Source organism: Zingiber officinale, chromosome 3B (assembly GCF_018446385.1).
Source record: "Zingiber officinale cultivar Zhangliang chromosome 3B, Zo_v1.1, whole genome shotgun sequence".
Taxonomy (NCBI): domain Eukaryota; kingdom Viridiplantae; phylum Streptophyta; class Magnoliopsida; order Zingiberales; family Zingiberaceae; genus Zingiber; species Zingiber officinale.
The window spans coordinates 19030016-19102104 of NC_055991.1; the positions used below are offsets into that span (position 1 = coordinate 19030016).

At 37.0% G+C, this 72089-nt stretch overlaps 4 protein-coding genes across 9 annotated transcripts; 3 read left to right on the top strand and 1 right to left on the bottom strand.

Annotated features, from left to right (window-relative positions):
• Positions 1–7648: 7648 nt before the first annotated feature.
• Positions 7649–12955, top strand: LOC122056065 (probable GTP diphosphokinase RSH3, chloroplastic). Its single transcript, XM_042617839.1, has 6 exons — positions 7649–8536; positions 8621–8806; positions 11323–11783; positions 11871–12029; positions 12106–12457; positions 12532–12955. Exons 1-6 carry the CDS (start codon positions 7901–7903, stop codon positions 12808–12810), a joined length of 2073 nt encoding a protein of 690 aa, XP_042473773.1. The 5' UTR covers positions 7649–7900; the 3' UTR covers positions 12811–12955.
• Positions 12956–13112: 157 nt separating this feature from the next.
• LOC122056067 lies at positions 13113–13681 on the bottom strand. The gene has a single exon (XM_042617841.1). It carries the CDS (start codon positions 13611–13613, stop codon positions 13263–13265), a length of 351 nt encoding a protein of 116 aa, XP_042473775.1. The 5' UTR covers positions 13614–13681; the 3' UTR covers positions 13113–13262.
• Positions 13682–14040: 359 nt separating this feature from the next.
• Positions 14041–17501, top strand: LOC122056066. The gene is made up of 4 exons (XM_042617840.1): positions 14041–14398; positions 15379–15531; positions 16606–16781; positions 16875–17501. Exons 1-4 carry the CDS (start codon positions 14237–14239, stop codon positions 16969–16971), a joined length of 588 nt encoding a protein of 195 aa, XP_042473774.1. The 5' UTR covers positions 14041–14236; the 3' UTR covers positions 16972–17501.
• Positions 17502–18150: 649 nt separating this feature from the next.
• LOC122056064 lies at positions 18151–34040 on the top strand. Of its 6 annotated transcripts, XM_042617833.1 has the most exons (19): positions 18151–18283; positions 19096–19401; positions 19741–19926; positions 20311–20394; positions 21078–21137; positions 21268–21312; positions 21566–21765; positions 22114–22734; positions 23817–23943; positions 24043–24240; positions 24369–24458; positions 25193–25255; positions 25711–25785; positions 25887–25937; positions 30351–30428; positions 31915–32049; positions 32458–32565; positions 32849–32914; positions 33751–34040. In XM_042617833.1, exons 2-19 carry the CDS (start codon positions 19102–19104, stop codon positions 33817–33819), a joined length of 2556 nt encoding a protein of 851 aa, XP_042473767.1. In that variant the 5' UTR covers positions 18151–18283; positions 19096–19101; the 3' UTR covers positions 33820–34040. The 6 variants fall into 6 exon arrangements, with proteins under 6 accessions (XP_042473767.1, XP_042473768.1, XP_042473766.1 ...); XM_042617834.1 differs by lacking the exons at positions 32849–32914; positions 33751–34040 and adding an exon at positions 32675–32797; XM_042617832.1 differs by lacking the exons at positions 32849–32914; positions 33751–34040 and having other exon boundaries at positions 32458–32840.
• The last annotated feature ends 38049 nt before the right edge of the window (positions 34041–72089 follow it).

Sequence of the window (72089 nt, forward strand, 5' to 3'; positions counted from 1 at the left end):
AAAATCACATTAGTTAAATATCTACATTTTATTTATTAAGTGTAGTTGTTTAATTAATTTATATTGCAGATAATATGATGTGTGGTGTCATACACAGAAGATCATGTTATCAGTTCTTTATAAATTATAAGCAGTTGCTGACGACTAAGATGGAAAGGAACAAACTATTGGAATAGTCGTAGTATAATTAGGTATTAGTTTATCTTGACTAATAAATTACACTAGTACATTCTAAGTGTATTGAGTAAGACTATTTTTAGGTAAGTTCTTTTTTACTGACTTAATAAAAGAACTAGACCTTAGTTATTATGGAAGTGTCTGCTCTTAATCCTAATATAATAACAAGCACATATATTTAGTATTTATTTCTTTAACTTACCAAAGGGTGAAATTTAGTTCGATAAATCAATAGGCTCGATAAGTTGGGAAATGATATTACTTATAGTGTGTGTTGTTGATTATAGAAGGAATTTGTGTCCTAATAATCTAGGTTAAGAATGTCCCCAAGAGAAGCTCATAAGGATTGTTATGTTAAACCCTGCAGGTGGACTTAGTCTGACATGATAATAAGGTTGAGTGACATTACTCTTGGACTAAGACATTAATTATAGTGAGTTGTTAGTAACTCAATTAAATTAATGAACATTCGTTATCTTAAACACAGGGAGACTAACACAATCATGATATGAAGGAGCCCATAATGTAATTTGTGATTTGTGCGGTAGTGCAATAATAACTCTCTAGTGGAATGAGTTATTGTTGATGAACTTGAGTTGTATGTTCGGAGCGAACACGGGATACTCAAGCTCATCGGAAGGCCAAAACTAATTTCTCCTCTAGGTCCCTGTCATAGCCTCAAGTCCATCCAAATAAAACCCTTCTTGGTGTCCAAGAGAGGACCGACCCAAGGCTTGGTGACCAAGCCAAGGGCCGACCACCATCTTCTCTTAAGGGGCCGACCCCTTGCTTGGTGCCCAAGCAAGAAGGGGCCGACCATATTAATTCAAAAGTGAAGAGATGTTTTGAATTTTTTAAAAATCTTCTCTGTGTAGAAAATTATAAGTTTTAAAAGAGAAATTTTAAAATGAAAAACTTTCCTTATTTGAATTAGGCCACATGGTTTAATAGAGAGTTTTAAAAGTTTTAAAACTTTCTTTTTTTAACCATCCTCGTGGTTTTAGAAAAAAGGAAGAGAAGTTTTAAAATTAAAAGTTTCTATTTTTGTAACCATGTTAAAAAAAAAGGAATTTTTTAGAAGAGAAGTTTTAAATTTTAAAACTTGCACTCCGTCGACGCTGATGCTAAATTTGACGTCGACGTCGACACTAACATTGACTTCGACGCCGACGCTGACTTCAACACCTACGCTGACTTCAACGCTAATGCTAACTTCGACACTGACATCAACTTTGACTTCGACACTGACTTTGACACCGATGTTGATTTCGACATCGATGCTCGTTTCGACACCTACGTCAATAATAATTTTAATAAATCAGTTACAATTACTTAGAATGTATAAATCTTAATTAATAAATTTATGTAAAATACATTAAATTTTTGAGCACATAAATCTTTAATAAAAGTAAAAATAATTTTAAAAATATATAACTTCATAACACAGAAGTAAATATGACTTACAAATGGCTGAAGTCAGATCCCTCTCTCCGGTCGGGACATGCTTCGCCCAACCAGCCGATGTCCTGTATGCGTTGACCGCCTTGACTTTGACCTCCGTCGTGACAGCGGGGTGGGACCCTTCATTATCACCGTATTAGTCATTATGAGGGATTAGAGATGTTCATATTGATGTAAATGAAGATTATTTAATCTGGGTAAATAGCAAGACATGAATATCTCCAAGATAATAGCTTTGTGACACTAAGAGATTGGATGCTTCCTGAATAATGGATATGTACCCTCAGGAGAGAGGCTATGTGTCATCATAAGAGTGTCTCTGATTCATTTGGAAGAGTGACTAAGTAAAGTGTAACAATTTTGTTAGCATTGATCGCTCTAAAAGTGGCTATGTAAAGTATAACAATTTTTTTAGCAACTATCATTCAATGTGCTTGCTATCGCAGGAACCATTTTCTCTAAGTATGGATTGGATGTTCTGATATGACCTTTGTAACTAAACTCTTATATAGTTTATGTGACTTATTTAGAGGGTGTTTGGTTTAGGGGAATAGGAGTGGGGAATGGGAATGTGAATCATTGATTGTCATTGTTAATGTTTGGATTATAGGAATAGGAATGCAAATAAGGGAATGAATCCTTGAAATTGGGTAATAACTCATTCCCATGTACCTCCCCTTCAATGAGTCATTACCCTATTTTCATCAATCAAAATATTCCCTTATTCCAAAAATACCCTTGACCTAAAAATAAAATTTTCTCCCTTAATATCAAATATCAAAATATATTTATTTATTTTTTTCTTTCATATCACTTCTCTCTCTTTGTTCTCTCTCATCATATTTTCTCTTTCATCATTTTATCACACACTTTCTCTCTCCTTAATCTCTCCTATCACACTCTCTTTCCTTTTTTTTTCTCATCACACTTTCTTTCTCATCATACTTTCTCTCTCCTCAATCTCTCTTGTCACATTTCCTCCTTTTTTCCTTATCATACTTTCTCTCTCTTCAATCTCTCCCATCACACTCACTGTTCTCTTTTTTCTCATCATACTTTCTCTCTCATCATACTTTCGCTCTCACCATACTTTCTCTCTCCTCAATGTCTCTCATCACACACTCTCTCCTCATTTTTCTCATTACATTTTCTCTCTCTTCATCCTCTTCCATCATACTTTTTCTCACATCATATTTTCTCTCTCATCTTCTCTCATCATGCTCTCTTCTATCACACTCTCTTTTCTCATTTTCTCTCAGCACACTTTCTCTCTCTTCATTCTTTCTCATCACACTTTTTCTCTCATGAGACTTTCTCTCTCATTATTCTCTTTCATCATATTTTTCTCTCACATTCATCTTTCTCTCACATCTAATTTTTTCTCTTATTTTCTTTTAAGGGTAAAAAAGGAAATTTTGATTTATTCCGATAGAAAATATGCAACTAACCAAACATTGCTTTTAAGAGTGATATCCATGCTCATACCCATTCTCATTCCATAATACAATGATTCCCATTCCGATTCCTATTCCTATGAAAGAACCAAACGGCCCCCTTAGTCTTTGTGACTAAATAATCTTAGTAACTTACCTTGGACGAGTGGAATATGTAGGAAATGGTAATGTGGGCATGCCCACGTTGCCTACTTTCTTTTGGAGAAAATGTCTCTTTTACCCTTAGGATAATTCCCATTATAAAGGATGCGTCCAAGGGTGATTCATGGGGTCGAGAAGTTGTGAACTTGAGAATTCGTTTTCACGTAGAAGAGGAACATCCGACGTTACGGGATTTAGTTTGTGAAATTGTGAAGAGCTTTCCGATTCTGTGATCGTTCTTCCTACAGCAAAAGGCGTCTTTCTCTATCCAACATTCTCTCCTCTCTGAATATCGCCACAACGAGATATGATTTGTTACGTATAATAAATTTTTATTATAATTCTGATAGTTTTGAAACGGAAAACAGGGACTAGACTCTAGTTATCTTTTCTTTTATGTTTTTAAAGAGTTTCCACGACATAGTTTAGACGGTGAAGAATAGGAAAATTTATCGATTGAGATCGAGGGTTAAACCTTAGAATTGGTAGAGTATAAATTTTTGTACTCGTATAATTCATTCCCCGTCCATTTACTTCCTCATCGTAATTTACTTTATCTGTACTAATTTTAAGATGGACTAATAGAAACGTTGGACGAACACTTCAACTTTTGCCATTTTTAGGTTGCAAAGCTATTGAAGTTTTGGAGGAGGTGAGGAAAAGGAAGAGAAGGGTAAAAAAAAAACGAAGGGAAATTTGAAATTCTGTTTGGAAGGAAGTGAGTTATAGAAAGAAAAGATAAGGATAATCTTTAATCTTCTTTACCTATGAAATTAAAAAATTTCTTATACCTCGATTTGGGATTTAAAGAAGGGTAAGGGGAATACAAAATATATATATAATTTTATCCATATTTTATTATATTAATTCTAAAAATTATTATTTGATGTATTCTTTGCATCGTGATGAAAAACACTCGCAACGTCTCACTCGCACTGCTCGACGCTTACACTTCGTCGACGTTGATGCCGAATTTGACGTCGATGCCGACACTAATATTGACCTCAACGTCGACACCAACGTCGACTTTAACTCTAATGTCGATTTCGACACTGGCATTGACTCTGACTTCGACATTGATTTTGATATCGACGCTGACTTTAACACCGATGCCAATAATGATTTTTTATAAATCAGTTACAATTATTTGTATGTATAAATCTTAACTACTAAATATATGTAAAATGTATTAGATTTTGAATACATAAATCTTTAATAAAAGTAAAAATAATGTTAAAAATATATAACTTTATATATTTAATTTTTATTATCTTCACTTTAAACACATAATTATAGGACTTACAAATGGCTGAAATCTGTTAAAACGATATGGATTTCCGCTCCAAACTGTTGCAACCGGTGCCGTTTTAGGTGAAGTGAGTAACAGTTGCTATCGAAAGTTGGCGTAGCGGATTGAGCACGTACGCGTTAATCACGTGGTGGCCCGTGGCTGTTGGGAAGGCGGAGACGACAGTGTGATCACGCAACGCCGTCCACGTGCTCGGAGTCGTACCGTTTTAAATACCGTATGTCACTTCTCCTTCTGTTACTGTTACGCTTTACTTTCGTTGAAAAATACATCTCTCCCTAATTATTTTATTATTATTATTTTCTTCAAATAAACGAGCAGCCGGCGTAGTTGGGAAGAAGACTTTTCTCAAGACATTTTGATTTTAAATTTATCGAAGAAATGGTCAATTTTGAGAATCGTGTTCAAATTAGAATTTTATTCGATAAAGACTAAAATGGCGATACAAAATATTTTTAATTTCTGTTCAATTTTAATAAATGATTTTAATTTAATTGGTTAGTTTATAAAATCTTAAATGATTTTCCATTAATTGGTGTGTACAATGAATTAAGTCGTGCTTGATTTTATGTTTGTTTATTTTTTTTTAATCGTGTTTGCGCAAGTTTAAAAACTCAAAAAATTATGCTTACAATTTGGTTAAAATATTTATTTAATAAATGAAATTTATATTTTGTTTTCATATATCATAAATAATTTTAAACTATTTTTTTTTATAAATTACTATAATTTTATGTATTTGAATAAAAATTTAACAAATAAATTTATAATTAAGTTTTAAAAAAAGTTAATAAATAAATTTATTAATAAAATATTTATGAAGTTTGTTCATCAATATTAACAAATCAAATTTATTAGTGTTCAAGTTTGTATAATTATAGAAGTAGATGATTTGACATCAAATTACGGAGGACTACATGTAAGATTTTAGATCCGAGGAGGCCGTATATTAAATGATGAGGCCGAATATTAAATAACGAAAATAATTATTAAACATATTATATTATAATGATCTCTTCAAATTTTCACGAATATTATATATTTAGTTAAATATATTATATTATAATGATTTTTCTAAATTTACTATATATTTAGTTAGAATGTGAAATATATATTTAGTTAGAATATGAAATATAAAAGAAAAAATATATATTTAGTTAGAATGTGGAGTATAAAGGAGAAAAATAAAATTCAATCCAAGAAGGATTTGAACTTGAGAAACATGCTTGAAGAAAATATAATTTTATCATTAGACCAACCATACACAACTACATCTAATGGGGCCAAACAATATATATATTAATAAAAAAAAAATCTATATAAAAATAATATTATTTATATAGAAGCAGATGACTTTTCTATTCATCTATATCAAATAAATTTAAAGTTAAATTTATAATTTCAACCTTTCATATATATTATTGTTCACTATTATAAGTTTTAAATTTATATCAAATGAATGTATGAATCTATGTTTTTTCTATGAACTCTTATCGTTCGACTCATCTTAAATATAATATAAAAATTATTCATCAACCATTAAAAAAAATTAAAATTTATATATGGATCTTAATAGACGGCTCAATGTCATGAGTTTTCAAATTCCTCAAGGATAATATACCCTGGATAAGATTTGAACTTTCATTATCTTAATGGATGAGTTTCAAATCCTCTTTACTCAAGAAACTCATCTGACTTCTCGCATTATCATCCAAGGGGAACTATCAATTTATTATTTTACGTAATGTCATAAGTTGATCCCAGTCATCCCACATGATCAACCCCATAACCATTTATAGAAAGATGAATCAGGAAAATAAGTGTGAGGTTATAAGATTATAAACAAAATCTCATATTGAAAATATATTAAGAGAAATCATGGACTTAAAAAGAAAAAAAATCATCATTGATACCAGACTTTTTAGATAAACTATAAAATAAAACAATAAAAGTTTAGATTATAAGGGATAATATCATATATCTTTATATAGATATTTTAAGTTTTTTTTAGATCTTAACACTAAGCAAGCAAAGAATATTTCTCTAGATTTCATCAAAAAAATCAACTCTTATTTTATTTTTAACTTTACCAGGTAATAGCCAGACTCAGTCAAACCTCGACAACTATCAATTTATTAGAATTATATGATTGAGCTGTAATGAACAAAATTAGTTAGGTAGATGGATATTTTGAGAAATCTAAATACTCTTTGAGTTTTGATATTATAATGATTAATAGTTATTTATGATTTATTTTTTCTATATTAATATAGGTATAGATTAACAAAGACATCGAGACCAAGACTAACGAATCACCTTTTATCAGTGTTCTTGGATGAATGTTAAATTTTATTAATAAAGCATTGAAAATAAAAAATCTGATTTGTTATTATCAAAAAAAAAATTAATTGTTTTTTAAAATGTAAATTCAAATGCATGATCCTGGCCTGTCGCATTCTTCTCGATGATTAATTTATGCAATTAAAAAAAATAAATATTATCTCTTTCATTAAGTAGCATTAAAGTATGATTTGGTAAACATCAAAATTGCTGTCACGACTAAGTTTGACTAGTTCAAGTATTATATCTACATCACTTGTATTATATTCAATTGAATTTGTCAATTTAATCAAGAAAAAAAATATTTTCGCCTTCAAAATCACCAAAAAAAAAAAAAATCTTAAATTTATTCAAGATTATATAGTAAAAATTTATTCATTTAATAAGATATTTCAACTCGTTCAATTAATTGACTTTAAACACATTTTTTTATTAAAATATAAATATATAGTAATTTATAGAATATATTTTTAAGACTAAATATAGAATGTGAGCATATTCACCGCATTATATTTATGTTTGAATGGTTACAATTTGGTTATTAAATTCATATAAAATATTATATAAAAAATAAAATTTATGATTAAATAAAAAAAGTGATTAATATTTTTGACATTTTTAATTGTAATTTTGTAATTTCAAGAGGCATTTTAAAAAGTAATTATATCCTAAAGGGTAAAATGAACATTTCCTTTCAATTAAACAGCCTGTAAGTAACCACCAAACTAATCATATTCGTAATCCTAAATTAGTAATCTAGGTCAATTTTGTTATTTCAACGACGTTCTTTTTTGTTCTTCGCCGGGGCAAGAAACCAATCGATCTGTCGCTTTCCAACGAACCAGAATTCGCACCTTCCTCCTTCAATCTACAGACTATATCTAGGGTTCCAATTCCGATTCCTACCAGATTCCCCCATCCCTTCCATTCTCCAGATCACGATCTCTCGGATAAGGATTTCCGAGTGCCGAGGTAGGTCGCGGAGAGTAAAAGTTCGATTTTTTCACCCGGAAGCCCCATGTCCGTGCCGGCGATCGCTCTCTACCCGATCCCGCCGGCTGGATCAGCTATCTATGGATTCCAGGACCTCGACATAAACTCCCGCGCCGCTGCCGCTGCCCATGCTTCTTCCTCCGCTCCGAAGCCCATAGTCGGCGGCCTGTCCCGCATCTTCTCCTCCACGGCCGCCGCGCGCCACGCTGGCGCCGATGATTTTAGATACGACAGATCGGACGAGCTCGGAAGCTCGTACTCTTCATCTCTCTTCAAGTGCCGGGAGCACAGCCCCATGTCGGTGTTCCATGGCCCGTGCAGCGGGAGCGGTAGTGGATCTTCCAGAAGCCCGCCTCGGGCAGGGAATCCGCGAGAGTGGACCGGGGGAGATTGGAGAACGGGAAAAGATGGGTTCTTTAAGCGTTTCGTTCGGGACGCCGCCAATCCTAGCCTGGATTTTGGTTCCCCCAGCTTCTATAGCAGCGATTTCTGCGAGGAAGAGTTGCCCTTTGGTTTCGATGACAGTCCGATGGATACGATGCCTGCTGCAGCGCCGTCTGCCAATGATTTTCTTGCAGAAGCTCAGTCAAGGCACGAGATTTTCCGCGAGGAGATCGTTGTCAAGGCTTTCCACGAAGCAGAGAAAGCTCACAGGGGGCAGGTCAAACATCTTTCTCTTATCAGAATAAATAATCCTAACATGTATAATGTGCTAAGAAGGTGAATTTCTCGTCGTTAATCATAGATGAGGGCAAGCGGAGATCCTTACCTACAACACTGTGTTGAAACAGCTTTGTTGTTGGCGAAGATTGGGGCTAATGCTACAGTAGTTACTGCAGGTCTTTTACATGATACGCTAGATGATTCTATGATGGTCTATGACCATATTTTAAAGTTGTTTGGAGCTGAGGTAGCTGATTTAGTGGAAGGGGTATGCTTATTCTCTCAAAATGTTCTTTTAAGTTATTACATCTGTTATATTTGTTGCTTATGAATTGATTACTTTTTGTGGAGATAAATTTGTTTTAGTTTCCTTTCTATCATATAGTATTGTCAATGTTTATTATAAAGCTTTGTGTTGTTGATTGTTGGTTTGCTTATCGTAAAATCCTCTATATCAAAGGCTAAATAAAGATTTGTATCTTGTACTATTTTATTATAATTTAAAATAACAGTTTTGAATTCTTTGGTAATTGTATCTTTAGTGAACTCTATAATTGTAAATGTAGAATAACAATGAAACAAGAAGCTAAATTTGTATCTCTTCTTGAGTGCTTCTAGTTTTTTTTTTGTGAGAATAAAATTGATGTAGATGATATCCATGAATATCTTTTTATTAAAGGTATCAATGCCGTTTATATCCATGACAGTAATGATCAAGAAGAAAGAGAATATGTGATATCATCTTTTAAATCTGACAAGAAAGATGTTTTGGTGACCACTAATGTTGCTTCCAAAAGGTTGAACTTTCTAGATATTTGACACGTGATCAACTTTGACATGCCAACTGAAATTTAGAACTATGCATATCGAATTGGACGAACTAGGAAGTATGAGAAAACAAGCATATTGACAACATTCATAAATAAGAGCTACACACACTCTTTGACTTGAAGCACCTACTGCAAGAGACAAAGCAAAGAATTCCATCGGTATTGACAGAGTTAAATGACCTAATGGCAGACGATGATGCTCTGATTGCTAGTGGATTCAAGGGTTGTGCATACTGGGGTGGCATTGGTCATCGAATCTGTGATTGTCCCAAGCTACAACACTAGAAATCTATGACTATCACTGGTAAAAGAAGAGACTACTTCGGTTCTAGAGACTAAGGGAAAAATGTGACTTGAAACATCTACTGCAAGAGACAAAACACGATCAGTTTAATGTGCAAGTGATAAGAGCTAAACGTAATACCAAAGTCAAATATACTTTGTTAAGGATAACAAAATATCACATCTCGCCCTTATAGCTTCTAGAACCAAAGTAGTTTCTTCTTGCACCAGCGATGGCCATAGATTTCTAGTGCTCTAGCTTGGGACAATCACAAATTCGATGACTAAGGCCGCTATAGAATGCACAACCCTTGACTCCACTAGCAATGAGAGCATCACCGTCTTTCATTGGCTCATTTAGCTCTGCCAATACCAGTGGAATCCTTTGCTTTGCCTCTTCCAGTAGGTGCTTCAAGTTAAGGAGCGTCATCTTTGTTTGGTTCTTGTTTATGAATGTTGTCACTATGTTTGTTTTCCCACATATTTCCCAGTTCGTCCAATTTGATGCACATAGTTCTCAATTTCAACTAACATGTCAAAGTTGATCACATGGTGAATGTCAGTTCAGCCTCTTGGAAGCAAGATCACGTGGTGAAATCAGTGATTGAACATCCTAGATTCTATCCAGATTAAAACAACCTAAATAGGTGATACGAATGGGAAAGGAACAAATACCATGGAGGGGTATACAATCTGAGACGATGACAATGGTGTGGGCAATAGCAACATAGGCAACCATTTAGAGTCCTCGATTGATCCTCTCCTGACCAACTCCAACAAAAGGTGATGATAGGCCACAACACACGGGGTAGTGGCAGCAGTACGGCGATGGCAGCAATGGCAACTTGCTTCTTTTTTTTGTTAATTTTTGTTGTTGTTGGAGAGATTTCAATGTAATCCAACGAGGGCAGCGAAGAAGGGTGATGGTGTCGGGCAGCCAACGATGTGTAGCAGCGGCATCATGCAATGCGATCAGCGGCATGGGAGATTTGGAGGGAGGAATTTAGGGTTTAGGGTGGAGAGAAGAGGAGAGGGAGACGATGACAGGTTCACGGGATTGGGAGAAGAAGATTAGGGTTGTGGGAAAACGAGGCTGACCTTTTTTAATAGCACTTCTGCAAAAGTCCTCCACTTTTATTTTTAATATAACAGGTAGCTTGTTTGATGAGGGTATATAGTCCTCCACTTTTATTTTCTCCTATAATCATAATTTGAGTTTAGTGGGAAAGATTAACACAACAATTTTGCTGCTAGTTGTCATGATGAACATGTGTTTGTTGTCATGATGAACATGTGATTGTTGTCATGATGATCATATGATTTTGGGCTGATGGGTTGTCTGCTTCTATACCTTGTGCGAACTAAAAAAATGATAAACCTATGATTGTTGTCATGATGTGATTATCCCTTTGTTCAGTTTGTTCACATTGAATCAAAGTAATTCATAGTTTACTAGACGTTCCTCTATACAGATCATGTGCTTCTACAACAAAGGGAATGAATTTTCACAAGAATTCCACTATGCAGTTTGCATCCTTTATACACTTGGACAACCGCAATGAAAACTTTCTTGTGTTTCTCCAACTGTTTAATTTGGTGCATAGCAGTTGTATGACTAGAAACATTTTCCATAGTAGTGCAGAAGTATGCTAATAAATGGTTTCTATTGCAGGTTTCTAAGCTAAGCCACTTGAGTCAGCTTGCTCGGGATAATAACACTGCTAGTAGAAATGTCGAGGCAGACCGCTTGCACACAATGTTTCTTGCAATGGCAGATGCACGAGCAGTGTTAATAAAGCTAGCAGACAGGATTCATAACATGATGACGCTTGAAGCTTTGCCAATGTGCAAACAACAGAGATTTGCCAAGGAGACTCTTCTAATCTTTGCTCCCCTGGCAAGCAGATTGGGAATCTCAACTTGGAAAGAGCTATTGGAGAATTTATGCTTTAGACATTTGCATCCAGTGCAGCACAAAGACTTGTCCGAGAAGCTTCTGAATTCCTTTGATGAAGAACTCGTTGCCTCTGCAGTACTGAAACTAGGAAAAGCTCTGAGAAATGAAGGCATTGCTTACCATGCTCTCTTGGGGAGGCACAAAAGCTTGTATAGTATTTATTCGAAGATGATCAAGTACGTTCCCCAGATATCCACCTGCCATCCTTTATAAGTGGATGTAGCTATCAGTTTATTATGAATCTAACAATGGCTTCATAACAGGAAAAAACTGAGCATGAATCAAATCCATGACATACATGGTTTGCGGTTAATAGTTGAGAATGAGGATGATTGTTACAAAGCGCTTGAGATTGTTCATCAATTGTGGCCCAAAGTCATGGGAAGATTCAAGGATTATATAGTTCATCCAAAATTTAATGGGTAAGTTACCGGTGATCATCAAACTATATTAGCAATATTTTTTAAAATCTTCATTCACCTTGAGCATTACTTGAAGATATCGATCTCTGCACACGGTTGTCCTAAGCGAAGAGATGCTTCCTTTTGAAGTTCAGATTCGAACAAAAGAGATGCATTTGCAGGCTGAATATGGGTTTGCGGCACATTGGAGGTACAAAGAAGGAAACAACAGGCACTCATCTTATGTGCTTCAAATGGTGGAATGGGCAAGATGGGTCTTGAGTTGGCAATGCGCAACGATGAAAGTAGAAGGACCATACGAAGAAACAAACCTGATCAAACCGCCGTGCCCATTCCCCTCTCACTCCGAACACTGCCCCTATTCGTCCTACACTCGTCAGTGTGCCCATGATGGCCCTATCTATGTCATAATGCTGGAGAATGAGAAAGTGAGCTTTCCTAAACTGTTCGATCAATTCGAATTAGCCAACCAACCATAACATAACGATGGATGTGATTGCAGATGTCTGTGCTAGAGTTTCCAGCAGAGTCCACTCTGCTCGACCTGATGGTGAGAATTGGAGATGGTGGCTCAAGAGGATCCCCTTGCAGCTTCCCTATGAAGTTCGATCTGAGGCCACGAGTGAACCATGAGCCGATGAGTTACCTGACTCAGAAGCTCAAAATGGGGGACGTGGTGGAGCTCAGACCAACTCTTCCCAACAAGTCTTTGTCAAAGTACAGGGAAGAGATCCAACGCATGTATGAACAAGAACCCACTCACTCTAGTAGACGTGGATAGGTTTTATCTAACATTGATTTAATCTCCGATTTTCATTGTCAATCTTTTCAATTTGTTGATATAAGAATTAAGGATTTTTTTTTTCTTGTAAAAAAATGTGTTACGTGCAGTAATTGAATGCAAGATTTATATTGGCTTAGATGAATTTTAAGTTCTTGCTTGGATCTTATTGTACTGTTATGGAGCTTGTCAAAATAGAGATTCTAATCGAACTGTTCCGATTATCTATCACATCTTTGCTGAGTCGAACAAAAAGAATTAACGATCCTCATTAGTCATTTCTATATCTTTGATTATATATCTGCTTTAAAATTTATGAAACTTTTATTATAATAATTCATACAAGAAAGAACATATTAAGCGAGGAGAAGGAACAGAGTACAGCATACATATCACAAAGATTGATCATTCGTAAGGAGGCGTTGAGTCCTTCATCATCTCAATCTAATTAATTAAGTGCGTTTCACCGGATCAAAGTTGGACACGGCGATGACGGCGCCTCCTATTGCCGCGAGGACGACGCCGCCGGAGACGATGCTGAGCAGGAAGTTCTTCAGCGAGGGGGAGAACCCAGGCTGCGCCGCCTCCGCCACCTCCGGAAGAGCCACCACCAGAGCGGCAGCTGCCACCGCCAGGGCCTTCTCCTTCCACGAGGCGCGCACCACGGCGACGGCCGCGCCGGCTCTGCGCGGGCGCACTGCGGCCACAGCCTTGGTGGGGCCGAAGAAGGCGGCGGAGGAGGAAAGCTTGACCGGGGCGAGGGAAGGTGAAGAGGGGATGAGCATGGTGAGCGCCGTCGCCATGGGAAAGTGGGCTGGTGGTGTTGCGAGGCGGTGGAGTGGAAGGGATAAGAAATCGGATGAGGCAGAGGAGTCGAGCCGAGAGGTGGGAAATAGATACGCTACGGTCAGCAAATTTGTGTCCGACGTGGCAGCTTTTGGTTGGTTCGAATGTGAGGTAGCCTTATCCGTCAGATATGCATACGTCAGCAGCATTTTTGAAACACGTGTCGACGTACATGTATCTACGCGACAGTCGTAGCCAATAATACGATGACACGCAAGGTGGAACCAACTCCACATCCTCTTCTTCCTCCTCTTTCTTAACACCTGCAATTTGCATTGCATTCTTCTCAAAAATAGCATTTTTTAAATAATTTAATTTTAAAATTAAAATAATTAAAGAAATCCGGAATAAAAACCTTTATTTAGTCCGATATAAATCAGAGCGAACGAATTTAATATAAATAAATAAATTCGATCAGATTCCGACGAATATCGTCGGTGGCGTTGATCGAAACCCCTCGTTGAATCATCGGATTCATTCGATCGCACTCCCAATGCATTGATTTCCAGTTCCGTTACTAGTTCTCCCCCTCTCGTTTTCCTTTTAGGGCTGTTTGATCTCTGCAATCCTCGCATTTCCGATGGCTGCAGCGGCTTCGGATTCCGGCGAGGATGGCGACCTTCAAGAAATCCACGAGCCGGATTTCTTAGGCGAGCTCTTCAACATTAACTTAGTTCCCTCCGATCTGTTCCTCAAGTTCCGCAAGCAAACCGAGGGCTTCCGCGTTGGGCTTAATTTCAAGGTTCCCTGCTTGCTTCATCTAGTTTTTTATTCAATTATCATGATTTGATTATGATATAACCTTTTAAGCCTATGTTTCGTTATTGCAAATCCTGGACATAGAAATTAATAGCAGATCTTTTCTTACAAGGAATGTTATTCTTTGCCGCTCTGTTATTGCCAAAAATTTGATATTGTTGATAAGTCAATATTCGTCAAATTAGGATGTCTCAATTGGATTCGTTCGATCTGCAAGATGCATAGAATAGTTCCAGACTAACATATGCACATTTTGAGGATACAGCAGCGATTGGAATGGTTTAATGTTTACATTGTGAATAATATCTAAAGGTTCTTGCAGCAAGATTTTCAAAGAGATATTCGGGGCATCAAAGGTTTTTTGCTATATGATATGGTAGAAATTTTGCACAAATGAACCAATGGAAGTAAAGTGATGTTATTATAATCTCTTTTATGGTTATACAATGTTAACCATTAGACAACTTCTGAAACCATTGCTAGCTTTTTTAGCTTTTTCGAATGAAATAGATCATTTGTCTCTCAACTATCTAAGAATAACAAAATAAAGCACCAGTGGAGCAATATTAAACCTTTATATTGTTTGGTAAACCCCATACTCATCATCTTGAATTTTGTTCACAAAATTATATTTATTAGCTTAGTTTTCTCCCCCCAAATAAGACGTTTTTGCGATTCAATTTGTAAAATGTTTTTTCTTTTCCTTTCTTCCTCTCTAGTTTTAGTTAAATTATATGATTTTTTTTCTTAAACAACTCAAATTCTATAATGTTCTATTTTCCTTTTAAGTATTACCTTAATTGAGTTGTTATTAGCCTTCTCCAGTGTTCAATTCGCATCGATGAAACCTTTCCAGAAGAATTTAATCTGTTTACTTGTGATTGCTGCACTTTTGTGTTTCGCCTTGTTGTTTCAAAGTATTTTCCCCCAAGTAGCTGATCACTGCCTCTTTTCTTGATTCAGTTTTGCAATGTTCCTACTAACGAGTATCAAGCAGTGGTTGTTCTAAAACCCATGGCTTCTAATAAGAGGTGGAAGTTTGTATATGAGCCCTTGCATGGGGATATTCAGTTGCTCTCAAAGAAGATACCTCTTACTAAATATCTGAACATCCAGGTACCTGTTGTCTTTGACTGAAATGTTTTCTACCTTTGAAACTGCATATGAATGCATATTACTGCAGTTTTACATGCCCATAACTAAAAACTTTGAAGTTCATCTTGGATGTGCATACATTTGATTAGAATACATTTGATTGGATGGGCTAATTCTTTTAGGATCCCATTATCTATATTGTATCTTTTAGGGTGCCATCTTGAATCATGTGGCTCAATGAATGGGTTGATTCATTTAATAAACTGGTTAGATGAGCCATAAACAGCTTATGTGACGTGACTCATATAATTGAACGTGTTGTAAATACTCAAATGACATGACCCATTTAACAAACTCAAATAAATTTTAATGCAAACTTTTATTTATTCAGAAACTTAAAATATAATGCATTGCAGGTCGAGTTGTGTTGTATAAACAGGTTGTGTCAACTTTTGAGCTGCAATATTGGTAATTGAAGTGTCAATACCAGAACTGAAATGGAAATGCAACATTTATGGGGATTCAATGATTCTTTTGCAAGATAACACATTCTTTAGAATGAAAATGCCTAATGCTAATTCTATTGATGTCTACTTGAAAGTCAATTGGCCACATTCCTTTTCAGTACAGTATTGGCTATGGAAGTGTCACTACTAGAACTAAAGTGAAAACCTGGTGTTTATGAAGGTCTAACACATTCTTTAGAATGAAAATGGTTAATGCTAATTTTATTAATATCTCTAGTTAAAAATAGATAGGTCACATTTTTTAAGTTGTCATATGGACAAGTAGTTCAAGAGTGAATTTGCTTGAAAGGGTTTCTAAGAAGTGTTTTCATGTGAGTTTGAAAACAAACAAACAAACAAACAAACCAAAAAACATATCTCCGACAGTGCTCAGTGAACCAATTTTTATTTATAAGGTTTATTGAACTGTAACTTGACATTGGCTCCTTTGATGCTGAACCAATTTTTATGTGTTATGTAGACAATGACACTACTCAGTTCTGCTGGTCTAAGATATGACATAGACGAGGACTTTTGAGTAATCCTTTCGCTCCACATACAATTGAATAATTTATGCTTACTCGAACAGATCGGAATTTGTCATAGTTTCCATTCGAATGCAACTGGATGGAAGTGGAATCTATCTACATGTTTGGGTGGAGATGGTGTTTCCCATATCAGAAACAAATCATCTCTTGGTCTATGCCGGGGGGTTGATCTGAGGATTGGTTGGAGGGCAGATTATATACCCCCTGAGATCGAAGGGTAAGATTCTTGCTGCCTCAATGCTTCTACGCTTTCACAACAATAATTTGTGAGCTGTGTTGTTTACACTCGATGTCGGTTAATTCTTGACAGGGAGCTTAGCACCGCGGAATCTGTATTAAACATGAAGCATGGCCACTTGCACGCATCAATAGATAGATTCGAAGCAATTTTCACCAGCACAAATTAATTTTTGCATTTAATTTTTTTTACGTAATTGAAGTATCAAAGCTAAAAAAATAAATATCATTCATACACATAACACATGCTATGCCAGAGTGCATCTAGAGTAGCTGCTATGGATGGATAAAATGTAGATATATATATATCATCTTTCCGATATTATAGTAACACACACAGTGGATAATTAGCACGATTCTTGCACTCAACGCTTGGAAAGTAAGTGTTGAACTGATTCTCTTTGTTCGATATCCTTATTCTTCGTTTGTCAAGGCTTGTTCATGTCGAATTGTGTGAATTCTTGTTAGCTGAGGTAAATTGCACTACCATAGCCAAATTCCAACAAGTGAATTCGATCTCATGTGACAAACAGTCTACACGAAGGAGGGGGGAGATCACACTGTGTATCGGGATGGAATTCGATCCATTCTGTCTCAACAAAGGGTGAGATTGCTCAAGTTTTTGCCCTGTGTACATTTCTCTACAAACCCAATGTGAGGCAGAAGAGCCAATCTCGATCAATAGTATATTCATACAAAACCTACAGATCATGTTTAGAGACATCATTTCGAAAAGAACAGAAATATATATAAAAATTTCTTCCATTGTAGTTTGGATAATGTGATTTGGACACCTTCATATTGCTATTGATCTCTTAACTTATGTAAGCTAAGTTGGGCTATCTAATTGATTTTAGTGATTTGTTAATTAATCAAGTAATTAGTGTTTCTTGGCACACCAACACAACATAATTATCCCCTAAATAAAGCCAGCAGTGTTCTTCTTGCATTAATTTATGTAAAAATAAAAACAAAAATAAATCATGGCCCATAAAGCCATCCGCTTTGATTATGTGACACCACTCCATGCCACTAATTGGCCCGCAAAACGGTGCGCAGTTCGTGACTCGCGAAAACGACGCAGCTTCCGTTAAACCCGATAGGCCGACCGGTAACCTCACCGGACAGTGACCCGACTCGGCCTACATACCACACTAACGTTCATCATGCCCACGCCGCAAAAGATCCCATCCGCAGCGCACTCGAAAAAACAAAACCTGCAGACGAATGCGCAGCCCGCCACGTGCGCACCCGCCATAGCGTTCGCTCCTGGTCCACGCGTGTTCCACTACGTGGCGTGGTCTCATGGCCCGGTAAAGGCGTCCGGTGGTCGCTGTATCTTGTTGAAACCCTTTTGATACTTTGGTTAATCCCTTTATAGTCTGCAATTAGATTGCTCGCGATTTATTGAGGATAGAGGGAGAGAGAGAGAGGGAGAGACCACGGCGGCCGGCGAAGTCTGTCTGCTCTTGATCCATCGAGGTAATCAATTCTGATCTTCTTCGGTGATTCCACCGTGTCAGTTTCGTTGTGTGTTTTCTGTTAAGTTCCGGTCATGTTTGACGAATTGCATCCGCGAAGCTAAACTCTAAGCTACTGCTGAATCACGAGGAGGGTTTCCTGTGGGAGCCGTATTGGAACGTTTGGTTGGTTTTTTTGCTGATCTTAGTAGTCCTCACCTTTTTCTTCTACGTTTGATGCTTTTTTACAGTAAAAAAGGTTATATTTCCTTAGTTTTCGTTCTTAGTTGTGTACGCCGTGTAGATGCAAAACCAGTTCACTAGTTTGTCATGGAAATTTAGCTTTTTTTATTGGGTTCTGAAAGGATTGTATCCTTGCACGGACAGATTGTTTAAGATTTGCAATATGTTTCTTGAGGATTAAACTTGTATGTATCGATGCCCATATTGATCCTTACCGATGTTTTAACCCATGCTCCAAATCTCTTGAGACTATTTCATGGTATTTAAGTTGGGTCAGTAGTGAAGACTCAATTTTCCTTAGCTTAGTCGCTTGAGCATCTCTTACTTAAAGGTATGCCCAAATAGTGAAAATAATTGCTACTCTTCTAGGGCATCTCTTATTTGATGTATACCCAACTAGTGAGCATAATTGCTAGGCCTGACCATCTAGGTAACTATATGATTTTTTATGAAGATAATTTTTTTGGTAGTTTACCTTGGGTAGAAATATTATTTTTTTCTTTGCTCTATGTTTTATTTAAATTTATTTTTGAAGCTCTCTCACTCAAAAAAAGTGCTAGTAAATTATCAAGATACATTTTCTATACATAGGCTTAAATGAATAAGAGTGAAGATTCTGGTAGCCCAGGATGGGGCGCTTCACTATTCATGCAAACTGAAGATGTCGCTAGAACGTTCTTTTCTGTTGCTTCAGCTGCAACTGCTGGGTCACCACGCCCCTCTGCAGTTTTCTCATCTGGAGACATGAATGTTGACAGTCACTTTCAGAAATTGCAACGCCGTGCCTCAAGATTGTTGAAGGGTTTTTCATCTTCTCCAGAACAGAAGGGATCTTACAATCCTGAAGTCCTTACAAGTCAGAAACGTCAATGGGCTGGATTTCAGTTACGATCTTCGGTAATAGCTTGTTGTTACTCTTTTACTTTTTTATGTCAAGTTTTGGTAAAGATGATAATTTGATGGATTAAAGCACATGTTTGCTATGCTTCTAAAATTCTTTGAATAATTTGGATTTGATGAGAACACCAAGCAGTTCTTTTCAATTTTATATTGGGTAAGCATGCTTGAAAGAGGAGGTGGTGGAAGCAAGGAGGTAGACATGGTGTTCAAAGTGTAATTGGCAATTTGACATGATAATTTAAGACTTCTCTCACAGTGATAATATCTCAGTAAATGCCTTTGTTTATTCCAATCATTTGTTTATTTTGATAATATGTCTTATGTTTTATTAAGCAGGATCAACGAGCTGTGAAGGAGCCATCAAAATTATTTGAGAGCATGGTTGTTGTTGGACTTCATCCTAATGCTGATGTTCAAGCCCTTCGAAAGATTGTTTTAGATAGAAATAATAGTGATCCAAAGAGAAGAAGCTTACTAAACTACCACCATCAAGTTCACTCTGAATCAGTTATTGCACCACAGGTTCTTTTCATGCCATATTATGTATCATCAATGCTATATATTCTAATTAACTACACATTTAGAATTGTATTTCTATTGATATTTTCTTTTCCAAGTAGTATCATCCATGGATTAAAGTGCCATTTCATACTGTGTAGGGTGTCAGGATATGCTCAGTGCATGCAATAAAATTATGATCTAAATTATTTTTTCTTTTTTAATTATGGGTATGATACTGTATTTTTTGTGATTTTATATGCTGGTAATATCCTGAAGTTAATCAATTACTGCATTTTGTAACTTTATGGCTCCTGCTGCTTCTATAGTAATATCTCTTGTTTCCCTAGCATCATCTAAATAATCAAGTTTCACGCAGCTAAAATTTTTACAATTTGTTTCTGCTAGGTTCTGTTTGTCTATCCTCCAGATAAACAAGTGCCTTTAAAGTATAAGGATCTTCTTTCATTCTGCTTTCCTGGAGGTGTCGAGGTCTAACACTCTTATCCTTGTCTTTAGTTATTTTACTTGAATATCTCAACCTTTTATCTTCTATTTGATGATTCATCTTCATTGTTGTCATGCATGCTACAACATAATCTATGCCCTTGTACAAGAAAAACTTCTAAATCAATAAAACTAACTGTTTGGTGCTGATTCCTACAAAACAAGGAAACAATTAGGGAAAGAAAGATAGTAGATGCAAAAAATGTGAACAGGCTTGTAAAATAATTTTCATTGGACTCTCCTAGCTCTTTCAAAACTTTATTTGTTTAAAACATTAAAGAAAACGTCAATAAAAATAGATTTGAAAAAATTCTAATTTTTTAAGGTCAAATTTGAATTTCATTGTATGCAAAAGTGAGTTTTCTGCCAAATCAGGCGAAAGTGATATAGAGAAAAATTTTCTTAGGCTTTTCGTTCCCTTTCTATTGTCCCGCCAATGAAATCCGAAGGAAAGTGCCATTGGCAAAATATATATTTCCTTGCAAGTTTTCTTCCTTTGTAGAAACACACAATGAAAACATAATGTATACTCAACTATAGGAGGCAAGTTCTTATTGATCAAATTGAAGGACATGATAGTAAAATAAATAAGCCTTTTGTTCTATCTGCAACCTGCTTCTCCATTTTTCAAGGTCCTCAATGAGTTAAGATACTAACTTCTATTCTAGGTGCATGCTGTGGAAAGAACTCCTTCGATGAGTGAGCTGAATGAAATAATGCTGGGGCAGGTAAGCTTCTTAAAGTAGGTTACCTGCTTTAAAAATTTTCCTGTACGTCAGAACTTCCAATCACCTTTAAATGTTCTCCTTAAGCTTGGTTCTTACTATTCTAATCATCACAGACTGTCATGTTTCGCAGGAACAACTTAAGCAAAGTAACCAGTCATTTGTTTTCCGTTTAAAGGTAATAAAACTTGTCATGTATTCTATCTGTTGCTTGCCTACATTGCTAGTTTTACAGTCAATTGGTGCGTATCCAACTATGGAATAGTAAGTTATATATGACCTTCCTATTTGACCAATTGTTTGTTTCACAGCCAAATTCTATTAGAGTTCCTCTTTTTTAAGTTATGCCGGTTAAGCATGACCGGTAAATACCATACTAGCGAGTCATAAACTTTTTGTTGCTGCCATTTTAAGTATTTTGTTTATCACAGGCTGCTGATAATTCAACATTATATGGATGCTGCGTTTTGGTTGAAGAACTTCTACAAAGCCCTTCAAGTTTGGTTTCGTTGCTTATAGGGGACAAACCATGTTCATCACCATTAAGCCGTCATATATTGACTACATCACGCTGTTACTGCATCTTATCAAGGCTTCCATTTTTTGATCTGCATTTTGGTATACTGAGAAGGTAACAAAATAATCTAACTTTCTCCACCATCAATCTTATTGTGCCTTTTCGTGTCCAATGTTTAATTTGAGTGTATAAAGGCATTTAAGCTTATCCAAATTAAATATGGCCACAATCGAAAATTTAACTTGATGGTCATAGCTTAGGTCATTAAACCTCATGTTAGTTGAATTTAAAATCTTCCACAAGTACCTTATTTTTTTATACGCTAATGGGAGTATTTGCCTAATGTAGATTTGCGGTCAAAAATCATTTTCAGTAAATTAGAGTGCTTTTTGCTCCTATAGTGTTGAACGCTTCTTAAATAAGTTAACCTATCACATTTTTCAATTTTTGTCTTTGTTGTAGTATCTTTATTGAAGAAAGGTTGGAATGGCTTACAAAAGGCTCTGAAATGCTAAATCTGCTGTCTACAGAAGAAACGTCCGAGGATGGAAGGGTGCTTGATATCACTTATAACTCACCAGAGGAAGAGTATACTGACGAGGAAGGTGTAAGGCAAACGAGAGATTTTGATTCAATGCCTGAAGCTACTTCTATGGAAGTTTGTAAAATGCTAGAGGAAGAGTATGGTGCTAAGGAAGGAGAAAGGCAGACAAGAGATTTTGATTCAGCTTCTAAAGTTACTCCTAAGGAAGTTTATAACTCACCTGATGAAGAGTATGCTGCCGAGGAAGGATTAAGGCAAGCAAGAGATTCTGATGCAACTTCAGAAGCTTCTCATAAGGAAGTAACTGTCAGCAAGGATCATGATTCAGACCCAACAATTTCTATCCAAGAAACTGCAATTTTGGCAGCTTACCAAGAATCAATGGACCTTACTGAAATAGAAAATGGAGACATTAGACAAAACAATCTTGACGACTCTATTAATAAAAGTGATGCAAACAAGCAGCAGATGGATGCAATAGATACTGTTTTGCCACTTTTCCATTGTCCTGCTTATGAAAGTTCTGAATCCTCCAGCAGGTAAGAATTTCTTTTCATGATCATGTGAATCAATTATTGGCAAAGTGTTGCAAATTTGCTATGCATTTGATTAATGCATATTTCACGCTATCATTATATTCTTGTCATCAAACAAAACTTCATGTAAATTGTCATAAATCTTAAGTCAATTTTCTTTTTTTTTTTCCTAATTCATAATAATTAGTGCTTATTTTCTTAGACCACCCAAATGCAGGGACAATTAGTTATTTTTTGTTGGTGCGGATGTGGAATAGTCAAACTATTACTTGGATTTATTAGAATTCCAACACCATGTTTTAATTCGTCTTTTCCCAAAGGTCTTTGGGAGTTTTATATATTTATCCTTTAAAACATGAATATTTTGCTACTGCAGATTTGACATTCCATATATTCCTCTTAGAGTATTAATTATGCACATCTTTGACTGGTTACCTCAAATTGTTTGAATCATTGTTATCCATGATGTAAAATGTAATAAAGATAAATAACTAAACTGTTTATTAGTTTGGTACCCTTGTTTCTCTTATGTGTGTAACCTATTGCAAATCTTCCAGATGCAGAAAAGGATCCAAGGCTTCTTTGAGTTTGAGTAGTTATACAATTCACTGGGGTACAGGCCCACTCATTTAGTTGCTTACTCCTGAGTTGTAGTTCTCATGTCATTAAATTTTATGTTGAGGGTCAACAGAAGAATATTACTATGGCTTCTTGCAATTTTTTTTCTTTTTGATTTTATAAGGTTGGATGAATATATATATTAGGGTCAATTAACCCTACAATGGTTTTTATGTTTATTTTTTTGTAAGTTTGCATGAATATATATATTAAGTTTAGCTTGGCCTGTATGAAGATCAATGACTTTGGTAGGATATAGACAATTTCTTATTGCGTTCAAAATAGATCTTTCCTGTCACATGAACAGTTTGTGTAAATGAAGGCTTCCATTGTAATTTGAAAGCTTCGGTTTAATCTTGCCAATCCTTGACAAAATTACTGCCGGGAAGACTAGACAAATTAAGGCTACTTGAAAAAGTTTCAGTTTTGGTGTAATGACTAAGAACTTCTTTCCTCTGTACACTCAGTTTACAGGGATCTCCATGCGAAGGTATAAATCTGAGGAGAAATAATGATGATTCAGATCTGGAAGAACCATCTTCTTCTGGTCAAGAAGATCTAAATCGCCACAGTAAAATTCTTGAATGGGCCAAGGTTGGAAAGTTGCCTTTTGTGCTTTAGTTAAGGATTTCTGAAATATACGCGCGTCATAAATTCACTAATGGTTGATCTATTGCTTGGATGTATTCTCAGGCAAACTGCAATGGATCCTTACAGATTATTTGTCAGTATTATGGTCTAGAATGTCCTGCTAGAGGATCAACACTAACATTTAAGCCTCTAGAGCACTTACATCCGTTGGATTTTCATAGGCCTGGTGAAACAGTTCTTCATATTGCTGGCTCCACTATTGATATAAGATCTGGATGTACAAGCTTAGAAATGACTGAGGTTCATTTCTGCTGATAATTCAGCTCTACTTTGCTATCTAATTACTTCAATATCTTCTATGAAATCTTTCTCATATGTTCAAGCATGTTGGAGATCTCATATTTTCTTAATCTACCCTTGTACTCTAGGTGCATCATTCTCTTTTAGCAGAAGAGGAGGCGACTGCTCTATCTGTATGGACAGTTGCAACATTATGTGGGTGTTTAGGACTTGACCGTGTAAGTATGAGATATTTGTCATATAGCCTGCTTATTACTGCTTATTGAATAGTGATAGTTGTCAAAAGTTTATTGAATTGGTATAGTTGTCAACATACTGCTATTATTGTGGTTGGGATATGGCCAAGTTTGGCAATAGGAGATTGGTTTCTGGAATGGTGCACCTGATCTGCAAATATATTCTTTTTAAAAAATTTGAGATATATATACTAGATTACTTAGCTTCTTCTAGGTTTTCAACTATTCAGCTGGATACAGGAAAACACTTAGTTGAAGCAGGTGTATAAGTCTATTAAATTCTAGATATTTTAACACATTAATTGAGAATTAGTTGCAAGTCTCTCTTGAAATGATGACTTGATTGGGCATTATCAGTTTTAATTGTGCTAAAGATTAGGTTCATGAGGAATGATCTATAGAAGCAGATAAACTTAAAAATTGTCTTTTGTGTCCTGGTGAGTCATTGGTTTTTCATTTTGATCTCATTAATTTGGGAGCTGACGGCAATATGGGGCTATATAGTTTTGAAATTAGTGGATTACTCAGTATCATTTATTTTCACTAGAAAAAATGGTGAATATGGTCCTCAACTGGTTGTTGATTGTGTCAGTGCATACAGGTGGTGTATATGGTTTCATTACCACTGAATATGGTGAATAACTGTGCACTTATATCCTGTTTATCTATTAGTGAATTGCTATTTTGTAACTTTTGTTTTTTTTTGCAATTGTCAGATATTGGTGATGCTTGCTGGAGCACTCCTGGAAAAGCAAATAGTTGTTGTTTGCTCGAATTTGGTAGCCCTCATTCTTCTACTTTTACTTCTCTAAATTACTATTTCTACTTCAAGTTGTTATTCAAGACTGTATCTATTGCCGGATCTTTAGATTTCCTGATTTCACAGTAGTAACATATATTGTTAGCGTGTTGGAAAATACTTGACTTAATTATTTTCTATGTTTTGCTGATCATGTTCTAGCAGTAGTTGAATGCTGTCCTATCATCAATTTTATTGCCATGTAGGTTTTAAGAATCTTCATCTTTTTGCTAGTGATGCTTGTCGTGTTTTAACAAATTAGCTTGAGGACCGTCTGGATTCTTATTACAATCTTTGTTCATACATTTCTGAGCATACTTTTAGTGACATCTAGACACATTGGCACATCTAGTAAAAAACAATTGTTGTTCAGTTCTTTCTTTTTTTTGTAACTTGAAAGCCGGTCTTTATATCATGTAAACATTTAACATGCAGGGAGTCTTATCAGCTTCAGTATTATCAGTTGTCCCATTAATACGTCCTTATCAGTGGCATAGCCTACTAATGCCAGTACGCAACTCAAACTTTACCAATTCTTTAATGATATTATGTCTAGAGAAGGATTTCACTACCTCTTGTCTGATAACAATGTATTTGCATCTGAAATTAAGGTTTTGCCAAATGACATACTGGACTTTCTTGACGCGCCTGTTCCATACATTGTAAGTTTCAGTATATATTCTGTCTCCTTTTTAACATACCGAACATATATATATATGCTCAAGGAAAAGATTCATATGATTTAATTTGGTTCTCTTTGCATATGTGGTCTATCTCAATAATGACTTAAATATAATTTCTTTGTATACTAAATCATGGTGGAAGAATATATACAGTTGATATGATATAATACTTAATGGGTCCATGTGGCAGTAGATTTAGCTGGTCTTCCATTAGGCAGTTTGTTACTTGCAAAGGTCTTAATTTATGCATTTACTTGGGGTGAGAAAACAGTTAAAACTAACGTAGTTTGATAAATGATGATGATTACGAGATCTGCATCACAGTGAATCATTATATTTGTGCCTATTGATTTTAGCAGGTTCATCGGATGGTATTTTATTCCTTAATTGTGAATGATCGTGCCACTCGGATAAACTTGAAAGGTATTAGAGCATCCGCAGTTGTGGGAACTCTTCAAGAGCTCCCTCGGATATCATCACATCAATACTACGTCAAAAGTAAAAAATCTCGTACATCTCTCCACTATAAAAATACCTCTTAACAATTCCTTTATGAATCTCACACTTTTTTTATTATATATATATTTCTCATCTCTCCTTTATATTTTACATTATATATAATTAAATTTTTATAAAATTTAAATCTATAAATTGCTAACATGGAATAATATTAATAATTAAAAAAATTACAGAACATCAAATAAAAAGACATAAATTATAATAATATATAAAAATAAACTTAAACACACCTACATCATGTCACATCTTTGTTTAATTTTTTCAATCATTTTCTCATGTATATGAAGTTGTCTGGTGTAATCTCACTAATATCCTTCATAAGAATTTCATAATCCTTATGAAAAATCTCGGCTTCTTGCAAAATTATTTTTTACATTTGATATTCTTTAACATTTTATCAATCTTTGTCGATGCTTTGTTTTATTGTGTCACCCTCTCTGACTTTAGACTTGCCCTTCCTTTTCGCTGTCTTTTGCCCTATTGGACAAATGCAGATTTCAGAGTCATCCACATCAACACTCGTATCTAGATTGATTCGGATGTCCTTGTCTTTTTGCTAGAGTAATGATCAGATTGTGGAGCATATTTCTCACTCTCTAAGAACCCTCCACACATCCATATACTTGAAGTCCTTGTTATTGTTGTTGGCTTTCCACATTCATTGTGTTTTCTCATCATTCCAACCGCTTTGATGCTAAGTATAAAAATTATTGTTGGTTGTAGAAAATTCATTTACCATCGGGGCAAACACATTCTTGTCACTCCAATACAGTCAGTGTGTTCTCCAACTGCATCTCGTCATAGTTCCAGTGGATTGATATTTGTTGAAGTAATCAGCTATATGTTTCCAAAAAGCGTGATCTTCTGCTCATTATCAATGACTGTGTCGGTGCTGATAGTTACCCATGACTTCGCAAGGACAACGTCTTCATCGAGAGACCAAAATCTTCGTTTTGAATCATCTTTCTTTGGTTCAACTTTATGCTCTTCTTGTGATGAGTGTGGTGGCTTGAAATAGATGATGGTGTTACAGGTTCTTTGTCGTTGATAGATGGGTCGATAGTAGTCCTTCTTGACTCATTCGAACGCATGACTAATGGTTGTGGAGGAGAAAATACGCAAGGCAGATAAGGCATCCTAAATTGGCTGCCCATGGTTGACTAATCTTGGGGTGGATACATACCAAATAGAGCTGGAGCGTCGTTATTCGGGTTCGTCGAAATTTTTTGAGAACTTTGGAAATTTGGGAAATTTGGAGGATATTATGAAACATAAAATATTTTAAAAATTTGGAGGGTATTGTGTGTGAAAAAAATGATATTGGACATTTGAAGGAATGTGAGTATTTTGAGAAGATGTATGTTCTTCCCGATTTGATGAATTCAAAAGATTTGTAAAAGAAGTATTGAAATTTTCATCCATCTTGAATATAAATAGAGAATGAACGGAAGACAGAAGGAGTAGAAAGTAAAGTGAATGATAAGATAAATGAAAAAAATGAGAGATTAGAGATGTATTTATAGGTTTTTTTTAAAACAAAATTAATTATATACTGTCGAACAATGGTTCAACGGCTAATTTTTAGTTGTCGTTCAAGGGCATGTTTCTTTTTTTTAAACAAAAACAAAAAAACATTTTAATAAAAAAAAAATTGAAGGAGTGACTTCCTAAACAAGGAGCCCCTCCTTCCCTCCCACTATAAATGGGAGCTTCCTCTCCATTGCCACATCGGCAAAGGGAGCTCCCTGTTTAGGGAGTCTCTCCTTCATTTTTTTAATTTTTTTATTAAAATATTTTTTTAAGTTTTTGTTTTAAAAAAATAGAAACATGACATTGAACAATGGCTATTTTTTAGTCATTGCTTAATAGTAAAAAAAAATTAATTTTTTATTAAAAAAATTATAAATACATCTTCAATCTCTCATTTTTTTATTTATCTTATCATTCTTTTCACTTTCTACTTCTTCTCTCTTCCTTTCATTCTCTATTTGTATGATGGATAAAAATTTCAATATTTCTTTTACAAATCATTTGAATTCTTTAAATATGGAAAAAATACATCTTCTCAAAATACTCACATTCCACCAAATGCTCAATATCCTCTTTTTTTCTCTCACACAATACCCTCCAAAATTTTAAAATATTTCATATATTCCACAATATTCTCCAAATTTTCCAAATTCTCAAAGTTCTCAAAATTTTTTGACGAATCTGAGTAACGTCGCCCCAGCTCCATTTGGTATGTATCCCCTCCAAGATTAGTTAGCCATGGGCAATCAATTTGGGATACCTTTTCTCCTCAACCATCAGTTATACTTTCAAATAAATCAAGAGGGTTATTATCGACCCATCTATCAGTGACAAATAACTTGTAACGCTATCATATGTTCCTGTAATTCAGTGGCCACCACACTCATCACAAGAAGAGTGTGAAGTTGAACTAGAAAAAGATGATTCTAAATAAAGATTCTGGTCTCCCGATGAAGACGTGGTCTTTGTGAAGTCATGGACAACTATCAATACCGACGCAATCATTTGTAATGACCAGACGATCATGTTTTTTTGGAAATGTATAGCTGATTACTACAACAAGCATCGGCCCACTCGAACTATCACGAGAAGCTATTAATCTTACTATAAGTTTGCGTTGATGGTAAATGAATTTTATGTAATCTACAATAATTTTTATACTCATCGTTAAAACGGTTGGATTGATGAGAATGTGTTGGAGAACACACTGAATGTGGAAAGTCAACAAAAATAACAAGGACTTCAAGTATATGCATGTGTGGAGGGTTCTCAGAGAGCATGAGAAATGTGCACCACAATCAGTTGATTATTACTCTAGTACGAAGACAAAGGACATCCGAATTTGGGGGAACACTTCAACATCAAATCCACGTATGATTGTTGATGTGGATGACTCTGAAGTCTACATTCGTCCGATAGGGCATAAGGCAGCGAAGATGAAGAGAAAATCCAAAGTAGGGCGACACAACGGAACAATATTAAAGTATCAAATGCAAAAAATAACTTTGTGGGAAGCCGAGGTCTTTCATAAGGATTATGAAATTCTTATGAAGGATACTAGTGAGATGACACCAAGGCAAGTTCATATACATGAGAAAATGGTTGAAAAAATTAAACGCAGATGGTGTAAATGTGTTTAAGTTTATTTTTATATCTTATTATAATTTATGTCTTTTTATTTGATGTACGGTAATTTTTTTTAATTATTAATGTTATTCCATGTTAGCAATTTATGGATTTAAATTTTATAAAAATTTAATTATATATAATGTAAAATATAAAGGAGAGATAAGAAATATATATAATGAAAAAGTTTGAGACCCATAAAGAGGTTGTTGAGAGGTTTTTTGATAATGGCTTGGTGTAGATGTGTTTAAGTTTTTTGATAGTTGAGCGTCAAAACATGGCGCTGATGTGGCATCGAGCGAGCTTTTGGAGAGCTCCTATGACTGCAGATGCTCTTAAGGAGCTCCTATTGTCTCATCAACAGCCAACCTTGAACATCCTATTATGTTTCTAGTATGTTCAGTATGGCAAAAATGACCATAGTTACCTAAAGTCTGTCTACCTCAACATCCACATTGGCCTTATGTTTGAGATGAACTGTCAAGATAATTTATTGCTTAGATTAGCAACTCACTGATTATTGTTGATAAATTAAAGGAGATTCCATACTTTGGTACATTGAAGATCACATTATTTCAATGCTGTAACAAACAAAAGTTTAGTTGTTTTAGTTCAAATATTTGAGTTTCATCCTTCACCCATATATTATTTCTCTTTAATTCCTAATAAATGTATTAGATTCTATGAATCATTCTGATAAAAATTCTGCTTTTGTAGGTAGGCATAAAAAACAAAACTACTGATATACAATCAAAGTTGACAAGTGTTATTCTTGTTGACGCGGACAAGAACCAGGTTACTTTCAAGCTCAGTATGTCTGTTGAATCATGCATAACCCTTTTTTTTTTAAAAAAAAATGCATAATGTTGATCATATGCATCTCTTTCCAGATGTCAAGTTAGTTCAGTTTCCCCTTGTTTTCCTTCTATTTAGTGTGCGGATCTTCTCCCTTGATTAATAGAATGAGTTCTATTGACAGTAGTAATAAGCTGTACATTTTTTAATATTCGTCCATTTGATTATAGAATTTTATTATTGAAAAAACTTACGAATCATTCAGCCATAATAATCTTTAGCTGCAAATTTTATTATTGAAAAAACTTATGAATTATTCAGCCATAATAATCTTTTAGCTGCTCCTAGCTATATTTCAACGAGTTTCTTACTTCCAATTAGAACCAGGTAGCAACACTGATGTTGGTACTGTAATATTTCTATAGTATTAAATCATCAATGTATCATATTGGATAAACTTCATCCCTGCAATTTCTTAGTTACCAATGCAGCAGCATATTTCATCACTATTTGGTTTCCTATGCTGGTTGTGGAGTCCATCTCTAAGACTGCAGAGTTAGTCGATTCCAAATTGGTCAGGTCTTGGTTAAGATTGTGCTTAAGCACAATAACAAGCAGACTAAACAGAAAACTAAAAGAGGGAAGTAAGAAGAAATCAAGATAAGAAAATGAAGACCCAACATCACTTAGATGAGAAATTGCAAATATTACCTTTTTTTCCTCTGGCGTTTAATACTCTTAGCCTAACAAACAAGGATGATCTTACAGTAATTCACTTTGCTATCTTTTCTCTGTCATGGATCCTCTTGTTGCCTAACCACCATCATTTTTTTTTTCTTTCACTATAGCTTACTCTTCTTGGATGCTATAATCAGCTAAAAGGTTATATAAGACAGCCTTTATTGTGTTTTGTCAATTCTAAGCCAATCACCTAAATCTATACGGTTTTGGATACTATGTCAACATAAATCAGTGGTACTAGGGTCAGCTGATACAATAAACTAATTTTGTGGTAGACATGGATTTGATATTTGGTTGAGATTCTCCTTCTGGAATCGAACTTCAATAAAGTGATTGTCAATGTTTTCTCTCTCAAAATAGATGTAATTATAGACTTCCATAGAGTTCGATGGAGGAACAATATCTATGTAGCTGACCCCAAGTTGTTGGAACTAATGTGCTTGCGGATGTTGATGTGTAAAATATATGTAATATACATGTAATGTGAGACCTAGCATTTGCAGTCACTAAAAATCTTCAGTCCTCACATAATAATTTCACAGGCCAATTAAATGTAACCCTGACTGGGATTTTTAGAGGTCATTGCTGTAGTGTATGTTAATTTCACCGTATATATTGGTATTTTTTTCTGAATAAAATCCAGCATTCACTGTGAGTGTTTACTTGTTTGTCATAGTTCATCTGTTGGTATTTTTTGTTAGACACCTTTTGCGCTTCTTGATCCTTTAGATATTTAATCATGTAGGTTAGGTCATCCTGGATGCCCCAACTGCCACAGAAGAAAGAACTTTTCTCATCACTAAGTCCTTACCATGCAAAGCTTGTTGGTGAAAGTTACTTGGCCCGTAGAAGACCTGTGTATGAGTGCACAGATGTCCAGGTAACTACTTCTCGAGCATGGCTGTTGTTACTATTGAATGACAGTGAAGAAAATTTCACTATGGGTAAATTTACGTGATGTAGATCTATTTCCATAAGTTGCCCGTCTACTGGAAATGGAATATTGCAATAAATGATAAACTCACATACTTCATAGTAGATTTTTCTTGTTCTTATTACTTAAAAGTTGTGTAGATTTTCCTTGATATACTAAAACACATGCTGTGCACACTATTGAATTGCATAAGAACTATCTGGTAATCATATGCAACTTAGTTGAATCTTGATTTGTACATAAATTTCTTATCTGACATATATATCTAGATATATATAAATAAATTATCTTAATTTACACTATAATTTTTATGAAATTATTAGGTTTATTAAACTTTCTTGCTCATCTTCACAGATTGAAGCTGCTAAAGGTTTCTTGGCAGTTATTAGGTCATATCTTGATTCATTTTGCTCGAACCTACGATCCCACACAATAACAAATGTTCAATCAAACAATGACAAGGTTTGCTCTCTGAATTTGACAATGTGCTCATCTCCAATGTTGTTATTTCATTGTATTCCAACTATGTTTTTTAGTATGACCATGATCTCTGTAATTGTCTTAAAATCAGAAGCCCTGACCAGGTCTCCTAAAGATTCATGTGAACCTCCATTCGAAGTGGAAACAAATGCTGTGACAAAGAAAATCATATACATAATACTATAATACTACCAAGATAAATCAATCTTATTAGTTAGATTACCTAACATGGCTTGTTAACTTTCTGCTTTGTGCTTATCTACAGGTTTCAGTGCTGTTGAAAGATAGTTATATTGATTCCTTTCCATATCGTGACAGACCCTTTATGAAGGTACAATTCATTGCATTCTCATCGTCTTCTAGCCATTTGCTGTTGTCTATTGAATCAACTAATTTGCTCGCTGAACTCGTTTTTATGTATCCGAGTTGTGAGTGAAATCGGTTTTATTATTATTTTTTTAGGTTGGTCCTTTCTTTATGACCACGGGTCTGTAACCAGTAACCACAAGTAAAATGTGGTCAGTTGTCTTTGGTCCAGTAATTAGAGCACATTAATTTGGGTGGATTTAAGTAGTTGATTTGTCAAAAACAGTAAAATTTGACCTTGGCACGGGAACTTGTTCAGTGCTTGATTGCTCCGACATACATTAAGAATTCATGACCACATCAAGATTAATCAGTCTTGGAAAGTAAAATTGTTTCAATGGTAATTCTTTTTATATTTTTTTAATATAATCTCTTGATGACTATATATTTGTTCTTGATTTTTTTTTCACATATTGGATTGACAAGTATTAGAATTGGAACTTATACAATCCTTCATTGAGTTTCAAGATCAGTCGCATACTGTCTTGGAAAACCAATTGTTCAAATGTTAAAAGTTCGGATTATACATTTTGTGTAATCTATTGATGATTATATATCTGTTCATATTTTTTTTGTCACATGTTGAATTGACAAGTTGTTCTATGATCAGTCACATATTTGTTCTTCCTCAGAACTCGTGCAATTCTTCCTTGCATCCACAAAACATTAAACATTAAGAATTCATTACCTCACGTTCAAGATCAATCACCTCCGTCCTGACAAGTCAAATTGTTCAAATGTTTAAATAATCTATTGATGATTATATATTTGTTCTTATTATTTTTTCACCTGTTGGAACAGCTTTTTGTGGATACACAGCTTTTCTCAGTACATACAGACCTTGTTCTCGCATTCTACCAAAAGGATTAAGATAACGCTGGAGATTTGGCGGTTGAGACCGAAAGAAAAAGGAAGCAAATATAGTCGCGGAATTCATGTAATTTTTTCCATGTCTTTTCTTGTAATATCAACGGGGTAATCCTCATCTAAAACATCATGCTCCCATCTGTTATAATCGTATAATGTTATCAATGTCCAATAATTAAGTAGAATTTATCTACATTTATGGAATCGATGTATTTGTTTGCACTGGTTGCCTGTTTCATTCTTTACAAATTGGAGTTTTACTCTATTTTATAAGAGAGAAAGATATTGTGAACAAGTAACCACAATTCACAGCTCGAATAGTCTATTCATTTCATTTTGCTAGTTCATAATATGTAATATAATGGAATGATAAGGAACAATTATTCATAATGAATCATAACTGCATAGGAATTGATATCTTAATTTCATTTCCGTAATCAAACATAAAAACACTAAAAATTTAAACAATAAAATAGATATTCATACAAACCAAGCACACCACAAAAGCGAGAAAACATCTATAGCACAATTTTGAATGCCAAACTAGGCAAAACAATTGGTCAGTTTTCAATTCAAAATTCAACTAAGAAATATTCATGAAATGCTTGCTTTGCGAGACCAGAATGAGTTTCAAGTTTCCATGTACAAAAGATCATGTCGAACCTTCACAAACACATTATTTGTTGTAAATGCTGGCGTGATGTTTTTAACTATCAAAGAATGGTGTTAATTATACAACAGTCTAGTTAGATTAGATGCAATCATCAATTTTTTTTTTTTTTAAAAAAAACTATATAAGCAGATGCAGTCATTCAAGCATACATAAAATGTCCTCTGCTTTTCTGTTTTCTATGTATAAACATTCTTCAGCATGTTTAATTTAATAAAAAAAAAGCAGTTATACCTCAATTTCTTTCTTGTTTTGGGCCCCATTGTCTCTCAAAAAATGGTTTTGTGAGGGCAGATTCTGAGAATGGAGAGATATAATCATATTCACTTAAATGCAACTAAATTTACACTTGTCTTTTTGGCTCCTTTGTCTCTCAAAAACTGGGTTAGTGAGTGCAAACTTTGCAGGAGGGAGATGAGGTATAATCATATTCAGTTAAAGTTTTGTAAATTTATACCTCCTATCATCTTGAACAATCTATCTGCATCTTTGTGGACTTCCTCAGCCACCTCTCTCCAAACCCTATCAGGAGTTTCACTCCTAAGTAAGATCTGACCAGCCTGAAGTAGTAGTGGTTGAAGTTAATAAGCTGAGGAAGGTCTAATTGTAAAGCAAACAAGGAAATTAAGTTTTAAAACTTTTAGATTTATGAAGTGTTTATTCTGGTAAGATCTATTCTGCAGTTCTCTAATTTTTTTATAAAAAAAAGTATTTAAGCTGGTAATTGTTTAATTCTTGGGATATTAAGTAGTTTTAGTATGTTTTAATTTAGAAGGTAAAATAGTTTCAGTAGAAGTCTTAAATAGTTCATTTCTTTGTATGATATAGTCATCCTTCGTGCTGTGTCAATTTCATCCCAATTCTCCGTGATCTTGTTTTGATTTTGGTACTGCATCACAATGTTTGAAAGTTATTGTCCATTAAATCATACCTTGTCGGGGTGACGCTTCTTTTCGTCAGCTACAGAGCTTGATGGTTCGATTCCCCTAGATTTAAGACTGGCAATGAGTGTTGGATATAGGTGAATGGAGTAGAGGTGGAAGAGACATGAACTTCTATTGTAAATAGGACATTAGTCTTATATTAAAAGTTCTAAAATATATTGGTTGGTTTATATTGATTCATATACATTAATAATGTGAATAAATATATAAGGAGAGACTTTCTTTCCTGCGTAGATGTGTAAGAATACAAATCCAAAATTTAGATTATATTAATATTGTCCTTTGGTCTTGAGCTCCTATATAAAGAGGCGCTGTGCGGAGGTTCCATGAATTTCATTCCCATCATTAAGCACTATGTATATATCACTAGTAACGTGGCAGCTATAAATATCAGAATAGTGGAGGGGAGTCTGCGGAGATCATTAGATGCTTGTTCGTAGTCTTTGATCCTCTCATATAAGGCAGCCCTTCTAGAAAGTGCCTGTTTTGCAACAACAAATACAACAAATGAGCAGATAGAACAAAAGTTCAAATAATTGTTCGTTAAGCATTAATCTGATACCGTTACAACATTTGAGTTCATGTTACATGATTGCATCTAACACTAACATAAACAAGCTATATGGTCTAGTCTGGCCATTGATCTCACCAAAAAGGACTAGCCAGTATTTGCATATTGTTTAGAGCGTGACATTTAAAACAATCCTGAATGTTCAAGGAGCCGCTGCCAAGTGACTATGGCTACGTTTAGTATGATATAATCTGTCTTGTAATATAATCAGAATTATATTACAAGCCTGATTATTTTGTTTGATTTAATTTTAAATTTATAATGTAATGTAAACTAAATTACAAAAAGTAGTGAATTTTTGTAATCTGGATTACAAAACAAATATTATATAATCCGATTACATTACGAGGTCACCGTTTAACCAAAATTTAAATGTAGAATATACCCTTAGTTCACCACAGCCGCCGCCCATCGCCGTCGGCCGCCATCGCTGCCGGCCACCGCCTGCCGCTGGACACCGCCCACCACCGTCGGTCGCCGACTGCCACCAACTGCCGCCCGCTGCCGGCCGTCGCCCGCCGCCACCGCTTGCTGCCAGCCGCCGCCACCTGCCGCCCGTTGCCATCGGCCGATGGTTGCCTCCGCCTGCGGTCGTCGCCGATTGTCGGCGGCCGAAGGCGGCCGGCGGTTGCCGGTGGCGGCAGCCAGCGGAGGAGGCCAACGGCGGCGGCCGCTAGTTGTCACAAGCTCCGGCAGAGGTGCGACGGCCGTCGATAGAGGTCGTAGGATATTTTTATCATTTTATAATAATATGAATTACATTCCTTATAAAAAATAATGGGCACCAAACAAAAGAATGTAATCATCATTGTAATCAAAGATTACATACATTACATTACCAAACGTAGTAATGTAATCAATATTACATTACATTATAAATTTGATTACATTACAAGTTAGATTACATTACACCCAACCAAACGTAGCCTATGAGCGTTCCTTCGGCCACTCGAGAAATCTTGATGAGTGTCTTCTCCCAAGGGCTCACAGATAGAAACTTCTTCCGGTCCTTGATCAAGAAGCCATCTAGGGATTTCAACCACCTATTTGGAAGAGCGACCAAGTATATTAATGTGGAGGAGACTCAGCCCGCTAGAAAAAGGAGGTAGTAGCGCTCGGTCTTGTCCCTGCCCTCGTTGAGCCCCTCTCCCGCCTCTGTCGAACAAAGGATCCCAATCGAGACCCCAACTGTACCAGCACAAGCAGAGGCCTAACACTGTTCAATATATAAAGGCCGAGCGAACAATCATTCGTCGAGCCTCATAGATGGAACACACCATTTTGTACGTACCATTGGTCAGGGACCGATAACATTGAGGGCTATTATCACTATAAGAAAGAGATGTGCTGGCCAGCTAACCAAGGGTCTTGCTAGTGCTAGTCGTCTCCCGGCAATCGATTGTTACCTGCGGCTGAACAAACCACCCAGAAGGGACTAATGAGACGTCGAGTGGCGTCAGCAAGCACCCCAACAATGAGACAACAGGGCCTTGGCCCCGCCCGAGTTGAACAGGGGCTTCCCCTGACTCGGCAAGAGGAAAACTACAGCAACACTGATTGGGGAGATATTGGTATGATAGCAGGTGGGCCAACCAATGGAGATTGCAACTGGGCTCGAAAGCTGCATGCTCGCGGACTGAAAATCCACATGGTTGGGTGCAGTTATGAACAAGCGTAAAGGCACAAAGTCAACTTTGGGTCGAAGGACATAGACAGAGTGGAAGTACCCCATGACAATGCTCTAATCATTAAGATTGTTATAACTAATTATAACAATACATTATACTTTTATTGACACAGACATCTTGATTAACATTATTTTCAAGAAGACATTCAAGCAGTTACAAATAGAGAAGAGTGAGTTTCAGCCCATGATGACGCCCTTCTACGGATTCACTTGCAACGAAGTTCATCCGCTCGAATAGATTAAGCTAGTCATATCCTTGGGGGAGGAACCCCTAATGAGGACTCGCCGATTAACCTTCATCATGGTAGACTCACCCTTGGCTTACAATGTGATCTTAGGTCGACCGATCTTGAATGAATTTCAAGTGATCGTATCAACCTTTTACTAAAAGATCAAGTTTTCCGTACACAATCAGGTGGGGGAAGTAAAAGAAAACCAGCTGGTAGTACATAAGTGCTACGTGGATGTCGTCAAAATTGAAGCCCAAGTGACGCTAAAGATCTAGCGGGCAGGGGTGAATGTCATACATGAAGGACCCCTAACCATAGTTTATGAATAAAAATAGGAGGTCCAGATTCATCTTGACTGATCTAAGGTCATCACTCAGATAACTGTCGATCTGACGCCCGAGCTCAAGGTCGACCTAGTGAAGTGTCTAACGCTCAACAATGATGTGTTCTCCTGGGCACCTAAAGAAATTACGGGCATTTCACCCAAGGTCATATAGCACGTGTTCCATGTCTTCCCAGATGCACAACTAGTCAAGCAGAAGAAAAGAGACTTTGTAGTTGATCAAAATAGGGGCAATCCGGCGGAGGTGGACAAGTTGCTTGAGGCAAGGCATATCCGAGAAGTCCAATTCCCAATATGGTTACCCAACATGGTGTTGGTTTCTAAACCAGGGAATAAATGACGAGTCTATATCGATTTCTAAGACTTAAATAAGGCATGCCCAAAGGACTATTATTCTTTGCCACACATTAATCAACTAGTGGACTCGACGACTGAATGTGAATTGATATGCATGCTGAATGCATATTAGGGCTACCAACAAGTCGCGTTGGCCAGAGGGGGTCAAGAGAAGATTAGTTTCATCACAGCCGAAGGAACCTATTGCTATAATGTTATGTCATTCGGACTAAAAACTATAGGTGTTACTTACCAACGGCTCATGAACAAAGTGTTTCGAATGTAGATTGGCCGCAATATGGAGGTGTATGTGGATGATATCCTGATCAAGTTCCTCTAGTCGGCATACCTCTGTGCTGATATTGATGAGACATGCCAAACATTGAGAAAATATAGATTCAAATTCAACCCTCTTAAATGCCTATTCGGAGTTAAGAGTGGGTGGTTCCTCGTCTACATAGTAACTAAACGAGAGATTGAAGCCAATTTGAGCAAGGTGCAAGCTCTCCGAGACATGGCTCCATCGCACAACTTGAAGGAAGCTTAACGGTTGACCGGATATATCACAGCGCTCTTGCGGTTCATCTCAAGGTCATCCGATTAGAGCCTACCCTTCTTCAAGATACTTCGTCGAGCCACCAAATTTTAATGGGATGCTGAGTGTGACAAGACATTTGAAGAGTTGAAAGATTATTTATTCGCCCTACCTGTATTCGCCAAACTAGTAGTCGGCGAACCCTTATGGATGTACTTGTCGGCTACTAAGAGTGCTGTGGGGTCGATTTTAGTACGACAAGAGGGAAAGGAGCAACAACTAGTCTATTTTTCAAGTCATTTATTAAAAGATACCGAGTGTCATTACACCACACTCGAGAAGTTAGCGTACAGACTAGTCTTAATTACGCCCTTACTTTCTATCGTATCCAATCATAGTGTTAACCAACAACGCCCTGGGCGGGGTGTTTATCAACCCAAAAGCATCAGGAAGATTGATTAAGTGGACCACTTAGCTGAGTGAATATGACATATTGTATCAACCTCAGACAACCATCAAAGTTCAGGTCATAACTGATTTTGTGACAGAGATACAAGGCCCTGAGCTAGAAGAAACATGAAAAATCTACATGGACATGTCATCCACTTGGCAATGTAGTGAGGTCAGAATTCTTATATCTCCCAAGAAGACATACTGCAGCTATCCATCTGGCTAGATTACCAAGCCACCAATAGTGAAGTGGAGTACGAGGTATTGATAGTCGATCTGCAAACTACGAAGCATGTGGGAGCCACCCGAGTCCTAATCTATTTGGATTCTCAGTTAGATGCTCAACAACTTTCGGGCAATTTTGAGATTAACAATGAACGACTAAGGTTGTATGTGGAAGCATTTGAAGAGTTGAAGGCAGGGATTCATGAAGTGATCAAATAGAAAATCCTCTGATTGAAAACTAAAAGGCAGACGAGTTAGCAAAGTTGGATGGTTCTATAATCTCGTGGATGCTAGATAGGTCAATGGAACAAACATTGTTAATTGCTCACATTGAAAGGAGGGTCGAGTTAGAACTACAGAGCGACTGGAGAGCACTGTTAATTTCGTTACTCTAGCAGGGAATTTCAACCTCCGATTGGAAACAAGCTCTTATGATTAAGAAAAGGGTTGGTTGGTTTACAATGATTGGAGACAACTTGTATGAAAGGGCTTTCTCTCGCCCCTTTCTCAAGTGCATCGGGTTGGATGATGTGCAGTATATCTTATAAGAAGTTCATCAGAGTTCCTATGGAAGCCACCCAAGCGGTTGGTCGCTTGCTTGGAAGATTTAATTGATCGAGTATTTTTGGCCTACTCTGCAAGCTGACTCTCCTTAGTTGGTAGCCACCTATTTATCATGTCAAAAGCACCCGAACATTTTGCACCATCCCATAGAATTGTTGAAGACCTCAATGGTGTCCTGTCTGTTCATCAATAGGGGATGGATATTATAGGACCCTTTTCGATGACACCCCATCAAAGAAATTTTTTTTAGTGGTCGTTGATTATTTCTCTAAATGAATGGAAGCAGAGACTCTTTCCAAGATAACCGAGCGGATAATCATCAAAATTTTATGGAAGAATATAGTATGTTGGTTCAAAATTCCTTATAAGCTCGTCTCGGATAATGGAAGACAGTTCCAGGGTTAAAGAATCAAGGAGTGGTGTTTAAGTTATGAATCTTACAAGCTTTCACCTCTATGGCTTATTCTCAAAGTAGCGATCAAATGGAAGTCACAAACCGGGAGATTATCAAAGGAATCAGAACTAACTTGGATTATGCTAGGGGAAGCTGGGTGAATGAGTTACTTAATGTGCTATGAGTCTATCGCACTACGCCTTGAGAGGCCACATGTATAACTCCCTTTCAACTTATTTATTGGGAGTAGTCATCCTGGTGGAAGTTGGCGTAAAGTCCGATCGAAGATAGTTGTATGATGAAAACAATGTCGATCGACGCTAGATGGAGTTCGATCTGATAGAAGAGGTTAGAGATAAAGCTACCACTTGGCTGGTGTCATATCGCCAATAAATTAAGCAAAATTACAATTGGAGGGTCATCCCAAGGTTCTTTCAGGTAAGCGATCTCGTTTGGAAGTGAATCAAGTCGGTCAAAGACATCAGCAAGCTAGAACCGCAATAGGGTGGACTCGTAGAGACTCGCCTCGGGATCCTATTATCTTCAAGATGCCAAAGGAAGAAACTTGGTGCGGTCATGGAGTGTCAACTATTTGTAACCTTATCGAACCTGAGAGTATTCCTGTAATGTGCTTCTAAATATTGTTGAATATTCACATTTAATGGAAATGCAAGCAAACTTAGCTTAAGAGCCCTAAATTCTAGACTCTCACGCCGCTCGACTGAGTTATAAGTGACCTTGCTCTTGTGCCCATATTTCATGCTCTTGCACCGCTTGGTCGAATTATAAGTGAGCTTGCTCTCACGCCCATATTCTAGACTCTTACGCCGCTTGCGTTGAGTTATAAGCAAGCTTGCTCTCACATCCATATTCCAGACTCTCATGTCATTCGGCCGAGTTATAACCGAGCTTGCTCTCACACCCATATTCCAGACTCTCGTGTCGCTCAACTGAGATATAAGTGAGCTTTCTCTCGCGCCCATATTCCAAACTCTTGCATCGTCCAACCGAATTATAAGCGAGCTTGCTCTCTCGCCCATATTCCAGATTCTCGTACCACTCGACCGAGTTATAAATGATGTTGCCCTCATGCCCATATTCCATACTCTTGAGTTGTCCTACCGAGTTATAAGCGAAATTGCACTTGTACCCATATTCTAGACTCTTGAGCCGCCCGATCGAATTATAAGTGGGCTTGCTCTCGTACCCATATTCCAGACTCTCACATCGCTCGATCAAGTTATAATTAAGCTTGCTCTCACGCCTATATTCCAGACACTCACACTGCTTAGCCGAGTTCTCACACTCATATTCTAGACTCTTACGTTGGTTAGCTGAGTTACAAGTGAGTTTGCTCTTATACCCATATTCCAGACTCTCGCGTTTCTCAGTCGAGTTCTAAATGAGCTTGCTCTCACGCCTATATTTCAAACTCTCGCACCGCTCGGCCTAGTTATAAGTGAGCTTGCTGTCGCGCCCATATTCTAGACTCTCACACTGTTCGATCGAGTTATAAGCGCGTTTATTCTCGTGCCCATATTCCAGACTCTCGTACAACTCGATCGAGTTATATGCGAGCTTGCTCTAGCACCCATATTACAAACTCTCGTGCTACTCGATCGAGTTATAGTCGAACTTGCTCTCATACCCATATTCCAGACTCTTGAGCTACCAGACCGAGTTGTAAGTGAGTTTGCTCTCGCACTCATATTCCAGACTCTTAAGCCACCTGACTAAGTTATAAGCGAGCTTGCTCTCGCGCCCATATTCCAGACTCTTGAACCACTCGGTCAAGTCACTCGATTGAGTTATAAGTGAGCTTGCTTTCGTACCAATATTCTAGACTCTTGAGCAGTCTGACCGAGTTATAAGCATGCTTGATCATGCACCCAACGACCATCTATTCGGCTATTCCTGATTCTTGCCACAGCTGCAGATTATAATATGTTGGGATATGCTCGGTGCAGTGTATGCTAAAAACACATTTTGTAAACATACATAGCGAAAAACTTAAGGATAAATAAACTAATTTATTACATTACACATACCACATGCATCCAAGATACAATCACACAGACAATATCATAAAAAAATGAAATCAAATAACAATTATTCAAAGTAAACCTTACGGATGACCTATAACAAGAAGGGTATCAACCTTTTGTGACGTTATCGAACCTCGCCTTTATTTATATCCACGTCGAGCACTTCAAGACAACCCCAAGAGAACAAGCTCCACCTTCGGAAGGTACTATCCACGAGTGAAGGAGAAGGATCAAGAAGAGGAAGAAGCAAAAGGAAGATCTTCTTCCTTTGGGTGGCTCACGACAACAAGAGGAGACCCTCTTGTTATAGCCGACAATAAGAGAGAGGTATTGGGTTTAGTTTTTCAAAACCTAATCAAGATAATAATGAATTGTCTATTAATTCTCTCTTAACCATATCAATATATAGTCCACTTTAATGAGTTGGATTAGAAAGCTCAAATCCAACACATTATGCCTTAACTAAAAATTATCCCATTATTTCAACCCCTTGGTTTGATTCACAACTAAATCAAATTGGTTCATAGCTAAACAAAATTGGTTCATGACTAAACTAAATAGGGTTCAATTCTTTCATAAGAGATGTGAGCCATCCACACTTCTATTCCGATAAATATTTCTATATTTGTCTTATATATGGTCCAACCAAATATTTATCTCTTGATATGAGAATTCTATTCTCTAATTTATTTTACGTCTTTTAGAGACTCGTAGTGCGTGTGACCCAATAGAGTCTCGATTTATCTTGGTCATCTATAATTAACTATTTAATTATAAAATGATCATGAGTGGTACCTAGTAGTACATCATGATCCCCAATTAATTAAAAAATCATAGTTGATCTCAGAACTAATTCAGAATCCTTCAGCAGCTACAGTGAGTCGTGTCTCGTTCCTTTCACTCGTCTTATACCTACTTAGTCTAGAACATGGTCTATGTGTCTGCTCCACTAGGTTGACTATGTCACACTTAGCCCAAGTAATACTTCTTTGTTCCGCGGATTTAAATTACTCGTAGATGTGTACAAGAGTCTCATACTCTTAACATGTGATGCTTTGGCCAAAGATTTTGAGTAATAATCCTAACGAGTGTGTTAGAGTGTATACTAAAAGTCTTGTTTTTTGTATAAACATATAAGAATCACACTCGTCAAATGTCTACATTTATATGTTAAGTATAGTTGTTCGATTAATTTATATTGTAGATAACATGGTGTGTGGTGTCACACACAGAAGATCATGTTATCAATTCCTTATAAATTATAAACAGTAGCTCACGCCTAAGATGGAAAGGAACAAACCATTGGAGTAGTCGTAGTGTAATTTGGTATTAGTTTATCTTGACTATAAAATTACACTAGTACACTCTAAGTGTATTGAGCAGGATCATTTAAGGTAAGTTCTTTTTATACTGACTTAATAAAAGAACAAGACCTTAGTTATTATGGAAGTGTGTGCTCTTAATCCTAATATAATAACAAGCACATATATTTAGTATTTATTTCTTTGACATATCAAAGGGTGAGTTTAGCTCGATAAATCAATATACCCGATAAGTTGGGAAATGATATTACTTATAGTGTGTGTTGTTGATTATAGAAGGAAACTGTGTCCTAGTAATCTAGGATGATAATGCTCCCAAGAGGAGCTTATAAGGATTGTTATGTTAAACCCTGCAAGTGGACTTAGTCCGACACGAAAATGAGGTTGAGTGGTACTACTCTTAGACTAAGATATTAATTAAAATGAGTTGTCAGTAACTCAATTAATTAGTGGACATCCGACATCTTAAACACAGGGAGATTAATACACTCATGATAAGAAGGAGCCCAAAATGTAATTTGGTATTGGTGTAGTAGTTCAATAATAATTTTTTAGTGGTATGAATTATTATTGATGAAATTAAGTTGGGTGTTCGGGGCGAACACGGGAAGCTTAATTTCATCGGGAGACCAAAACCAATTCCTCCTCTTGGTCCCTATCGTATCCTCTTGTATATAGAGAATTATACCCACCACATACCCACTTCCTACCCACCCTTAGGTGGCCGGCCAAGCAAGCTTGGAGCCCAAGCTTGGGCCGGTCAAAGCTTGGGCCAGCCAAAGCTAAGGGATTGAGCCAAGATTAGTGGTCGACCCTAGCTTGGAGCCCAAGCTAGGTGTGGCCGACCACATATAAAATAAAAGAGAATTTATTTAAAATCTTTCCTTATGTGGAAGCCATGGTTTTAAAAGAGAGTTTAAATTTAAATCTTTCCTTTTATAGTCTTCTCTATAAAAGATTAAGAGAAAAGTTTGATACCTTTCCTTATTTGTAGTTAAAAGGAAGATTTTAATTTTTGATAAAACTTTCCTTTTATGAAACCATGTTCATGATTTAAAAGAGAGTTTTAAAATTAAATCTTTCCTATTATAGTTTCTACAAAAGATTAAGAAAAGATTTGATATCTTTCCTTATTTGTAGATTGAGAGGAAAATTTTAATTTTAAAGATAACTTTCCTTTTTGAAAATCATCCACATGTTTTAATAGAGAGATTTTAATTTATAAAATTTTCTTTTATAACCAACCATGAAGGAAAAATTATTAGAGAAATTTTTATTTTAAAATTTTCAGAAACAAATAAGGAAGTTTTAATTTTGTGTTTAAAACTTGCCTTATTTGGAGCTTGTGATGTGGCCGGCCATGATAAGGGTTAAAAGGAAAGTTTAATTAAATTTTCCTTATTAACCAAAGGCAAGGAATATAAGGAAATTTAAATTATAATTAAATTTCCTTATTTGCCAAGACTAAGGAATATAAAAGAGGGGGTAGAGGTGTCTCACCTCATAACAACTCTCTTCTATTTTTCCTCTCTCTTTTCTTCCTTGGTGGTGACCGGTCATATCATCTCCTCCTCTTCCTCCTTAGTGGCCAAACCTCATCAATCTCTAGGAGCTTGTTTTGGTGGCCGGATCTAGCTTGGAGAAGAAGAAGAGAAAGGAGGTTTTGTTTCCTAGTTTTCCTTGGAGCTTGGTTGGTGGCCGAGACTTATAATCTCTTGGAGAAGGTTGCTTGGCCAAATCTTGGAAGAAGGAAGAAGAAGGGCTTGGGTGGTTCTCATCTCGGTAGATCGCTGCCCACACGACGTCCGAGATAAGAAGAGGAATACGGTAGAAGATTAAGAGGTTGTTGCTTACAAAGAAAGGTATAAATACTAATTATTTTTCACATCATACTAGTTTTTCTTTGTATGAATTCCAAACACAAGAGGCATATAATTCTAGATTTCGAATTTATGATTCGAGTTTGTGTTTTTTTTGTTTTTCAAATTTGTGATTCGATTGTTCCTTTTGGTTAAACCTAAGGTTATATAAGGAAATTAAATATTAGATTTCATTGAAAGGCTTTGTCTAGGAAGTGGTGGATGCTCCCATACCCAAGAAGGCCTAGTGCCTCGCCATGTTTAACCTGGAAGTCGATTTCTGAAATTAATATTTAATTGAATTTGTAACATGGGTGGATTTGGATCAATAATGTTAAGCATCGTTTGTGATCCAAGTTTAAACCACTAAGAACAGATAAGTTAAATTTGGAATCAATAATGTTAAGTTTCGTTTGCGATTCCGAATTTAATTTCTAAAGAACACAATAGGTTGTTAGGAAAGGTTCGACACTTGTACAAAATTTTTGTACAGTGGAACTGATACGATATTCCTAGGATCAACCAACAGAGTGACCATAGGGTATATGTCTCCTCGTAAGGAACAGTGAATCCTTTGTAGGCTATCCAAACACCTTCGGGCACTTCAACTTATACCCAATCATCTTGGGTCTACATCTCCAAGAGATGTTTGCTTAAGATGTCAAAGTATAAGTCTCCATAACCAAGATGACTTGTATACCTCAATTTGAAGGAAACTTGCACTCAAGCTTCATTAAAAACTTCACAAACATATCCATATATGTAGAAAACCATATGAAGTCTTACAGTAAGTCACTCATTCACTCCAATAAACTAATTATCATAACTAACATCAACATTTAACTTTCAACATTCCAATGTCTCCAGCTAGTGAGAAATAACTGTTTGGCCAAACCAAGGAGTATAACCTATGCTAGTCTTACAGAATTGATGATATTCAAATGCACCAATTCGATAATTAGGGAAATCCCAATATGTTAATCATAAGTTGTGATCCAATTACAAATTCTCTCATCCTATGAATTGTATTGCTGACATTCAGTAAATTAGTTTAAGACTATTCAAATATATAATATGCACTCAAATAGTAAATCTATATTTATCAAATAAATAGTAAAACCATAAGGCGATTGCCTTTAGACATCCCTCGAAATCTAACACTCCCACTTGGCCTAATGTCAATTGTCACGGTGTCCTAAACCATAAGCATGAACGTGACTCTCAAACTTACTTTATGGTAGAACTTTTGTCAATGGAAATTTTCTCAAGTTGTATTTCTTTCCTACTAATGATCTCCTTGATCAGATGATAGCGGCAAAACATGTATTTGGATCGCTAATGAGACCCAGGTTCCTTTGCTTGTGCAATGGCTCCAGTATTGTCGTAGTAAACAGGTAATGCTTCAACAGTGGATGAAACCATACCAAGTTTGGTAATGAACTTTTTGATCTAAACTGGTTCCTTTGCTGCTTCCGAAGCTGCAATGTATACCACCTCATAGGTAAAATCTATAATAGTATCTTGCTCAGAACTCTTCTAACTAATTACACCTCCATTTACACTACAAGAAAATTGAGATTTTACAACACTTAAAAGATAACGTGTTTTTTAAAAAGCATTGTCTTTGTTTTTTTAATAACACTTTTAGTGAAAAATATTGTCTATCTCTTTATTTTCTGACTAATAGATAATATTTTTTTTAAAAACTATTGTCTATTAGTGATTTTTATGGGTCAAAGACAATGCTTTTTGAAAAGCGTTGTCTATTATCAATTTTTTAGTGTCTACGACAACGATTTTTAAAAAACATTGTCTATTATCAAGTGTCTATTATCAATTTTTTAGTGTAACGACAACGCTTCTTGTTCCTTCACTCAGATCTAGTCATCCAGCCCTCCATCAAGATTTGAAGTTATGTGGACCGTCAAATCTAAAGATAGAATCAATCTCAAGTTAATCTTAAGTGATCTAGACTACTTATCTCAAGATCTGACGGCTGGATCTTCATCCATCTTCATCACAATATGGACGACCCAGATTAAAGGAGGAGACAACTTTGTTTCCTTTTACCCACGCGATGACACAGTGCTGGCGATTCCTCTTCTATTCGCGACATCTCCTCTCGCGCGACTAGGGCACGCGACCTCCCACCGCCGGTCATCTCTTCTTCCTCACCACCGGCCGGTGGCTCTTTCTTCTCTTCAATGCTGCTGACCGGACCTCCACAGCCCACCCTTCTTCTTGATTCCAGCGGCGATGGCAGCAGCATTCTGGGTGGGGGCAACAAGTTGCAACGACGACTCCGAGCATCCACCTCGCCGAAGAGGGTTTCTCCGGTGTGACCTCCATCTTCCAGCAACCTTCCGAAGTTCCACCACTTGGGGTTCAGGCGGCAGAGCAGAGAGAGGTCTGGCTGTTCATCCCATTTTGCTGTGCATTTCCACAGTTTGCCAACTTCATTTGGAGAGGGTTTCTTCAAGTGAAGAGTCGTTCACCATCGTCATATTGAAGTGTACAGCCGCCAGCAGAGTTTTGTTTAGATGCTTGTATTGAACTTAATTCCCTTTGTTTGAATTGCACTCATCTTGCTTTATTTGTTTCATGCATAGTAGGTGTTCGGTGAAATGTCTCTTCAAGTAGTTAGGTTTAATTTGATGCGTGCATTTTACTTAGCTTAATTCTTTCTTATCTTGTTCTTTTAATTTCTTTAAGTCCTCATTCTTCATTTGGATGTCGTTAGGTTAGATTAGATTTCATTTCATGCTTTAGGTTTCGTTCTATGTTTTACTTCATGTTGTCTTTCATGTTGAGTCAAGTTTTATGTGAATGTTAAGTGCTTGTATTAATTTGACCTCCTATGTTTCAATTTGCACACATTATGATTTCATTGACTCATGCCTATCAAGTATTTTGATTAAATATCTCTTCCATTATATAGGTTTTAGTTGATACAATTTCTTTAGTTTAATTCCATATAATGCTTGTTAGTTTAGTGATTTATGCTCCCATGATGCTTGTGTTGGATCGCGACGGCCGGCTAGAAGAGGGGTTGAATAGCCCTGCAAAAATAAAAACAACCCTTCTCGAACATTCAACAGAACACTTGCATAAATAAATTAACTAAACAGAAAGTAAAATAAGAGGCAAAGGATTTTTACTTGATTACAACTGGGGAGGTTGTTAATCCAAGGAAAGTGTCGCACTAGTATCTCCTTCAGACGAAGAAGCTTCTTACAGTAGTGAAAGCATAAAAAATAGAAGCTAAACTAACACGAAAGCACACAAGTGTTGGAATACAGAAATCTTGAGTTGATTTAAAACTTCTAGACCAAGGCTGTATTTATAGTCTTGGTCGGGGCGCCTGGAAGGGGTCCAGGCGCCTGGGAGGGGATAAACTTTTATCCTCTTCGTAACGGATCGCTTTTGATGCGATCCTGGTCAAAATCCAACTCCGGGCGCCTAGACTAGTTCCGGGCGCCCGAACCAGTAAAGTCAACAAGGTTGACTTTTGGTCCGGGTCCTCTGCTCCGGTGCTGCTCACCTCGGTCCGGGTCTTCCGCTCCGGCTCCTCTTGCTTGGGTGATTTCAGCCAACTGAAATAAGGCTCACCCGAACCCAATTTCGGCCTTCTCGAGCAACCTTCCGCTCCGGCTTCTCGTCCCTCCGAAACGCCGTGCGCCTCCTTCTTGTTCGCCGGTGTACTCTTCTGCAGCACCTCGTATCTCGGACGCACCGAGCCCGTCGACTCTCTCCCGTGCCGTCCTTCTCGCTAGATGCGTCTTTTGCTCGACTCCCTGTGCTCCTAAGCTCCTGCACACTTAGACATAAGGTTAAAAACACGACAGGACCTAACTTAACTTGTTGATCACATCAAAACAACCTTGGGGTTCCAATAATCTCTCCCTTTTTGATGTGAGCAACCCAAGTTAAGCTAGGGTAAATAGAGATAAAAATTAAATAACTAATATATATTGCAATAAAGTGCAAAAAGATAGAAAAATTATTAAAAATTGGTCTACCTCCCCTTAGACTTATATTTTTCCTTCTCCCCCTTTGATCACATAAAAAATGAGGTTCTAAGAAAAGAAAAAATCTAAGGGTTAAAACTTAGAAAGTTTTTGAGAATTATTTCAATGATTTTTAGAAAATATTTCTAAGTTTTTAAAAAAATCTAAGTTAGACAATCTTGCATGAAAAAATATTTTAAAAAAATTCCTAAGTTTTCAAAATTAGTTCGAAACTTTTCTAAGTAGAAAACTTAAGCAAAATATTTTTGAGAAAATTTCTAAGTAAAAACTTAAGCAAAAATTTTTTTTAAAAAAAAATATTTCAAAGACTTTTTAAAGCATTATTTAATTATAACTTTAATGCTTTATCAGAAAGTTAATTAAACATTTCATTTCAATATTTTGACTTCCTGGCAATGGCGAGGCACTAGACCTTCTTGGTTATTGGAGCAACAGCCACTTTCTTAGACAAAGCCTTATAAAGAAATTAATTGTTTAATTTTCTCGCTGAAAGCGCTAATTTTAATTAATAGTTCAAGTTAAACAAGACTTTAAACCCAATATAGGTTCCAGCCTACTGGATTAACTAGAAATTTCTCAAGGACATACCTTTTTGAAAATTTTTTGATTTGTCCCTGGTGCTATCTAAAATACCAATTTAATCTATTATATTTTCTAAAATTTGTATTCTATGAACAAGTATGATTTTTCAGGTTATTTACTTGTATTTTCAAATTTTCATTTTCTAATTTTACTTTATCTAATTCTTCTAATGGGCAAGATTTAGCTAAAATTACTTTTAAGTTTTTATTTATTTTTCCTAATTTACAGCAATCTTTTGTTAACAATTTAATGAACTTAAATAATTTGTCAAGAGGAAGAGATCCTACCTGACTTACCTTGTCGATCTCGTTATCTGTAGCTCCCCCTGAACTACTGCTTTCTTCCGATGTAGCTCCCCCTTCATCGATGCTCTCGATGCTCATTATGGAAGAGCTTGAATCGCAGTCGTCGTCTTGATGACTTGCCATTAATGCAAGTCCGGAGAAGGCCTCGACTTTCAATTCGGACGACGTATCGTCCCATGTCGCCTTTAAGACCTTGCGCTTTTGGACATGCTTCTTACCTTTGTCTTTGTCCTTGTTCCTTAGCTTGGGACAGTTCCTTGACGTGCCCTTCTTCGTTGCAGTGGTAGCAGCGGATTATATTTTTCTTTCTACCCTGCGGGTGGTTAGTAAATTCTAGACTTACATAGTTTCTTAAAACGTCTTACCATCATAACCATTTCCTCGTCGTCGAGAGAAGACTCTGACTCAGGTTCGTCTCTTGATGCTTTGAGGGCGACGTTGTGCTTGGACTCCTTCGTACTTGCACATCTTGATTCATGCACTTCAAATGTCAAGAATAATTTTTCCAAAGTAATTTTTTCTAAGTCTTTAGAAATATAAAAGACATCTACTAGTGATGCACATTTCGTATTTCTAGGAAAAGAATTTAGTGCGTACCTTAGCAAATCTCGGTTACTTACCTTTTCTCTGAGATTCGAAAGTTCGGTGATAAATTCTTTAACTCTCGAGTGCAGATGCGCAGTTGTTTCATCTTCTCCAAGTCGTAAGTTGGTGAGCTAGTTATGAAGTAGATCCCGTCTTGCGAGCTTGGCTTCGGACGCCCCTTCATGTAGCTCAAGGAACTTCTCCCAAAGTTCCTTCGTGGAGTCGTAGTTGCCGATTTGGTTGACTTCTTGTGGCGGAAGAACGCTTAGCAGATGGTACTCTGCTTTACCATTTGCCACGTAGTCGGCCTGCTCCTTTTTTGTCCACTAATATTTCTCTTTATCTTTTGGTGCTGTAAAATCGAATTTCATAATTAACAATAAATCAAGTTTGTCTTAAAAAATACCTACATTCGCTTTTTCCAGCTAGCGAATTCCCCTTCGAATTTTGACGGGTAGATGCTTAGTCCGACCATTAGTTCGATGTTTCGTTCGGTGGTTAGTCCTCCTGAAACGTCCTTACTCTGATAACACTTGTTGGATCACGACGGTCGACTAGAAGGGGGGTTGAATAGCCCTACGAAAATAAAAACAACCATTCTCAAACTTTCAACAGAACACTTGCATAAATAAATTAATTAAACAGAAAGTAAAATAAGAGGCAAAGGGTTTTTACTTGGTTACAACCGGGGAGGTTGTTAATCTAAAGAAAGTGTCACACTAGAAGTCTCTTACAGCAGTGAAAGGGCAAAAAACAGAAGCTAAACAAACACAGAAGCGCACAAGTATTGGAATACAGAAATCTTGAGTTGATTTAAAGCTTCTAGACCAAGGCTGTATTTATAGCCTTGGTCGGGGCGCCTGGGCGGGGATAAACTTTTATCCCCTTCGTAACGAATCACGTTTGATGTGATCCTGATCAAAATCTAACTCCGGGTGCTCGGAATGGCTCCGGACGCCCGGACTAGTTTCGGGCACCCGAACCAGTAAAGTCAACAAGGTTGACTTTTGGTCCGGGTCCTCTACTCCGGTGTTGCTCACCTCGGTCTGGGTCTTCCGCTTCGGCTCTACTCGCTTGGGTGATTTCAGCCAACCGAAATAAGGCTCACTCGAACCCAATTTCGGCCTTCTCGAGTAACCTTCCGCTCCGGCTTCTCGTCCCTCGGAAACGTCACGCGTCTCCTTCTCGTCCACCCGCGTACTCTTCCGCAACACCTTGTCCCTCGGACGCACTGAACCCGTCGACTCTCTCCCGTGCCGTCCTTCCCACTAGCTGTGTCTTTTGCTCGACTCTCTGTGCTCCTAAGCTCCTGCACACTTACACACAAGGTTAAAAACACGACAGGACCTAACTTAACTTGTTGATCACATCAAAACAACCTTGGGGTTCCAACAATTTGTTCTTTATTTGAATACAATTAGTTTAGATTTTGTTACATGCTCTAGTTTTTGTTTCACTAGATGTTTTCTTGATGTGTTTTTACTTTCCATGCTCTAGGTTAGATTGGATCAAAAATCCAGAATACGAACAAGTGAGTTTCCTACTTTCCCTTACAAATTGTTGACATGCATATATAGTTTGTCATTGAATTATTATCTCATAGTAGGATTTCTTTTAAGAATTCAGTCTACTTAAATTCTTGTTATCTTGAATCTATTAGTTCTTTTATTTTTCTAGAAGTTGTGTAAGCATACTGAATTGGTTTATATTTTGAATCTTATTTTTTCTCCTATTTCATATTTCATGTCTATTATCTGATACTTGAATTTTCTTTGTTCATATATTCTTTTCTTTTCCCACAGAATGAATTTGCATCATTGCTGGAGTTAGTTTTGAGTGGCAGAACTTTGACTGAGTCTATATCTCAACATTGTGAATCTATAAACAACTATATAGAACAGATACTAGTTATCCCAGTCAGACCATGCCATGTGGACCACAGAAACAATCTTACATGTCATCTGCAAGGTATTTACTTTCCCTATGTTTGCCTTTATGTTTAGTTGATCGTTTTATTCCAGTTGACTCTGTTCTGATGCATCAATTTCTTAACTTTTTTGAAATAAGGTTTTGACTTCTTGGATGATGGAAGTTGAGATTGTGAAAATTTCACATGTTGTTTGCTTATTCCTGTTGACTTTCATTAAATATTGAGATTTTGAAAAATTTACATACAGTGTCTTTTCAGATATTTTGAATGGTGAATGGAGGTATTCAGAAACTCTAGTTAAACAACTCATATATGGATGATTATAGGAGTAGCAACTACATGCTATGTGGCACTACATCCAAACCTCAAGGGTGTGACTAGAAAGTACTTCGACGAAGAACTATTAAGAAGACTTTGGGATTTAAACGAGAAGATGGTTAAAGCCAATGAGTAAAGAACATTCAAGTCAAGAGGATAAGTAGCATCTATCAAGATTCTTTAAGTTCATGCAATAAGATGTAGTCGATAGGAGTAGTTTTGAGTGTCTCCTAATTAAAATTTCTTTGTATGCAAGTAATTATGTTTGTTATAGAAGTGTAAGGATGATAATTTATATATTGATCTTAGTTGTTTATTTAATAATATGTTGTTGATTGAAATATATTTATTTTCATTTATCTTTTATTTGTCTTTGGTATTAAAAGATAATAGTTTAAACTTCTTATCTTTTACTAAAAAAAATAACGCTTTTTTATGCATTGTGAAACTGTTGTCTTTGTTAAAAAAGATAACGCTTTTTATGCATTGTCTTTAACAAAGACAATGCTTTTTATGCATTGTCTTTAACAAAGACAACGTTTTTTATGCGTTGTCTTTGTAAAAAATGATAACGCTTTTAAAGCGTTGCAAAAGTGTTATCTTTGCTACAAACGACAATGCTCTTAAAGCGTTGTCTTTTAGCAGACTTTGAACAACAGTGCGTTTAACAACGCTTTTTCAACCACATAGACAACGCTTTTAAAGCGTTATCTATTAGCTTTTTTTCTTGTAGTGTTAATATGAATATGAATCCAGACTGGGACTTGGAGTCATCCTTGTCCGTTTGGAAACTGACATCTGTATACCCGCATATGATCATATCACCATCTCCATATACCAAGAACATATTCTTAGTTCTTCTCAAGTGTTTAAGGATTATCTTGACACTAATGATTCATTCCTAGATCTGACTAGTATCTGCTCGTAACAGTCAGAGCATACGATACATTGGACATACATAACATAGCATATATGATAGATCGCATAAGGTATCTTATCCATACAAAATCTCTTGTATTTTGTGTGTGAGCACATAGACTTCGAAAGGTGAATTCCATGCCTCATAAGTATAAAACCTTTCTTGGATTCAGACATGCCAAATCATTTTAGCACTCTATCTATATATGTCAACTGTGAAAGACCAATCAACCTTTTCGGTTTATCTCTACAGATCTTCATCCCTAGGATGTAAGTTGCTTCTCCCATGTCTTTCATAGAGAATGTCATGGACAACTAAACTTTCACTGACTATAGAACTGACATATCATTTCCTATAAGTAATATGCCATCAACATATAATATTAGGAATACAATCACATTCCCACTAACCTTTTGATACACCAAGGTTCGTCTAGATTTTGTGAGAAATCAAACTCTTTGATCACCTTATCAAAATGGATATTCCAACTCCTAGATGCTTGCTTTATCCATGTCCTTGAGCAGGTTTCTGTTAAGGAAAATTATTTTTACATCCATTTGTCATATCTCATAATTATGATTAGCTGATATGACCAAGAGTATCTGAATAGATTTAAGCATGAAGCATCGGGGCTCCGCTCCACACTTCTCATGGGATGACTCCCAGCGTGCATCTGATCAGCCCAAGAGTCGGTCAGTCATCTGGGCAGGCCTCCCAACATTCAACCTCAACCTGATCAGACATATATTGGTCGAGTTCTTAACGGGACACAGTCGTCCACTTTAATGATAGCTTCACTGCTTGATTTTCCGCTTGATCGACAGTAGTATTTCGTTGCTCGATGCATAAGGATCACTACTCGCTAAGTACTTATGAAAATTACCACATGGTCAGGGCGTGTCACCACCCATGAGGATAGGTCTGGTCTTATTGTCCGCTCGGCACAAAAGGGGCAAAACTAGGTCATTCCTCTGCATAGACACACAATTGCTCACAAAGACATTGAAAAATAACAGCATAAAATGACAAGAACATAGAATGGGAGTTAATAAAATTTAGTGAACTTAAGTACATGCCCAAGGAAGTTTGTTGTTTGCATGGGGGTCAAAATACAAGATTGTGTGAGCCGGAAAGTATCACTTAAAATTTGGGACGAAATTTTCAAGAAGCTCGTCCAAAAGCTTCTATCGATTTAGGAAGAAGGCTGGGGGTTCAGATGCCAAGTAACCAGCTTCCCGAAGTTATTTCATGGCTCCCTCAGTCCCATAAAGAAATATCCTATTAACACAGGGGATGAGTTGCAGGCAAAAGTCACGAAATTAAAGGTAGGAGACTCTCTTAACTTCAAAACGCTCATCCTCCCCTGCCTTGTAATCTGCCAGATCGGCTCGAGATTCCACTAGTTCAGATACAATCACCGCTTGCTCGGACTTAGAGGTTGTCAACTCAGACCTCGTGGCCTCTAACTATTTTGCGCCTTTCCTGCCTTAGCGCTAGCCAATTCCCGAGCCTCTTGTACCTTCCTCTCCAACTCACTCAGCAAGTTAGCTTGCGCTTGATCCCTTTGTTGGGCAACTGCATCAGGGATCTTGGCGGGGCCAGAGAATATTCCAATTATATTATCCACCTCCTTAGTGCCTCATTCGTGTGTTCCAACTCCATAAAGGCGTGGGATACGTTCATCCCAAGCCCCCAAAGAGATATTAATAGTGTTCCAGTTAAAAGGATAAGCCAGCCAAAACTTACGCGGTTAGGTCTTGGGCAAACCCATCCGTTAGCTCCATTGTAGTATAGCCTTCCATCCGGGTCATTAAGTCTTCCCAGGTCTCTGCGAGCAAGCCCTTCAGCTATATCTACCTGTAGGCTAGAGAGGGATCCAAAGACGAGGTTACACCCTGAATCGATGGCATGTCAAAAGCAGCCAAGAATTGAAAGTGACTCTTCGACTGGCGGGACGGGGTAGACTCGAAGGAAGCTCCCATATGCAAGACGGTTGGACAAGGGGATGACGCTCGAGGAGTCGGGGCCATAAGAGACCCGATCAACTGGGAAATTGTCTCCTCTTGGATTGGTCTATGGGAGGGAAGAGCCTAAGGCGTTCGCTCGGAAGATAGGGCCGGAGTGCATTCCCTAGCCGGTGTCCTCTCAGAAGATGGTTGCTAGGTAGTGCCCGAGCAGCATCACTTACGCCTGACCCTCAATTGTGTTTCAGATGAGAGGGAAGGAATTTCTCCCACACTTGTTGTCATGCCTGAATGGCTTGTTGGCTGCTAGAAGCCTCTCCAGAAAGGTTGGCTGGCTCATCTTCCCACTCGGTTAAAAGGGATTGGCCACGCCGATCTAGCTCGACCTCTTCCAACAGTAGGGCCTTAGAAGGTAGAAGCTTGAACATGGTCCTTGCTGCACAAAATAAAGAGGGCATCAATTAGTGATAATATAAAAAACTAAGTTACCAAGCCTTACTAAAAGAGAAGGGAAGCACTGCTCGAACTGGACTCAGTCCGAACATATACAGAAGACCCTCTTGCAACAGCTGGGAGATGTTGAATTGTAGGCAGGTCAGCTTCTCCAAAAAAGAAATAAATGTAGGGTTGTGACAGTAATCGCCTAACTCGGGAAGGGGGAAAGGTCCGCTTACCAACTGATCGGCTAAGACACGGAATCAGACACTCGGATGAAGAAGAAACAAGATTTTCTTTCCTTTTTAGACGAAGACAGTTTCTTAAAGAGAACTATCTTGGCATGAGATTGAAATAAAAAAACCTCAGGCTCTGATTTTTTATGATAGTAAAAAATAATAAAAAGTACGAGGGATCAAGGGATATCATATAGGCAGAATAGGTTGCCATTCTGCACATCGATTAGAAGGCATTGTGAGAAAGTTGTTGGAGTTGAATATGGAAGTATTGGCTTATTTTGGATAGGAAGTGGGGAATGGGAAAGTGAAAACTAGCTTGAAGCTTATCCTTGAAGAAGGTGACGTGGCCTAGGGGAGGACAATGGGAACGGTCTTGAGGACCAAGAATGAGAATACATAAGTTTTTAGCGATCTCTAGGACTAGATGGATCATTTCAAGGTTGCAGTTGTCAAAATCAGAATGAGCGGACGTGTACTAGAGGTAAAGATTTCTCGGGCCATGGATGATTGAAGGAGACATGAAGTTAGATCAGAAAAAATACTTACTAAAGAAGATAGCGAGAAAGCGAATGTAGTTGGTGGAAATCGCCGGAGAAGAAAATTGAAGAAGATAAGGCATGAATGGATTACAACCTGAGACACTTAGGGGTTTTAACAAGAGCCTTGAGCTATCTTTAAAGCCTAGCCATCCAATCAAAACGACCTGGTTAGTTGCAGTAATAAGATTGAAGCAGATGAATCGCCGTCGATTCAGACAAAAAAGCGTGTGTCAGTTGTTGGATCAGAGAAAGAGGAGTAGGTGGAACACGTGGTGGTCATCCATAAATGACATTTATGATAGACAAGACAATTAAATCATTTCGCTGATATGCTCGTCCATGCATCATCGAGGCCTTACCTTACACTTTAAATGCCTGACAGGTAATTGTCAAGAAAGATAATATTGACAGTAACAGTGAGGGCAATTGATAGAGTCACCAGCCAATCGTATAATCGGATGATGACAGGACTCGAGCCTAGTCAGTCGGTTACGAACCTCCTTTGATTAGATTTAAAGGGGAGGCTTGTGAAGCGATGCGTTATGAGTGACCTCAAGGGTGATGTGGGATCGATAGTCAAGATGATATGACAGTCAAAGTCAAGATAAGGTGACAGTCAAAATCAAGGTGAGATAGCAGTCAGGTTGTACGTAGCCAGATAGACCACTCACTCACCTTTGGGGCTCAGTTGCCCACTCTTCATGGGCATGCCCCCCAGGATATAATCGATTGAACATTCAGGACTCAGCTCTCCACATGTTATGGGCATAACCCCCAGCATATAGCTAGTCGACCTAAGAGTCGGTCAAACCTTCGGGACATAACTCACCACTCTTTATGGGCATAGCCCCAGCATACAGCTAGTCAGCCTCAAAGTCAGTCAGACCTTCGGGACTTAGTTCCCCACTCGTCATGGACATGACCCCCAGCATTGATAACTACCATTTTATCATATAATTTTAGCCCTTAATTTTCATGTTTTAATCTTCTCATATGGTTAATTGTTGATTCTCATTATGTTTATTGAGTTGGATTCATATTATAGGCTTTGTTATAATTCTGTCTATTTTTATAGATTTCTACTTATAATTATGCACTTTTATCTTGTAGGGATTGAAAAGGCTTGAGTTAAGAAGAAGTCCAATCTAAAAAAATCTGAGTCGTTGGATCAAATTTGAAGCAAATAAATTTGCAGACTCAGATCTAATTAATTTTGATCGTTCATCAAGATCTAGTTGATTCAGTTCAATTTATATAGATCTGGGATGATCCGAGTTGCTTATCTTTATCTAGCTATCTTGACCTTCCATTGGGAATTATTTGATCTGAACCATCCATTTGGATTGCATCTGATTCGTGAGTTTAGATCTAAAAGAATGACAACCATCGGATGAAAAATGAGGAAGCTATAGAAGGATTTGATGAAGCACAATGATGGGGATCATGCGCACAAGAACAGAGCCTCCTTCCACCAGCACCAATCAACAGGATTGGATCGCCGAAGAAGGGAGAGGATTCACTGCTTCTCGGTGAGCTATCTCGAGCCTCCGTAACAACTAATTAGTGATTTCGCTTCACATAGTGATCACGATTTTAACAAGGGAAACCAGCGCGCGATCGGGCGAAACGGAGGAAGACAAATGTAACGCCCGGAAATTCTCAAACTTGCATTAGAATTATTTTATGATTTTTCTGGAATTTTTAGATATTTTTCCGGAATTTTCCGAGTATCGGAAGTAGCAAAAATAATTAGAACCGCAAAATAGCTTAGGCGGGAATCGAACCCGAGACCTATGGCTTAGGGATAATGTTGGGAATCAGTTGAACCCAGCAGGGCCGTGCTGAAAGGAAAGGGAACCAATTATAATTATAATTGGGTTGGCCGGATTAGTTACTTAGTATAAATAGGAAGGTTAAGTTGGGGGTTGGTTTATTTCGAGAACTTGGTTCGGCAATATCAAATTTCACCGTGACCTATCCCTCTCCCAAAACCCTTCACCGCCGCCCACTCCTCTTCCTCCTCCTCTCTCGGCGCCCAAGCCCCAAGGGCCCTCGGATCACCTTCCGGCGACGACTCCAACACGAAAGAGGTTCTTCTCCGCGAGAGGAACGCAAAGACGTGAGCGGATCGTCGAGAAGGTCATCTCCACCGGGATTCTAGAGGATAGAATTGTAAGGAATTTAGCGTACGAGGTAAGAAACCCCTCACCTGCAGTATAATAGCTCCGTTTGGGTTCCTACGCATTAGTTTTACCTATATGCAGGTTTTTCGGCACATAGGGTGTGTTTAAACCCTCCTCGAGGATTAGGGATCTAGTTGAGCACCTCTAGACGGGCCGGACACGTTGTTCTCCTTTAGTTGGAGATTCTAGACGTTGTCGGGTGCCTAGAGGTGATCTCCCTATTAGAGGAGAGAGTTGGAGCACACCAAGTGTTCGGTAAAATGTTAGTGTAGCTAAATACCACCTCAGTTATGTTTAATAGCTCAGTTAAATGCATTAGAAGCATTTAAAACAACACATTAGTTTAGTTCAGTTTTATGGGACTACGGTCCAATGGGTGGGCTCCCACAGTCGCCTCTAGGTTCAGATAACCTAGCTCTAGGTTCAGATAACCTAGAAACAGCAAGTTAAAGTATTTTATTTTCAATGGCACTGTACTGGATCAGATATCCATTGGGTTGGACTCCCACAGTCGTCCCTAGGTTTAGATAACCTAGCTAGCCCTACTAAATTCGGGACTTGCAAACCCGGATCTAGTTAGGGATGCGCGCACAGCAAGTACAGTTGCCGGGCCCAAACAGCATGATTATTATTTTCACTTATTATGAAATAGTTTTCAAAACTCAAAATTAGTTATGTTAGTTGAGTTTGAATTCAGTACCAGTTTAGCTTCAGTTTAGCTCTTCCTTGCTTATACATTATGTTAGCTCATGTTCAGTTCTAGATTGCTATGCTTGTATGATCATATGCCACGTTTGTATGTTTAGCCTAGTCAGTTTCTTTCAAATAGCATGCTTTAAAAAAATCATATTGCATCGTTGCATGTTTTTGTGAGGTAGATGGTTTCTTACTAAGCTTGTTAGCTTACAGATACTACTTTTCTTATACTGCAGATAAAGGTAAAGAAAAAGTGGACTAGCAGTGGAGGCTGGAGGTCAATGCAGATGAGGATGTGTGTGGAAGGAACTGGAATAAAACATCCTCAGGGGTTTTAGCAAGCTTAAATAGTAGAAGTCTTAGTATTTTTCTTTTATGCAAAGTTTGAACCTTAGAGTGTTTAAATTATGGAAGATTTACTTAGTTTGTTAGTAATTATGTTAGAATGCTGGTTAATAGTTGTTAGAACGCATTTCCATTGATTTTAGAATTGTTGTGTGAGATTTTGGCACGCCAAAGTGCTGAAATCAGAGCTCCCGGGCGAAATCAGAACTCTGATCGATTCCCAGACCGATCAGGGCCTGACTGTGCCACTGGATCGGTCAGCCGACCGATCCATGCAGATACAGTATGCTACTGTATCCTCCTGGATCGGTCAGCCGACCGATCCAGTACAATGGTGCCTGGATCAGTCAGCCGACCGATCCAGACATACCTGGATCGGTCCTGCCGACCGATCCAGCCACACCTGGATCGGTCTGCCGACCGATCCAGTTAGGAACAGAAACTTTCCCAGCTTCGATCGATCTGTAGATCGATCAGCAGGCCGGTAGGTAGTTGGGGAGTCGATTTCTAGTCCCTAGCTCAGTTGGGATATTCAGTTTCCCCTCCTTAGCATATGTACACCAGCAAAGAAGGTCTTTAGACCTTTCTTATCAGTTGTATCCGTCATTAGTAGAGTAAAATTTTTAATTAGCCCAGCTTTCCGCGTAGTATAGCACAGCGTAACTGTAGCGATTCGCCTTACAGCCTAGTAGTAGAAGGCGGGTCGTTACAACAAAAATATGATCCCACGACCGAATCTCCCTGCTTTAACCACCGTCCATCAGAGCTCTTCTTCCTCTCACTTCACACTGCTTGCGACCATTGCAAGCCATGACAGAGAGAGGCATGAAACAGATGATCGGGATCCATCTTCAACCAGTGGCCATCTTCGCCTCATTTCATCACCACCAACAGGAGCGGATCCACCGGGGGGCCGGTGCCAGTGGTCGCCCCCTGTCGGCGGAACCCCATTGCCAATACGGAAATCACCGCGACATGTCCTCAAGCGGTATGGAGGATAATTACGACAAAAAGGATGACGACAATTATGTTGACTCAGATGAAGATTATGACATTTATGTTGACTCAGACGAGGATGGCGACTCGAATTCCGATGAGGATAAGGATGACCTTGGGAATAAGTCTGAAATGTCAGATTGATTTCTAAGGCAGGCGGCGACCTCTATTATGTTACCTTGTATCAGCAAGTAGTGTTTTGGGTTTCAATTGGATAACAATGTGCGTATTTATGCGATCATAGTAGGTCTTAAAAAAAGAAGGGCATTGCAGTTGTTCTTGCTTTTCAGAAAATGAATCACTCTTTGTGTCTGTTGATGAATAATGTTCTTTATTTCGCTTAAACTTGTGTGTTGGTCTATACGGTTTTGAGATTATTTTATGTTTTTGTAAAAGCATTTTGTAAAATACTATTTGTCTTTCGATTGAATTATCACAACTTAATTTGTAATAATGTTTTCATTGAAGTTCTTGTGTCGGATCATATTATATAATAACAAAAATAATAAAACATGCTTGCAACGCAACTAAAATAAACAAGAAATAAGTACAAATTCTAAAGGAAAATTTGTAAGTGTCTAGATAAATGTTAAAGCAATCTCATGATTAGGTGTCGGGTAGTGATTTTTATTAACTCGGTTTGAAACAATTTGAAAGGATTATGTATTAATAAAATTATGGTGTTAATGAAATGAAAATAATGAAGCATTAGCACCAAAAAGGAGCATGTAAGTTTCCCGATGTTGAAAGATGAAAGGAGCTTGAGCATTTCACTGCATGAAAAAGCTTGAATGCATCAATATGTAGACTGGAATAAAACTTCAAAATAACACAAACCAAGGACAAATACTGATTTTACTGTCCCATCTCTTGAGCAATCCATCTGAAGAAAGACTCATATATATCCAATCCAATATAGACAAGCATAAACACCTATGGATCCAGATACAAGTTACAAAATACATTTGCAAACTATTAGCTACATGAACTTGGTATGTATAATTCAGCATCAAGGTTCTGCTGCTTCCGTGCTCCTTCCATATACGACCTGTGACATGCAACCGTTAAAAGGATATTTTCGGCAATGAATATTGTTAAAACAGATTTGTAAAATAGGATTAGATGAATGGATGAATGACAGTTTGATAGTCTATATCATAGTTTGCAGAATCACGATCCTACACAGAATCGATTTAGGGTCAGGATCGGATCGTAGAATCGTACGATCATACCAAAAACCCTTAAAATCTTATCATACATGATTAATAATTAGAAAAAATACCTAAAACTCATTTACATATAAATAACTAACTAATTTTGTATATATATGCAATCATGTACACTCAATACCTCAAATTACAATACTACATGTACAAATTTAAATTAACTTGTAATTTAACTATCATTCTCGCATAGTAATAATATTTATATTTTCATAACGTAAAATGAAATAATATAAAATTTCTATTAACACAATAATAATAGCACATTCAATGTCGAAAATATTTTCTTGATTTATAAGATAATTCAATTTAAAGGTCAACAAAACACTTGACGTATATAACAGAAGCTATTGAATTCTTTGATTAAAATATGAACGTCGGAAATAATCTTCTAAAGACTGGTTGACACCATACAATACTAGACAATAGGCATCCAAAAATTCATTATTTTGGGGGGAAAATGACAGAATATTATTGATAAAAAACTAACTCAAAAATAATTTAACATATGTTTAAATAATTTAAACCCCTAATAAGATGAAAAAAAAAAGATAATAAAAAAAGATAAAATCTTCTAGACATTCGAAAAGGATTTAAATGATATTTTTGGGTTTGAAATATGATGGTTAAGGATAAACTTTGAAATTTATTAAAGATCTCTGAACGAGCTTTGATTTGATATATTATAGGCCTCGTGGTTCAATCCGAGTCAAAAGTTATGACCTCTCAAAGCTTCCACCAATCCTGCTTCGATTCTGCTCCGATCCTGTTCCGATCTTGCCGATTCTGTTCCGATCCTACCGATCCTACTGATCCTGCTGTAATCCTACTGCAAAAACGATTCTACACGATCCTGGATCGATTTTGAGTTTCCGGATCGTAGGATCGTACGATCCTACGATCCAGATCGCGATTTTGCAAACTATGATCTATATTGAAAAAGATATTTTTAATACTGTCGATAATGAGCCAATTTTGTAGCATTTTCAGAATATGGAGTCTCGAAGAATGCAATTGTCACGTATTCTTTAGTATAATGCTTTAATATTATTATACAATTTTTTTCATAATATTGTATCTTTTTCTCTTGTACGGATTTTAATTACATATAATTTATTAACCATTTAAAAAAGAAATTGGTCGCACACAGTTCAGATCGCGAATCGCGATCACCCCTCTATGCTTGAATTCCTAGATCCACCACTGACCACCATCACCAGCGAGGTCAAGGAGATTTCCCTTCCTCAGTCCAGTGATCGTCTATTCCTCATGGCTGACTTCCACAAATCATGACTCCATCTTCGCCGGTGCAAGATCTGGTTGGCTTTATTCATCCGCTCTCTATCAGATCTGGTCATAATCATCCTTCCAAGATCCTATCAACTTCATTCATCCAATCTCATGACCAGAAGCCCTTGAATTGATACCATCACTCGGATTGTAGCACCTCATCACTTTCTTCATCCCGGGATAGCAAGATTCACTTCCTTTTGATGGTTGGCTTGATATAATTAGTTGATGGATGATCTTCATGGTTGAATGTTTTGATTTGTTGTTGATTGTGAATGAATTGCAATAGGTTAAACTCTCCATGTTCTAGATTTGGTTTAGATTTAATTTGATTTCTTACCTTTGTTCCATGTTGATTGGTTGTAATTGATTCAGATTCCCCTTCGTTTAGATTGCTTGCATTAGTCTTTAATTGAATGATGCTTGCAAGGTGTTCCATGGAATGTTCCTTAGAATTTAGTTCGGTAATTCCTTAAGTAGTTATTTGCATCGCTTTGTTAATGTTGATTCCATTATGTCTGTGCCCTTCCTTTGAATGCAATTAGGATAACTAAGCTTAGGTTTCATTACATGCTCTAGGTTATGTTAAATGTTTCATTTCGTTAGATGTTTTCTTGATGTTTCTTTTAATTCCGGTGCAATTGTAGGTTAGGTTAGATTAGGGTTTCATTACTTGCATTATCTTTCAATTAGTAGTCTTAGAATTCAAAACTCAAACCCACTTACTAATAAATTGATCATGAGATTTATTATACATTAGCTACATTTGTTGGGAGATGACTCGAGTTATCTCTGTGCTACATTAGCGTAAAGAGGTAGTGTACTTAAATTATTTGTAAATTATGGTACGACACACAGTTTATCAAGCATACAACCGATCGACCCCCAGAGTCGGTCAGACTTTTGGGACTTAGCTCCCCACTCTGCATGACCCCCATCATACAACCGATCAGCCCCAGAGTAGGTCAAATCTTTAGAACTTAACTCCCCACTCCTCATGAGCATGACCCCTAGCATACAGCTGATCGGCCCTAAAGTCGGATGAACCTTCATGACTTAGCTCCCCACTTCTCATGGGCATGACCTCCAACATATAGTCGATCATCACCAGAGCAGGTCGGATCTTTGGTACTTAGCTCCCCACTCATGGGCATGACCTTAACATACAGTTGATCAACCCAAGAGGCGGTCGGACTTAACTCTCCAATCATGGGCATGGTCCCAACATATAGTTGGTGGGTCCAAGAGTCGGTCAGACTTATGGGACTCAGCTCTCCACTTCATGGGCTCATCTCCCAGCATACAGTAGGTCAGCCTCAAAGCCAGTCAGTCCTTCAGGACTTAGCTCCCCACTCATGAGCATGACCCCAGCATACAGTCGGTCGGCCTTAGAACTAATCAGACCTTCAAGACTTAGCTCTCCACTCTTCATGGGCATGACTCCCAGCATATAGCCGATCGGCCCCAGAACCGATCAAATTTTCTCCAGGAGATAGCAGTGTTAGAGAATTGTAACAACCTGTTAGAGAATAATGGTTACTCACTAGGGAATATTTCACTACCTTATATATACACACAACAGAACCTTCCTCTGAGAGTGACCTTACATCCTCCTTTACATGATCTATTCTAACATTAGACATTCCCTAAAGCCTCATTATTATGGATGTTATGAGAGACGGTATAAAAAGGTGAGTCCTCTCCGTTGACCAAGTAGCTCTCATGTGCGCACACCCGCACACACATCTACACTACTATTCTACTATTCATATTCTTCTTCTCCATTTAGCTACGGTTCTGATTTGAGTTTCGGAGTACCTACATCAGGGACCCTTCAAATTGATTAAGATTGAAAACCCTTATAATTCAAAAATTGAAGATGGAGTAAAGAGTCCCAAGTCGATTTTTTCTAAGGAGAACTAATAAATGTGTGTGAATTCTAGATTTAAAACTATTTTGGAGTTTTCTAATGCAAATGAGTGTTTTATTTTTGATTAATCCAAAAGAAGGCAACCGAAAGTTAGACAAACAATGCATATCTGATCATGCTAGCTCAATTAAAGAAAAGAAATGATCTTCAATTCAAATTAATCAACTTTAATAACTCTCAACAGATTGCATAGATTGACAAAGAAAAATAGATTTGAACTCAGCATAATTCACTTATTTGAACTAAAGAACTCACTTAACATTACTTACACAATTCAAACTGAAATGAACCTAATGTAGAGATCAAGGGTTTCTGATTCGGAAAAGGAATGAATAAAATGCAGCAATCAAATTGCATAGATTCAAATCTAAAGGAAAATTGCAAATGCAGGTAATCAGATCATTAGATCTAAGCAATATAATGAAAAATCAAAGATAAAGAAAACGTTCCTCAACTCAAATCATGGATCGAGCTCCTTCTTCCTGCTGTCAAATAGAAACACTCCTGGAGAACACACTTCAAGCAATCAACAAAGTAGATCCAAGCTCCCGGTTAGTGCAGACGATGTGCATAGCTCTTGAGTATCTCCCTTCAAGCTCGTGATCGTCCGACAATCTCAACGCACAAAGAATAGAGTATTGACTTCTAGAATCATGAGCTCTGATCGATTGATCGAATCGATTCAGGACTCGCGTGTTGGTTGCTACTCGGAAAACCTAGAGGTTCCACTGTACAAAAATTTTGTACAAAGGTCTGAACCTTTTCCTAGCTACCATGTGTTCTTTTAAATTAAATTTTGGATCGCCTGCGGAACTTAACACGTTTGATCCAAAACTTAATCTATTTGTTCTTTTAGGTTTTGACTTGGATCTCCTGCGGAACTTAACACGTTCGACCCAAGTCACCTTAAGTTATTAATTCCATTAAATATTAATTTCCATAATTGGTTCCCAGTACTGACGTGGCGAGGCACATGGCCTTCTTGGATATGGGAGCAACCACCACCGACTAGACAAAACCTTTTATAGAAAGCTAATATTTAATTTCCTAAAATAACTTTAGGTTAACCAAAAAGAACAATCAAATCACAAGGGGAAGAAAAACAAAAGAACACTATATCGAAAACAAATTCGAAAATCTAGAATCGTATGCCTCTTGTATTTAGTATTATTTTCAAAAATAACTAGTATGATGCGGAAAGAAAAATTACTAGTTATACCTTTTAGAAAAACCTCTTGATCTTCTATCGTATTCCTCTTCTAACCTCGGACGTTGTGTGGGCAACGATCTTCCGAGATGAGAAACCACCAAGCACCTTCTTCTCCTCCTAGCTAGGTTCGGCCAACACAAAGAAGCTTCACCAAAGGACGAAGAACAAAACACCAACCAAGCTCCAAGGGATACAAGCTTTCTCTCCTTCTTCTTCTTCTTCTCCAAGTAGTATCCGGCCACCACAAGAGCTCCAAGCCAATAGAGAAGGTTCGGCCACCACCAAGAGGAAGAGAGGAAGAGAGATTGGTCGGCCACAACACCAAGGAAAAGAGGGAGAAAATAGAATAGATTCGTTAGCCATGAAGCCTCCTCTACCCCCTCTTTTATAATCCTTGATCTTGGCAAATAAGGAAATTGTAATAAAAACTTCCTTAATTCTTTTGCCATTGAAAAGGAAAATTTATTTAATTAAAAATAATTTCCTTTCTCAATTTTATAATGGCCGGCCACAAGAAAAAACTCCAAGCAAATACAATTTTAAACACCAATTAAAACTTCCTTATTTGCTTCCGGAAATTTATAAAAATTTCTCAATAATTTTTATCCCTTCATGATTGGTTTATAAAAAGGAAATTTAATAAATTAAAATCTTTCTTTTAAACATGTGGATAAAAAGAAAGTTATCTCTAAAAATTAAAATCTCTTTTAATCTACAAATAAGGAAAGATATCAAATCTTTTCTTAATCTCTTGTAGAAACTTATAAAAGAGAATATTTAATTTTTAAACTTTCTTTTAAATCATGAACATGTTTAAAAAGGAAAGTTTTCTTAAAATTTAAAATCCTCCTTTAATCAACAATTAAGGAAAGATTTCAAATTTTAAACTCTCTTTTAAACATGTAGATGATTTACAAATAAGGAAAGTTTTTACCAAAAATTAAAACCATCCTTTTAAACTACAAATAAGGAAAGAAATTAATCTCTTCTCTTAATCTTTTGTAGAAAGCTATAAAAGGAAATTTTTAATTTTTAAACTCTCTTTTAAAAACATGATATCCACATAAGAAATAATTTTAATAAAAATCCTTTTTAATATTCTAGTGGCCGGCCACCTAAGCTTGGGACCCAAGCTTTGGCCGGCCACCAACTTAACTCATCCACTTGGTCTTGGCCGGCCCTAGCTTGGGTTCCAAGCTAGCTTGGCCGGCCCCATTGGATGGGTAAGAAGGTGGGTATGCGGTGGGTATAAATCTCTATATACTAGAGGCTACGATAGGGACCGAGAGGAGGAATTGGTTTTGGTCTCCGATAAAATTAAGCATCCCATGCCCCGAATACACAACTTAATTTTATCAATAATAATTCATTCCACTAGAGAACTATTATTGAACTACCGCACCAATCCCAAATTACCTTTTGGGCTCCTTCTTATTATGAGTGTGTTAGTCTCCCTGTGTTTAAGATATCGAATCTCCACTAATTACGTAAGTTACTGACACCTCACTTAATTAATATCTTGCTCCAAGAGTAGTACCACTCAACTTCATCGTCATGTCGGACTAAGTCCACCTGCAGGGTTTAACATGACAATCCTTATGAGCTCCTCTTGGGGACATTCTCAACCTAGATTACTAGGACACAGTTTCCTTCTATAATCAACAACACACACTATAAGTGATATCATTTCCCAACTTATCGGGCTTATTGATTCATCGAACTAAATCTCACCCATTGATAAATTAAAGAAATAAATATCAAATATATGTGCTTGTTATTATATTAGGATTAAGAGCACACACTTCCATAATAACTGAGGTCTTTGTTCCTTTATAAAGTCAGTATAAAAGGAACGACCTCAAATGGTCCTACTCAATACACTCTAAGTGTACTAGTGTAATTATATAGTTAAGATATACTAATACCTAATTACACTACGACCTTCCAATGGTTTGTTCCTTTCCATCTTGGTCGTGAGCTACTGTTTATAATTTATAAGGAACCAATAACATGATCTTCTGTGTGTGACACCACACACCATGTTATCTACAATATAAATTAATTGAGCAACTACATTTATCATAAATGTAGACTTTTGACCAATGTGATTCTTATTTCTAAATAAATATTTATACCAAAAGCTAGGCTTTTAGTATACACTCTAACATCGCGGATGTATGGAGAGATGGAATGGATACGGAAGCTTCGAGAAAACTCCGTCGAAGACTCTGAAAGCTGGTGGAAACCACGGATCGGGAAAACACCCTCGATCTGTCATGCGGCAAAGGAACGCAGATAACAACATCATGACGTGGGAAACACCTCGCCGTCGCTCTCTTCTCCCTTTGGACACTGGTCACTGGTAGCTCAAAGTTTGTCGTTGATGAAGAAAACTGAATCTGAGATCTGGATGGGAAACAAGACTCCACCTCGCGCTCTCGAGAAGACGCTGGCACGATGAACAGTAGCGAAGCCCCTGTTCATCGTGTCGGCCTCGCGTTTTTAAACACGAATCAAACATATGTGTGCATAGTACTGTCCTGGTAAGGGTTCAACAATGGCTGAGCCAGTTCAGCTGGCTTGGCTTGATTCAACAATAGTTGGGTTAGTGCAAATTAAGTTTGAATTCTAGGTTAGCTGAACTTGAGTGAACCCAAATGTGACAATGCGTCTAACTCTTTACCTACAAAACCAAATTAAAACACGCAAGTACACATCATGAATTAATAGTCATGAATTAGATTAACTCAAATATTCCTTACTTAGCAAAAACCAACTCTCAAATCAATTTCCCAAACAAAACAATCTTCATAACCAAACCATTCCAACAAAAAATAAAACGTCACATGAACACACTATCAATATTATGAGAGGCGGTATAAAAAGAGGGGTCATCTCCGCTGGCCAGTTAATTCTCATGTGCGCACAGCCACACACACATCTACACTACTATTCTACTATTCATATTCTTTTTCTCCATTTAGCTATAGTTCTGATTTGAGCTTCGGAGTACCTACACCAGGGACCCCCTTCCTGGTTCTCGCTCTAACATTCTTATTTACTCTCTCTGTGGTGTGCACAGAGAGGATTGCTCGACGCCTCTTTCTTCGAGCTCTGAGTCTTTTCATGGTCAACATCAGAGCCACCTATCCGCACACTATCTTTCTCGATTTCAGACAGTATCAAATTCTAACAAGTGGTCATAGGGTATACGTCTCCTTACAAGGAGCATCAAATCCTCTGTGGACTATCCAAACACTTTTGGACCCTTTGACTTATACTCAATCATCTCAAGTCCACAACTCCTAAAAGATGTTTGTTTAAGATGCCAAAGTATAAGTCTCTATGACCAAGATGACTTGAATACCTCAATCGAAGGAAACTTGTACTCGAGTTGTAGTAACAGCTTCATTGTCATATCCATATATAAGAGAACCATAAAAGTCTTACAATAGGTCATTTCAATGAAGTGGTTATCATAACTAGCATTTATGTTTAACTCTCGACATCCTAATATTTCTAGTCAATGAGGAACAACTACTTGGTTAGACCAATGAATATAATTCGTGCTAGTCTCACAGAATTGATGATGTTCAAACATATCAAGTCGTCGACTAAAGAAGATTTCAATACATTCATAATAACACATGTAGAGATGTTCACTAGTCGTAATCCAATCACAAGTTCTCTCCTGCTATAAATCATATTATGGACATTTAGTATGTGAGTTTAAGATCCAACATATATAGTGAATATTTATTTATTCAATAAATAGTAGATATCATAAGATGATTTTCTTAGGGCATCTCTCAGATATAACACTTAAACTAGCACCATGTTGATATTGATCTTCCTAAACTAGCAACAACGTGGCCTTGAGTTTTGATCATAAAGTCTAGTGTTGCTTTCCTAACATTAGCACCATGTTGTTGCTGATCTTCTTAGACTAACACCACTATGTACCAAAATATTCAAATCGTTTGAGAAGGTCTAAAAACAATAAATGAGGGTGTTTGAGAAGGTCTAAAAACAATAAATGAGGGTATATTTGGAATCTCATGGGTTATGTGAACTAATAGAATTTGGAATGGTTCAATCGGAGTTCTCTAGGTCCATCAATAAGTTTTGACTGAAATTTACTGATGGACCTAGGCAGTTTGGATTTATAAAATTTTGATATATAATGGAAGAATGAATTCTAAAAGTTAGCACTAAGGTAGTGCTATTTTTTGTATTGGTATGATTAAATTGTGATGTTGATTTTTTTAAAAAAAAAAGTAATACTGCAGTTGTTGTTACAAGAATGAAAAGAAAAATTAATTTTATCATAAGGGTAAAATAGGGAGATAAAAAAACAATTTTATCCTAAAGGTAAAATAGA

Coding starts and splice junctions, on each gene's coding strand:
- LOC122056066 (XM_042617840.1), top strand. CDS start 14,237: ATGGCTGCAGCGGCTTCGGATTCCGGCGAGGATGGCGACCTTCAAGAA. Junction 14,399..15,378: donor GCGTTGGGCTTAATTTCAAG/GTTCCCTGCTTG, acceptor TTCTTGATTCAG/TTTTGCAATGTTCCTACTAA. Junction 15,532..16,605: donor CTAAATATCTGAACATCCAG/GTACCTGTTGTC, acceptor TTACTCGAACAG/ATCGGAATTTGTCATAGTTT.
- LOC122056064 (XM_042617832.1), top strand. CDS start 19,102: ATGAATAAGAGTGAAGATTCTGGTAGCCCAGGATGGGGCGCTTCACTA. Junction 25,256..25,710: donor TTGTTGTTTGCTCGAATTTG/GTAGCCCTCATT, acceptor TTTAACATGCAG/GGAGTCTTATCAGCTTCAGT. Junction 25,786..25,886: donor GGCATAGCCTACTAATGCCA/GTACGCAACTCA, acceptor TCTGAAATTAAG/GTTTTGCCAAATGACATACT.
- LOC122056067 (XM_042617841.1), bottom strand. CDS start 13,613: ATGGCGACGGCGCTCACCATGCTCATCCCCTCTTCACCTTCCCTCGCC.
- LOC122056065 (XM_042617839.1), top strand. CDS start 7,901: ATGTCCGTGCCGGCGATCGCTCTCTACCCGATCCCGCCGGCTGGATCA. Junction 8,537..8,620: donor AGAAAGCTCACAGGGGGCAG/GTCAAACATCTT, acceptor CGTTAATCATAG/ATGAGGGCAAGCGGAGATCC. Junction 12,030..12,105: donor GTTCATCCAAAATTTAATGG/GTAAGTTACCGG, acceptor CATTACTTGAAG/ATATCGATCTCTGCACACGG.